Source organism: Orcinus orca, chromosome 1 (genome assembly GCF_937001465.1).
Source record: "Orcinus orca chromosome 1, mOrcOrc1.1, whole genome shotgun sequence".
Lineage (NCBI taxonomy): Eukaryota > Metazoa > Chordata > Mammalia > Artiodactyla > Delphinidae > Orcinus > Orcinus orca.
Window position 1 is genome coordinate 136,666,181 of NC_064559.1, and position 56,028 is coordinate 136,722,208.

General features: G+C 37.9%; 2 protein-coding genes across 2 annotated transcripts; one reads left to right on the forward strand and one right to left on the reverse strand.

Annotated features, from left to right (window-relative positions):
- The first annotated feature begins 1,279 nt into the window (after positions 1-1,279).
- Positions 1,280-5,227, forward strand: LOC117202215 (HIG1 domain family member 1A, mitochondrial-like). Its single transcript, XM_033432070.2, has one exon. It carries the CDS (start codon positions 3,961-3,963, stop codon positions 4,240-4,242), a length of 282 nt encoding a protein of 93 aa, XP_033287961.1. The 5' UTR covers positions 1,280-3,960; the 3' UTR covers positions 4,243-5,227.
- An 18,339-nt stretch (positions 5,228-23,566) lies between these two features.
- Positions 23,567-51,178, reverse strand: CLCA4 (chloride channel accessory 4). The gene is made up of 14 exons (XM_004262985.3): positions 50,629-51,178; positions 47,540-47,680; positions 47,252-47,399; positions 43,808-43,916; positions 41,864-42,041; positions 41,297-41,515; positions 39,024-39,251; positions 35,548-35,725; positions 34,161-34,267; positions 31,177-31,392; positions 30,318-30,585; positions 26,650-26,820; positions 25,468-25,704; positions 23,567-25,044 (listed from the first exon to the last, which is right to left on the reverse strand). The coding sequence occupies exons 1-14, from the start codon at positions 50,785-50,787 to the stop codon at positions 24,602-24,604; spliced, it is 2,802 nt and encodes a 933-aa protein (XP_004263033.2). The 5' UTR covers positions 50,788-51,178; the 3' UTR covers positions 23,567-24,601.
- Positions 51,179-56,028: the final 4,850 nt, after the last annotated feature.

The window sequence follows — 56,028 nt, forward strand, 5'->3', positions numbered from 1 at the left end:
ACGTACCATAAAAAAAAAACCCAAAAAACAAAACAAAAAAAACCTACACAGAAACAATAGAACCCAAATGACAGATGGGACTGAGGGGTGTTCAGGACCTCATTGAGACACCTGTGATCATGCTGTAGACAGGCTTTCCTAATTAATTTCTCAAAGTAAACTAAAGCAAGCACGTATAACCTTTGTATTCCCAGTGCCTAACACTGCATTGGCAGAGTTAAAAGCTGATTTGGTAATGAAGGCTTTCTTCTTACCATCTGATTGTAATTAAATGACTAATTTGTCTTTCCCTCAACACCAGATTATAAATTCTGTGAGGGCTGGGATCACATTTGACTTGTTTACCCTCATTGCTCAAGATCCAGTGCACATAAGTAGATGCTTAGCAAATATTGTTGACATGAAAATGAAATGATAGGAAATCAGGAGAGAACAGAATGATTGAGCTTCTACTGTGTGCCACGCATTTTGATAGGTGCTTATGCATTACAGTAGGTACCTCACTTTTATTCCCCATGACAACTCTGGTAGATATAAATTAATAACATAATTTTACAGTTAAAACTGGGAAGGACAGGGCTTCCCTGGGAGCGCAGTGGTTGGGAGTCCGCCTGCGGATGCAGGGGGCGCGGGTTCGTGCCCCGGTCCGGGGGGATCCCGCGTGCCGCGGAGCGGCTGGGCCCGTGGGCCGTGGCCGTTGGGCCTGTGCGTCCGGAGCCTGTGCTCCGCAGTGGGAGAGGCCGCAGCGGTGAGAGGCCCGCGTACAGAAAAAAAAAAAAAAAAAACTGGGAAGGACAACTTAGAGTGTTGAGTATTAACTATTTGCTGGGCCCTACGCTAGGAAATTTACATATATTATCCATATGTAGATCTTCAAAATACCCTGGAGTATTTTTCTCCATATCTTACAAATTTACAGAAAAAAACTGGCATGTAGTTAATAAAAATGATGCTAATATTTAGATCCATATCTTCTGATTACAAATTGAGTACAAATAATTAAATGTTCACTGAATGAATTAAGGGATTAGTGGTTCTTATTAATTAATTTATTGATTCATAGATATTTATTTGCCCATAAAACTCTTATGAAAAGCAACTTTGCCAGTAGCACTTATTGTAAACAAAAATAATTTTAAGATCATTTTTCACCTGAAAAATCAAAATTTGTACTTGAAAATCTCTTCTAAAATTTACTTCATCCTCTACTTACAGCTTGTATCACATTTAAATTATCTCTGACATAATTATTAAATCATAATCCAAGAAAACTCTTCATAAGATCTTTAAGTAATACACTCAAGTATTTAAGAAGTCTCATTTTTATATATATCTTGTTGAAACTCATTTTATCTCCTTTTTTAATGGAAAATGCAATAAAAAGATTTTTAATATCTTATCCCTTATTTTACTGAATAGAATCCTGCCTTTATGTTCAATGTTATTCTGTAAATAAATCTGGATTTTAAAGACTAATTTTAATAGCAACAATACTATTTGTAACATACTTTTTCTTTTCTTGGCCTTAGGAAAATATTCTAATAATTTAACTATGAAATTACATACCCTTTCATTTCCCAGATCCACACCCTAAAGCCTTCCTTATTTTTTATTTATCTCACCAGTTAGCCTCCTTTAGTGACATTTACTGACAGCTCATTCCTTTTCCTACTTTTCTGTTATAAGGTCTTACTTTTCAGTGGAGGTCACAGTTTTGAAAGCTGTGGCCACAAATGCTTTTATGGTCCTTTGGATGAGCTAAATCAAAAGGGCAATGAAAGGGACACATTTTGCAACCAGATGGCTCTGTAATCCACAATTAATTTTCTAATTTCTGCATGAAAATTAAAAAGATATAGTTTGATTACAGAATGTATTTCATATATATGCAAGCACTTAAAACCTTTCTAATTATGTATGCAAGGCCTAAACCAATCTCAAGAATTAATGTCAGATTCAGAGCAGAATCTTAAAATATTGCTAATCCATTTTAAAATGTAAATGAATTAATCATTTGGAGAATGCAAATTAAAATGGCAAAATACCACTACATACCCATTAAAATAACTCAGTGAAACAGACAATTTTCTAGGAAAATACAAATTATCACAATAGAATCAGTCATAGGAAACCTGAATAGACCAAGAATTAACTTTTACTCAATTAATCAATAAGAAAAAGGTACTCCACTTGAGAAAATGAGTTAATGACATACTTTTTTGTCAGGTTGACAAAAATTTTAAAAGGACAGTAATATCTACTTTTGGTGATAGCTTAGGGAGGCAAATACTGTCATATATAGTTGATAATAAAAAGAGTTGCTAATACTTTCTTATGAATAAATTGCCAATTTAATCAAAAAAGGGAAAATGTTTTTTCTTTTGGTCTCTGAAAATTTTCTTTTAGAAATTCTTCCTAACCAACTAAAGATGTAAATTAAGATTTTTCTATAGGCGTGTTAATCATAAAGAACATTATTTTAAAAGAGTGAAAAATTGGAAAGATTCTAGATTTCCTTGTATAAATTTTATTACATGAATATATGATCATTAAAAATGAACTGATATTTCAATATGTTAATGATAGAGTGTTGAACTTAAAAGCTCTTATTATACTCTAAGGAATCAACAAAATACAACTACACACAACAATATAGAGGGTTCTCACAAAGATATTTCACTAAAAGAAGTCAATCACAAAAAAATATGTATTATATTATTCCACCTATATAAAGTACATAAACAGGTAAAAACAATTTATGCTGTTAGAAATCAAGATAATGTTTAACTTTTGGGGAGTTAATAACTGGAGGAGAACAGAAAGGGGTCCCTGGGGATGATAGTAATGTTCTTTTCTGAATATTGGTCCCGATTGCATGGGTGTGTTTGTGAAAATTCTTCTAGCAAATGACAGAAGCCAAGGTTTTCATGTACTAATCTCTAAAGAGGAGCCAGAAAAGATATAAATAAGATATTATGTAACATAAATACTTTAAATAACCCTCCTTGGCCTGATTCTAAATCCTCATACAAAAGGATATTGATAAAATAACCAGTTCATTCTTCCCTTATCTCTTCATTCATTCAACAGTTAATTATTGAGAATTTCCTGTGTGCCAAGTCCGCTTCTAGTTAATGAAGTGAGGAAAACCATTAGGTCACTGGTCTCATGGAATTTATATTCCAGCTGGGAAGATAAACAATAAACATTGTAACATTCCATTGAAAATTAATATGTATCACTTAGTGTTAAAAGCTATACAGAGATTAATCCTTTGTCAGTTGCTTCATTTGCAAATATTTTCTCCCATTTTGAGGGTTGTCTTTTCATCTTGATTATGGTTTCCTTGGCGGTATAAAAGCTTTTAAGTTTCATTACGTCCATTTGTTTATTTTTATTTTTATTTCCATTACTCTACGAGGTGGAGTAGATGGTGGAGTAGAGCAAGAAAGGATCTTGCTGTGATTTATGTCATAAAGTGTTCTGCCTATGTTTTCCTCTCAGAGTTTGATAGTGTCTGGCCTTACATTTAGGTCTTTAATCCATTTTGAGTTTATTTTTGTGTATGGTGTTAGGGAGTGTCCTAATTTCATTCTTTTACATGTAGCTGCCCAGTTTTCCCAGCACCACTTATTGAAGAGGCTGTCTTTTCTCCATTGTATGTTCTTGCCTCCTTTGTAAAGCAGCCCATGCAGCTCTTTATCAAAATAAACCAAACAACCCAATCTGAAAATGGGCAGAAGATCTAAATAGACATTTCTCCAAAGAAGGCATACAGATGGCCAACAAATACATGAAAAGATGCTCAACATCACTAATCATTAGAGAAATGCAAATCAAAACCATAATGAGGTATCACCTCACACCAGTCAAAATGGCCATCATCAAAAAATCTAGAAACAGCAGAAGCCGGTTGGAACCTGCGACGTCTTGTAGTTGTCTGAAGATCCTTCAATCACTATGTCAAGCGACACAGATGATTCTCTTTCTTCATATGATGAAGATCACGGATCTAAACTTATCCGAAAAGCTAGAGAGGCATCATTTGTCCCCACTGGAATGGCAGGTTTTGCAACAATCGTTGCATATAGATTATATAAATTGAAGAGCAGGGGAAATAGTAAAATGTCTGTTCACCTGATCCACATGTGCATGGCAGCCGAAGGCTTTGTTGTGGGAACAATGACTCTTGGTATGGGCGATTCCATGTATCGAGAATTCTGGGCAAAACCTAAACCTTAGAAGAGGAGACGTTGTCTTGGTCTCATTGGTGGTGCTTGCTTTAGTTAGACATCTCATATTGAGGTTATATGTTTATGTTGAAAATAAATTCTTTGTGTCGGACAATAACATGGTAATTTGAATACTGGCTTCCTTTCTTGCAGGCTTGATTTGCCTGGTGACCAGGTTACTGGTGACTAGTTCACTAGCTAGGTCATTCAGGGGAGGCAGATTAGCACAAAAACATGTCATTTTTAAATGCTCTTGATAGTGGTACAATGTCCACCTTCTTAAACTCTTCTGATGAAATTAGTTTTAAAGAGGACAACATGCCAATCCTGATAATGCTCCCAGTTGCTGCAGAATATCATATGCTTTTGATGTAATATAGGAATCCTATTTACCCCAGTTAATTTAACTCTTTCTGACTGCCTTGTGGACTGAGTACTGTTTTAAGGGCTGGTTGGCTCTAGAGGAACCCTTTCAAAACAGTGCACAGAATACAACATTATAAACCTCCTGGCAACTATATGTGTGTTTTTAAGCCAAACCTAAAAAGCTGGTAAGAGAGCTCCTTTGAAGTAGTATTTATTTCAGAATCATAGTTGTAAACATGAGAATAAATTAACTGTAGATCCCCATTTAGCTCTTTTGTAATTGCAGAATTATATTTTGCTGCTGTTATATTAGAATAATTTTTGTGTCATTTTGAAATAGAAATATGAATTTTAAGTGCTAATGCAAGAGTAAATGAAAAACACTTTTTAAATGTGTGCAGTATGTTTATTTTCTCTGTAAGAATCATAAATGTTAAACTAAATAAATTGCCTATAATGGAAGTGATTTATGAGCAAGCTGGTTTGGTCAGACGTTATACAAACTTTGGTATACTACAGAATGCTTTGTTGTACTTGTGAAATTCTCTTGTCTAACCTGAGTTTACATTCCATGATGATAACATGGTAAATGTAGTGTTATTAAAGTAAGTGAACACATCAAAAAAAAATCTAGAAACAATAAATGCTGGAGAGGTTGTGGAGAAAAGGGGACCCTCCTGCACTGTTGGTGGGAATGTAAATTGATACAGCCACTATGGAGAACAGTATGGAGGTTCCTTAAAAAACTAAAAATAGAACTACCATATGACCCAGCAATCCCACTACTGGGCATATACCCTGAGAAAACCATAATTCATAAAAGAGTCATGCACCCCAGTGTTCATTGAAGCTCTATTTACAATAGCGAGGACATGGAAGCAACCTAAGTGCCCATCGACAGATGAATGGATAAAGAACATGTGGCACATATATACAATGGAATATTACTCAGCCATAAAAAGGAACAAAATTGAGTTATTTGTAGTGAGGTGGTAGGACCTAGAGTATGTCATACGGAGTGAAGTAAGTCAGAAAGAGAAAAACAAATACCGTGTGCTAACGCATATATGTGGAATCTAAAAAATAAGCACTGATGAACCTAGTGGCAGGGCAGGAATAAAGACACAGATGTAGAGAATGGACTTGAGGACACGGGGCGGGGGGAGGGGAAGCTGGGATGAAGTGACAGAGTAGCACTGACATATATGCACTACCAAATGTAAAATGGATGGCTAGTGGGAAGCTGCTGCATAGCACAGGCAGATCAGCTCCATGCTTTGTGACGATTTAGAGGGATGGGATAGGGAGGGTGGGAGGGAGACTCAATAGGGAAGGGATAAGGGGATATGTGTATACATATAGCTGATTCAATTTGTTGTACAGCAGAAACTAACACAACATTGTAAAGCAATTATACTCCAATAAAGATGTTAAAAAAAAGATTTGGTACAAAAATGAAGAAAATAAGTAAAAGCTATACAGAGAATTTTAAAACGAAAGATAGGATGGTGACTGAGTTGCTGCATAGGACTGGGTTGAGAGAGATGGCCTAGCCAAAGAGATATTTAAACAGAGATGTGCAAAGAAAGAGCCAGTGATGAAAAATCAGGTATAAGAAACAGCATTTCAAAGAAAAAATGACTTCTGCATTTGACCTCAGGCAGCTGGGTGGGTCAGTGTTGCTGTTTATGTAGGAGTATGGGAAGGGCGGCCAGCTGATATAGGAGAGTGGAGAGGGGCTGCATTTCTCAAGTGTGAAATACGTTTTTTGCTACTTTTGAATGAGTCTGGGCCTTAAAATATTTGAAATTAATTTGAAGGACTAAAGTAAAATCCTGGTCACGTGTAAACAGGGTCATAGAAGCAGCTGGGGTTGGAGGAAGGTATTAGGCAGAACTATATTTATATCAACAATTTGAATGAACCTAAATAGAAGATGAAGGCTAGTTGGGAGATTCATTAAGAGAAAATGTTAAGCCAAAGTTTGTTATTCCATTAACAATGAGGATATAATTCAAGATACTTTTATTAGATGGGGTGACTTAGCATTACTGTCCAGAGGTATAACATTGTCTTCCTATAGTGTAAACTTATAGAGTAAGGTGGTTACTGGTTTCTCTTATTGTACTTTTGTCAGCTCTGGGATTGATTCATTACAACTGATACTCTGGATAAGACAGATTCCATGCTTTCCTTTAACAAATATTTTCTGAGCATAGTGATAGGTATAGAGGATATAATGTTAATAAGAGATTGTTTTCTGCCCTCAAAATGATCACCATCTGGAAAGAAATAAGGGAAAAGTAAATTGTCAATTAAGACATAAAATGTTAAATGTTATCCCGGGGGCGAGAATGAGATGATGTGAGATGAATTTAACCCAGTCAGAAGGGGGATTGGAGAAGTTAGGGAATGCTTCCCAGGGGAGTGATATCTATTCTAAGACTCATCAGATGAGCATGAGTCATTCATGTGACAGCAGAATGTAGAAGTGGATGGGTGATGGAGAGGGGGATGGAGATGTAGCCTGGGGATACAGAGAAGGTGGATGGAGCTCAGTATATACAAGTACAGTGTGAGGTGTGAGAACTGTGACTGGAGTGGTAAACCAGAGGTGGAACATGAAAGACGTTATCAATCATATAATGGGGCTTGAACTTCACACTGAGTACAAAGGAGAGTCGTTAGAAGGTTTTAAATAGGACAGTAAAAGCATCCAATTGGTACTTTAGAAAGACTCTGGCTCTATGGTGAAGAATGGTTGAAACAGGGCTGCGTTGCTAGCACATATGTTGTGTGAATTAGAAAAACAACTTGTGAATTAGAAAAATGTGTTCCCTCTGGGCAGAGAAATGATCAAATAGTGCCCCCTCGACTTTAGTCTTGGGAGTTGAGTTTGGACTGTATTTCACCCCTACTCTCCTTGCCCCTGACGAGGCTGGGTGCTTTCAAGCAGAGCACAACCTACACAATGGTTCACAGTGGCTCTATTTGCAAAGGGTTATGTAGGAATCCAAGTGAGTGATGCTGGGGACATGAACTAAGGATAGAGACAGGTGGAGGACTTTTTGAGATATTTAGAATTGACAGGATTTGGTAACTGGTTGCAAGAGGGTAAGGAAAGGGAGTGGAAGAGTTTCTGTATGTGTATGTGTGTTCAAATATTCATTACTTCATCCTTCCCTCACTCCTCTTTTTTTCTCTTCCCAGGATGCAGTCCTGTCTCCAAAGAACTCACTGTACAGTTGAGGGGTGTTAGGGAGGTGTATGTCAGATATGTAAAGAAGTAAATGCATTTGGAAGTTAGATTCTGTATGAAGAGTGGAGAGTTGGACACAAAAGAAAGAGTGCTCTATTCTGCTTGAGAGTGGGGCAGACAGTCAGGAAAGGCAGTAGGGGTGGGATTTTGAAAGGGGGGTATATGGTCAGAAGGCAGAAAAGGGAGGCTGAATATGGTAGGATTAGAAATGGAGAAGGATGAAAGGGGTATGGTGTTCCTGATAAAGACCCAAAGACATAAAACAGTGTGTACTTTTGGGAAAACTGAAAGTCCTTGACTGATTAGATGTGAGACGGTACAGTAAGAGATAGGGAAGTGGAAGCAAGGGCCTCAGGGTGGCAGGCCTGGCACTCATTCATTTGACACATATTTTGGTCCTTTTGTCCTTGGTGCCTGGAAAAAGTGATGTAGAGTCATAGTCTCTGCCTTTGTGGCATTAGTCTTTATTTTTAAAATAGTTTAAGAGCTATTTTGGTTTTGCACATTACTTTGGGGGCAATGTGGCAGACATATTGGGGAGGGTAGAATGAAGACACAGAGTTTATTTTTGTGTATAGTGTTAAAGAATGTTCTAATTTCATTTTTTTACTTGTAGCTGTCCACTTTTCCCACCATTTATTGATGAGACTGTCTTTCCTCCATTGTATAGTCTTGCCTCCTTTGTTATAGACTAATTGACCATAGGTGTGTGGATTTATTTCTGTGTTTTCTATCCTGTTCCATTGATCTATATTTGTTTTAGGTTAACACCATACACAAAAACAAACTCAAAATGGATTAAAGACCTAAAAGTAGAACCAGACACTACAAAAATCTTAGAGGAAAACATAGGCAGAATATTCTTTGGCATAAATTGCAGCAATATCTTTTTCGAGCTGTCTCCTAGAGTAATGGAAATTTAAAAAAAAAAAAAAAGGGACCTAATTAAACTCAAAAGTGTTTGCACAGTAAAGGAAACCATAAACAGAAAAAAGACAACCCACAGAATGGGAGAAAATATTTGCAAACGACGCAACTCACAATCAATTAATTCCAAAATTTACCAACAGTTCATGCAGCTCAGTAGCAAAAAAGAACTCAATTTAAAAAAATGGGCAGAATGGGGGAGACCTTCAAGATGGCGGAGGAGTAAGACGTGGAGATCAACTTCCTCCCCACAAATACATCAGAAATACATCTACATGTGGAACACCTCCTACCGAACACCTACTGAACACTGGCAGAAGATCTCAGACTTCCCAAAAGGCAAGAAACTCCCCATGTACCTGGGTAGGGCAAAAGAAAGAAAAACCAGAGACAAAAGAATAGGGACAGGACCTGCACCTCTGGGAGGGAGCTGTGAAGGAGGAAAAGTTTCCACACACTAGGAAGCCCCTTCACAGGTGGATATGGGGGGGGGGGGTGAAACTTCAGAGCCACAGAGGAAAGCACAGCAACAAGGGTGCAGAGGGCAAAGCGGAGAGATTCCCACGCAGAGGATCAGTGCCGACCAGCACTCACCAGCCCAAGAGGCTTGTCTGCTCACCTGCCGGGGCAGGTGGGGGCTGGGAGCTGAGGCTCGGGCTTCGGAAGTCGGATCCCAGGGAGAGGACTGGGGTTGGCTGCGTGAACACAGCCTGAAGGGGGCTAGTGCACCACAGCTAGCTGGGAGGAGTCCGAGAGCAAGTCTGGACCTGCCTAAGAGGGAAGAGACATTTAGGGGTGTGCAAGGAGAGGGTATTCAGAGCACCACCCAAACGAGCTCCAGAGACGGGTGCGAGCCACGGCTATCAGCGCGGACATCAGAGACGGGCCTGAAACGCTAAGGCTGCTGCTGCAGCCACCAAAAAGCCTGTGTGCAAGCACAGGTCACTATCCACACTTCCCGTCCCAGGAGCCTGTGCAGCCCTCCACTGCCAATGTCCCGTGATACAGGGACAACTTCCCCGGGAGAACACACGGCACGGACTCAGGCTCTTGCAACGTCACACCGGCCTCTGCCGCTGCAGGCTCACCCCATGTTCCGTACCTCTCCCTTCCCCCGGCCTGAGTGAGCTGGAGCCCCTGAATCAGCTACTACTTTAACTCTGTCCTGTCTGGGTGGGGAACAGATGGCCTCAGGCGACCTACATGCAGAGGCGTGGTCAAATCCAAAGCTGAACCCCAGGAGCTGTGCGAACAAAGAAGAGAAAGGGAAATTTCCCCCAGCAGTCTCAGGAGCAACGGATTAAATCTCCATAATCAACTTGGTGTATCCTGCATCTCTGGAATACCTGAATAGACAACAAATCATCCCAAAATTGAGGTGGTAGACTTTGGGAGCTACTGTAGAGTTGGGGTTTGCTTTCTGCATCTAATTTTGTTTCTGGTTTTATGTTTATCGTAGTTTAGTATTTAGAGTTTATTATCATCAGTAGGTTTGTTAATTGATTTGGTTGCTCTCTTTCTCCTTTTTTTAAATATATATATATATTTTTTTTCCTTTTTCTCTTTTTGTGAGTGTGTATGTGTATGCTTCTTTGTGTGATTTTGTCTGTATAGCTTTGCTTTTACCATTAGTCCTAGGGTTCTGTCTACCTGTTTTTCTTTGTTTTTTTGTTTTTTTTTTTTCATATAGTTTTTAGTGCTTGTTATCATTGGTAGATTTGTTTTCTGGTTTATTTGCTCTCTTCTTTCCTTCTTTTTTTATTATTAAAATTTTTTTTAAATAATTTTTAAAAGCTTTATTTCATGTTTTTCTTTCTTTCTTTCTTTTTTTCTCCCTTTTCTTCTGAGCCAATGTGGCTGACAGGGCCTTGGGGCTCTGGCTGGGTGTCAGGCCTGTGCCTTTGAAGTGGGAGAGCCGAGTTCAGAACACTGGTCCACCAGACCTCCCGGCTCCACATAATATCAAATGGCAAAAGCTATCCCAGAGATCGCCATCTGAATGCTAAGGCCCAGCTCCACTCAATGACCAACAAGCTACAGTGCTGGAACTCTATGCCAAACAACTAGCAAAACAGGAACACAACCCCACCCATTAGCAGAGAGGCTGCCTAAAATCATAATAAGGTCACAGACACCACAAAACACACCACAGGATGCCATCCTGCCCACCAGAAAGACAATATCCAACCTCATCCACCAGAGCACAGGCACCAGTCCCCTCCACCAAGAAGCCTACACAACCCACAGAACCAAACTTAGCCACTAGGGGCAGACACCAAAAACAATGGGCAATACGAACCTGCAGCCTGAGAAAAGGAGACCCCAAACACAGTAAGTTAAACAAAATGAGAAGACAGAGAAACACACAGCAGATGAAGGAGCAAGGTAAAAACCCACCAGACCTAACAAATGAAGAGGAAATAGGCATCTACCTGAAAAAAAATTCAGAGTAATGATAGTAAAGATGATCCAAAATCTTGGAAATGGAATGGAGAAAATACAAGAAACATTTAACAAGGACCTAGAAGAACTAAAGAGCAAACAAACGATGAACAACACAATAAATGAAATGAAAAGTTCTCTAGAAGGAATCAATAGCAGAATAACTGAGGCAGAAGAACGGATAAGTGACCTGGAAGATAAAATAGTGGACATAACTACAGCAGAGCAGAATATAGAAAAAAGAATGAAAAGACTTGAGGACAGTCTCAGAGACCTCTGGGACAATATTAAATGCACCAACATTCGAATTATAGGGTCCCAGAAGAAGTAGAGAAAAAGAAAGGGATGAGAAAATATTTGAAGAGATTATAGTTGAAAACTTCCCTAATATGGGAAAGGAAATAGTCAATCAAGTCCAGGAAGTGCAGAGAGTCCCATACAGGATAAATCAAAGGAGAAATATGCCAAGACACATATTAATCAAACTACCAAAAATTAAATACAAAGAAAAAATGTTAAAAGTACCAAGGGAAAAAAACAAATAACATACAAGGGAATCCCCGTAAGGTTAACAGCTGATCTTTCAGCAGAAAATCTGCAAGCCAGAAGGGAGTGACAGGACATATTTAAAGGGAAAATCCTACAACCAACATTACTCTACCCAGCAAGGATCTCATTCAGATTTGACAGAGAAATTAAAACCTTTACAGACAAGCAAAAGCTAAGAGAATTCAGCACCACAAAACCAGCTTTACAACAAAGGCTAAAGGAACTTTTCTAGGTAGGAAACACAAGAAAAGGAAAAGACCCACCATAAAAAACCCAAAACAATTAAGAAAATGGTAATAGGAACATACATATGGATAACTATCTGAAAGTAAATGGATTAAATGCTCCAACCAATATGCACAGACTGGCTGAATGGGTACAAAAACAAGACCCATATATCTGGTGTCTATAAGAGACCCACTTCAGACCTAGGGACACATACAGACTGAAAGTAAGGGGATGGAAAAAAATATTTCATGTAAATGGAAATCAAAAGAAACCTGGAGTAGCAATACTCATATCAGACAAAACAGACTTTAGAATAAAGACTATTGTAAGAGACAAAGAACGACACTACATAATGACCAAGGGATCAATCCAAGAAGAAGATATAACAATTGTAAATATTTATGTACCCAACATAGGAGCACCTCAATACATAAGGCAAATGCTAAGAGCCATAAAAGGGAAATTGACAGTAACACAATCATAGTAGGGGACTTTAATACCCCACTTTTGCCAATGGACAGATCATCCAAAATGAAAATGAATAAGGAAACACAATCTTTAAATGATACATTAAACAAGGTGAACTTAATTGATATTTATAGGATATTCCATCCAAAAGCAACAGAATACAGTTTCTACTCTTATGCTAATGGAATATTCTCCAGGATAGATCATATCTTGGGTCACAAATTAAGCGTTGGAAAATTTAAGAATATTGAAATCTTATCAAGTATCATTTCCAGCCACAACGCTATGAGACTAGATATCAATTGCAGGATAAAAAATCTGTAAAAAATACAAACACATGGAGGCTAAACAATACACTACTAAATAACCAAGAGATCACTGAGGAAATCAAAGAGGAAATCAAACAATTCCTAGAAACAAATGACAATGAAAACACAATGACCAAAAACCTATAGGATGCAGCAAAAACAGTTTCAAGAGGGAAGTTTATAGCAATACACTCCTACGTCAAGAAACAAGAAATATCTCAAATAAACAACTTAACCTTACACCTAAAGCAATTAGGGAAAGAAGAACCAAAAAAACCCTAAAGTTAACAGAAGGAAAGAAATCATAAAGAACAGATCAGAAATAAATGAAAGCAAAAAGGAGACCCCAAACACAGTAAGATAAGCAAAATGAGAAGACAGAAAAACACACAGCAGATGAAGGAGCAAGATAAAAACCCACCAGGGTTTCCCTGGTGGCGCAGTGGTTGAGAGTTCGCCTGCCGATGCAGGGGACATGGGTTCGTGCCCCGGTCCGGGAAGATCCCACATGCCGCGGAGCGGCTAGGCCTGTGAGCCATGGCCGCTGAGCCTGTGCATCGGAGCCTGTGCTCCGCGATGGGAGAGGCCACAACAGTGAGAGGCCCATGTACCGCAAAAAAAAAAAAAAAAAAAAAAACCCACCAGACCTAACAAATGAAGAGGAAATAGGCAGTCTACCTGAAAAAGAATTCAGAATAATGATAGTAAAGATGATCCAAAATCTTGGAATTAGAATAGACAAAATGCAAGAAACATTTAACAAGGACCTAGAAGAACTAAAGAGCAAACAAGCAATGATGAACAACACAATAAATGAAATGAAAAATACTCTAGATGGGATCAATAGCAGAATAACTGAGGCAGAAGAACGGATAAGTGACCTGGAAGATAAAATAGTGGAAATAACTACTGCAGAGCAGAATAAAGAAAAAAGAATGAAAAGAACTGAGGACAGTCTCAGAGACCTCTGGGACAACATTAAACGCACCAACATTCGAATTATAGGGGTTCCAGAAGAAGAAGAGAAAAAGAAAGGGACTGAGAAAATATTTGAAGAGATTATAGTTGAAAACTTCCCTAATATGGGAAAGGAAATAGTTAATCAAGTCCAGGAAGCACAGAGAGTCCCATACAGGATAAATCCAAGGAGAAATACGCCAAGACACATATTAATCAAACTACCAAAAATTAAATACAAAGAGAACAGATTAAAAGCAGCAAGGGAAAAATAACACACAAGGGAATCCCCATAAGGTTAACAGCTGATCTCTCAGAAGAAACTCTGCAAGCCAGAAGGGACTGGCAGGACATACTGAAAGTGATGAAGGAGAAAAACCTACAACCAAATTACTCTACCCAGCAAGGATCTAATTCAGATTTGATGGAGAAATTAAAACCTTTACCAACAAGCAAAAGCTGAGAGACTTCAGCACCATGAAACCAGCTTTATAACAAATGCTAAAGGAATTTCTCTAGGCAAGAAACACAAGAGAAGGAAAAAACCTATAATAACAAACCCAAAACAATTTAGAAAATGGGAATAGGAATATACATATCGATAATTACCTTAAATGTAAATGGACTAAATGCTCCCACCAAAAGACACAGACTGGCTGAATGGATACAAAAACAAGACCCATATATATGCCGTCTACAAGAGACCCATTTCAGAACTAGAGACACATACAGACTGAAAGAAAGGGGATGGAAAAAGATATTCCATGCAAATGGAAACCAAAAGAGAGCTGGGGTAGTAATTCTGTTATCAGACAAACTAGACTTTAAAATAAAGACTACTAGAAGAGGCAAAGAAGGACACTACATAATGATCAAGGGATCGATCCAAGAAGAAGATATAACAATTGTAAATATTTATGCACCCAACATAGGAGCACCTCAATACATAAGGCAAATACTAACAGCCATAAAAGGGGTAATCGACAGTAACACATTCATAGTAGGGGACTTTAACACCCCACATTCACCAATGGACATATCATCCAAAATGAAAATAAATAAGGAAACACAAGCTTTAAATGATACATTAAACAAGGCACACTTAATTGATATATATAGGACACTCCATTTAAAAACAACAGAATACACATTTTACTCAAGTGCTCATGGAACATTCTCCAGGATAGATCATATCTTGGGTCACAAATCAAGCCTTGGTAAATTTAAGAAAATTGAAATTGTATCAAGTATCTTTTCCGACCACAACGCCATGAGACTAGATATCAATTACAGGAAAAGATCTGTAAAAAAATACAAACACATGGAGGCTAAACAATACACTACTTAATAACGAAGTGATCACTGAAGAAATCAAAGAGGAAATAAAAAAAATACCTAGAAACAAGTGACAATGGAGACATGACGACCCAAAACCTATGGGATGCAACAAAAACAGTTCTAAGAGGGAAGTTTATAGCAATACAAACCCACCTTAAGAAGCAGGAAACATCTCGAATAAACAACCTAACCTTGCAACTAAAGCAATTAGAGAAAGAAGAACAAAAAACCCCCAAAGGTAGCAGAAGGAAAAAAATCAGATCAGAAATAAATGAAAAAGAAGTGAAGGAAACAATAGCAAAGATCAATAAAACTAAAAGCTGTTTCTTTGAGAAGATAAACAAAACAGATAAACCATTGGCCAGACTCATCAAGGAAAAAAAGAAGACTCAAATCAATAGAATTAGAAATGAAAAAGAAGAAGTAACAACTGACACTGCAGAAATTCAAAAGATCATGAGAGATTACTGCAAGCAACTCTATGCCAATAAAATGACAACCTGGAAGAAATGGACGAATTCTTAGAAATGCACAACCTGCCAAGACTGAATCAGGAAGAAATAGAAAATATGAACGGATGAATCACAAGCACTGAAATTGAAACTGTGATTAAAAAACTTCCAACAAACCAAAGCCCAGGACCAGATGGCTTCCCAGGCGAATTCTATCAAACATTTAGAGAAAAGCTAACACCTGTCCTTCTCAAACTCTTCCAAAATATAGCAGAGGGAGGAACACTCCCAAATTCTTTCTACGAGGACACCATCACCTTGATACCAAAACCAGACAAGGATGTAACAAAGAAAGAAAACTACAGGCCAATATCACTGATGAACATAGATGCAAAAATCCTCAACAAAATACTAGCAAACAGAATCCAACAGCACATTAAAAGGGTCATACACCATGATCAAGTGGGGTTTATTCCAGCAATGCAAGAATTCTTCAATATATGCAAATCAATCAATGTGATAAACCATATTAACAAATTTAAGGAGAAAAACCACATGATCATCTCGATAGGTGCAGAGAAAGCTTTTGACAAAATTCAACACCCATTTATGATAAAAACCTGCAGAAAGTAGGCATAGAGGGAACTTTCCTCAACATAATAAAGGCCATATATGACAAACCCACAGCCAACGTCATCCTCAATGGTGAAAAACTGAAAGCATTTTCACTAATATCAGGAAAAAGACAAGGTTGCCCACTCTCACCACTCTTATTCAACATAGTTTTGGAAGTTTTAGCCACAGCAATCAGAGAAGAAAAGGAAATAAAAGGAATCCAAATCGGAAAAGAAGAAGTAAAGCTCTCACTGTTTGCAGATGACATGATACTATACATAGAGAATCCTAAAGATGCTACCAGAAAACTACTAGAGCTAATCAATGAATTTGGTAAAGTACCAGGATACAAAATTAATGCACAGAAATCTGTGGCATTCCTATACAGTAATGATGAAAAATCTGAAAGTGAAATCAAGAAAACACTCCCATTTACCACTGCAACAAAAAGAATAAAATATCTAGGAATAAACCCACCTAAGGAGACAAAAGACCTGTATGCAGAAAATTATAAGACACTGATGAAAGAAATTAAAGATGATACAGATAGATGGAGAGATATACCATGTTCTTGGATTGGAAGAATCAACATTGTGAAAATGACTCTACTACCCAAAGCAATCTACAGATTCAATGCAATCCCTATCAAACTACCACTGGCATTTTTCACAGAACTAGAACAAAAAATTTCAAAATTTGTATGGAAACACAAAAGACCCCGAATAGCCAAAGCAATCTTGAGAAAGAAAAACAGAGCTGGAGGAATCAGGCTCCCTGACTTCAGACTATACTACAAAGCCACAGTAATCAAGACAGTATGGTACTGGCACAAAAACAGAAAGATAGATCAATGGAACAGGATAGAAAGCCCAGAGATAAACCCACGCACATATGGTCACCTTATCTTTGATAAAGGAGGCAGGAATGTACAGTGGAGAAAGGACAGCCTCTTCAGTAAGTGGTGCTGTGAAAACTGGACAGGTACATGTAAAAGTATGAGATTAGATCACTCCCTAACACCATACACAAAAATAAGCTCAAAATGGATTAAAGACCTAAATGTAAGGCCAGAAACTATCAAACTCTTAGAGGAAAACATAGGCAGGACACTCTATGACATAAATCACAGCAAGATCCTTTTTGACCCACTTCCTAGAGAAATGGAAATAAAAACAAAAATAAACAAATGGGACCTAATGAAACTTAAAAGCTTTTGCACAGCAAAGGAAACCATAAACAAGACCAAAAGACAACCCTCAGAATGGGAGAAAATATTTGCAAATGAAGCAACTGACAAAGGACTAATTTCCAAAATTTACAAGCAGCTCATGCAGCTCAATAACAAAAAACCAAACAACCCAATCCAAAAATGGGTGGAAGACCTAAATAGACATTTCTCCAAAGAAGATATACAGACTGCCAACAAAGACATGAAAGAATGCTCAACATCATTAATCATTAGGGAAATGCAAATCAAAACTACAATGAGATATCATGTCACACCCGTCAGAATGGCCATCATCAAAAAATCTAGAAACAATAAATGCTGGAGAGGGTGTGGAGAAAAGGGAACACTCTTGCACTGCTTGTGGGAATGTGAATTGGTACAGCCACTATGGAGAACAGTATGGAGGTTCCTTAAAAAACTACAAATAGAACTACCATATGACCCAGCAATTCCACTACTGGGCATATACCCTGAGAAAACCATAATTCAGAAAGAGTCATGTTCCAAAATGTTCATTGCAGCTCTATTTACAATAGCCCGGAGATGGAAACAACCTATGTGTCCATCATCGGATGAATGGATAAAGAAGATGTGGCACATATATACAATGGAATATTACTCAGCCATAAAAGGAAACAAAATTGAGCTATTTGTAATGAGGTGGATAGACCTAGAGTCTGTCATACAGAGTGAAGTAAGTCAGAAAGAGAAAGACAAATACCGTATGCTAACACATATATATGGAATTTAAGTAAAAAAAATGTCATGAATAACCTAGGGGTAAGACAGGAATAAACACACAGACCTACTGGAGAACGGACTTGAGGATATGGGGAGGGGTAAGGGTGAGCTGTGACAAAGTGAGAGAGAGGCATGGACATATATACACTACCAAACATAAGGTAGATAGCTAGTGGGAAGCAGCCGCATAGCACAGGTATATCAGCTTGGTGCTTTGTGACCACCTGGAGGGGTGGGATATGGAGGGTGGGAGGGAGGGAGATGCAAGAGGGAAGAGATATGGGAACATTATTTATATGTATAACTGATTCACTTTGTTGTAAAGCAGAAACTAACACACCATTGTAAAGCAATTATACCCCAATAAAGATGTTAAAAAAATAAATAAATAAATGAAAAAGAAATGAAGGAAATGATAGCAAAGATCAATAAAACCAGAAGCTGGTTCTTTGAGAAGATAAACAAAATTGGTAAACCATTAGCCAGACTCATCAAGAGAAAGAGGAAGAAGACTCAAACCAACAGAAGTAGAAATGAAAAAGGAGAAATAACAATTGTCCCTGCAGAAATACAAAGGATCATGAGAGATTACTACAAGCAACTATATGCCAATAAAATGGACAACCTGGAAGAAAAAGACAAATTCTTAGAAAAGCCTAACCTTCTGAGACTGAACCAGGAAGAAATAGAAATTATAAACAGACCAATCACAAGCACTGAAATTGAGACTGTGATTAAAAATCTTCGAACAAACAAAAGTCTAGGACCAGATGGCTTCACAGGCAAATTTGTTAAAACATTTAGAGAAGAGCTAGCACCTATCCTTCTCAAACTCTTCCAAAATATACCAGAGGGAGGAATACCCCAAACTCATTCTATGAGGCAACCATCACCCTGATACCAAAACCAGACAAAGATGTCACAAAGAAAGAAAACTACAGGCCAATATCACTGATGAACATAGATGCAAAAATGCTCAACAAAATACTAGCAAACAGAATACAGCAGCACATTAAAAGGATCATACACCATAATCAAGTGGAGTTTATTCCAGAAATGCAAGGATTCTTCAATATATGCAAATCAATCAATGTGATAAACCATATTAACAAATTGAAGGAGAAAAAACATATTATCATCTCAATAGATGCAGAAAAAGTTTTTGACCAAGTTCAACACCCATTTATGATAAAAACCTTCCAGAAAGTAGGCATGGGGGGAACTTACCTCAACGTAATAAAGGCCTTATATGACAAACCCACAGCCAACATCGTTCTCAATGGTGAAAAACTGAAACCATTTCCTCTAAGATCAGGAACAAGACAAGGTTTTGAATGACTGAATGAAATTTCAGACCACTTTGAAAACTTGTAAATATTTATGTCTTGTGATTTGTTTAATATCTGTCTTTCTGCTAGAGTCTAACCTCCATGAGGACTTAGAGAAGTATTTTCATTCACCATTCTATCCACAGCACTTAGCTGCAAAGTGTTGATAAATAGTAGGAGTTTAATATCCTGACTGACTGACTGATGTACAGTTGGCACTCAGTGCTCAGATCCCTGAGTTTGGGGTACAACAGTACAAAGCTTCTCAGCATGAAAGCTGCTATGAATTGAACACTAAGTATGTGCAGGAATGAGGCCAAGGATCTGTCATTATCTAATGAGATTTATACAACACTTGGACTGGGTATTAGTATACCATTTTTACAGGTGAGAAAACTAAGGCATAATGTCTGTTATTTACCAATGTTGCTATTTACCAATGTCTAATTACAAAGAATTGTGTAAAAGTTTTAATTTTTATCAGTTCAGTATATAGAGTTTAAAATATAAAATAGTTCTATAACATTTCCAAAAAAACTTTACAATTGTACTACAAATTAAGTCTCTTTGCACCACATATTACTTTTCCCAATTTCTACTCCTTCTCTACACTCTACTTCCAAGTTAAGATTCTTGAAAGAATTGTGTACACACAGTTTTTCTATTTATTCACTACCCATTTTTTTCTTTAGCAAGATTTCTCTTATTAAGGTCACTAATAACTGTATTGCTATATTCATTAGCCACATTTCAGCAGTAACCAGAAACGGTTGACTGCTCCTTCCTTCTTGAATCATTCTTTTCTTGATCTCACACACTTGAGTTTTCTCATTTGTTGCTGCACATGGCATTGGTTCATTCTTTTTTATGGCTGAGTAGTATTCCATTATATATATGTACCACATCTTCTTTATCCATTCATCTGTTGATGGACAGTTAGGTTGTTTCCATGTCTTGGCTATTGTGAAAAGTGCTGCTATGAACATAGGGGTGCACGTGTCTTTTTGAACTATAGTTTTGTCTGGATATATGGGTAGGGCCCCACTTCTAAAGCTTTTTTCCCTCTGGCCTGGTTTATTTTCCAGGAATTATAGTAGGAGTTCTGGACATTACATCAGTATTTTATAAACACCTAGGCAGGGCAGTATAAAATTGTTTTCTTTTTATATGTATTGTTTTACTTTTTATAAAATAGAACAGAAGGGGATCAAATAAAAAGGACATATCTTCACCTATTGCCATGGGTGCTCATTGGAGATGACTGCTCTTTGGTACATCAGCCTAGTAAATTTAGGCGTGCATTAGTGTGTATGTGTATGTATCTGTAGCTCTACATTTGTTTTTTACACAAATGGATCGTTTCACGCACACTGTTCTATCCTTTGGTTTTTTTACACTTATTAATGTATCTTGGAGATTTTTCCCTGTTGGACATCTAGATCTACTACACTCCTGTTAGGATGACCAGATGCTGTTCTAAGGGGTAGATGTCACTGCTTTATTTGAGTCCTTCACTGACAGACATTTAATTTGATTGTGGTTGTTATATATGACGCTATAATAAACATCTTTGGACATGCACACACACACACACACACACACAAAAGCTGTCTCTATTTTTTTTTCATGGCAGTTCCTTCTCTTCTATTCAATATCAAAACTATTTTTATCATTTGGAAATTGGTAAGGTCTCTTAAATTGTTTTCACTTGGGTTTATTACTGAGTCAGCAAACAAGCAGTATAAAAGGCAGTCCCACAGTTCCTCATGGGAGTGGGCCAGAAGTTCTGTAGTCAATGCAGCCAATGTGGAGGAAGTAATCTACCAGGTCACAGGAGCTCATAGCTTCCTGTTTGCTTACATTTTTATTATTATGCTAGGGACAGGGTCCACTTACTACGACATAAGGAAATTCCTTGCTGTGCAACAAGTCATCATTACATGCTTCCATGTTTGAATTGGCTTTGCTGAAGCAACTTGGAAAACATAGAAATACATTTCACAGAAACCGTGAGGTTTTGGGTTAGAGCTGGTGAAAAGAGATATTTGATTTAAATTGGGAAGGCAGATGTAAGACAGCTGCCATAACTGCCTGAAGGGAGGGTTGATAGGAGGCAGTAAGAAACATGGAGATGGGCTGGTGTCCTTACTCTTCCCTACTCCATGTCTAACGCTTCTTCTTGAATGCTGGCTTTGCTGACCTATCATGATGATCCTAGACCCATAACAAGATACTGGGCAACAATCTCACAGAGCTTGTAGATATGCAGAGGCAACAAACTTCCATAAACTTCTACCCTCATGGTCCCACTCTAGTTCCTGGCCTTACTTAGCTTCCAACATCCAACACCAAAAGCTAACTCCAGTATTTCAGGGAGGCTTGTTAGTAACTTTTTTCTGATTCTCTGGTTCTTTCTTCAGTTCTTTACTGTCCCAGTTAACCCCTATAATAAATTCTCAGTTCTGCAATGTTCACAGTGGTTCTGATTCCCAGATGGAACACTGACTAATACGGTTACTGGTTGTTTCAGTAATCTGGAGCTATGGACCAAACCATTTTAAAACTTGGCAGCTTAAAACAACCACCAGCTTATCTCCTCCATAATTCTATTGGTTTACTGGGCTTAAATGGGAGGTTCTTTTGCTGGTCATGTTTGGAGCCTAATAACTGCAAATAAGATCATCTTGAGGCTTGACTGGGAAGCAGGGATAGTGAGGCCTCTTTCATTCTCAGTATAGTCTTGGAACCTCTGCAGGGGTCTCTCTGTCACTGTAGCTGAATTTTGTAAATGACATCTCAGAGTTCCCAAGAACACAAAAATGCCCATCATTTCTGCTGCTTTCTATTAATTAAATAAGTCAATGGGGCCATCCCTTACCCTAATGTGGGAGGCAACTACATAAGCCCATGAACAATAGGAGTTGTGGGTCTTTAGAAATCCTTCTGGAGACTAGCTACCATACTTTACTGTTAGACCTGCAGCAGGCCTGGCTCACTTCACAGTTACTTTGAGCTATGCTCTTCTGAGTCCCACTTCATGCTAGTGTCATAGTGTATGTTCATCAGACACTGTGGTTTGGGTCTCACCGTTTACACATGCTCTGTTAGGTCACTCTGACCTGCAACACCAGCCAACACCAAGGAGCATGAGTAAGAGCATGGGAAAATGGTTCCCTCAGTCCTGGCTGAGCAGCTGAGATTGTAAATGTATACCATCCCTCAGTCCTAAAGCTTGGATAGACCCCTGCAGGCAGATGTTTAGTTCGGGACACTGACAACTGCCCACCTCTAGGGGCAGCAACTAGTTGGATGGCTGCTGGTGTGAATTTTTTTTTTTTGGGCAAGTTTTTATTTTATTTATTTATTTTTAACATCTTTATTGGAGTATAATTCCTTTACAATGTTGTGTTAGTTTCTGCTGTATAACAAAGTGAATCAGCTATATGTATACATATATCCCCTCCCTCTGTGTCTCCCTTCCACCCTCCCTATCCCACCCCTCTAGATGGTCACTGCTGAACCTAGGGGCAGGGCAGGAATAAAGACACAGATGTAAAGAATGGACTTGTGGACACGGGGAGGGGGAAGGGTAAGCTGGGACGAAGTAAGAGAGTGGCATTGACATATACACACTACCAAATGTAAAATAGCTAGCTAGTGGGAAGCAGCTGCATAGCACAGGGAGATCAGCTTGGTGTGGGGTTTTTTTTTCCCTTCAGGAATCCTACAGTCATTTGAATCTCTGGGGTTGATAAGGGGCTGTTCTTCCCCACTTAGGGCTGCCTCTCTTCCTTTACTGGGATAGCTTAGATTTTTTTTCCTGTAGCTAGATTCCCTGCCAGAGGTGATGGCCCCAAAGTTTGATAACTACATCAACTATTAGATCATGAATGATGCTATAGGACTGTACTGGAAATCCCATGCAGAGCCTTTATACTGCAGGTGTTCTCACTAGTTTATCCTGGACTATAGGGACATGCAAAACACATTTGCATGGTGCTTCATGCTTAGAAGGTCCCTGTTTAATGCTTTGCTGTTGCCATCTTGAAATCCTCATTAATTTTTGAACAGGGGCTCCTCATTTTCATTTTTTACTGAGTCCTATAAATTTTGTAGCTTATTCAGACTACAACAATGGTAATCATTCAGTTATTTTTCTGATTCTTACTAATTCACAATTATCTGTTTGATGCAGTCCTGGAAATAAGTCTAAACCAAGGCCCAACCTGGAAGGGGAAAGCCTTCAACTGAGACCCATCTGAGCAAATCTATTGCACCAGAGCATCAGGGACAGTACTAACCAGACTAGCAGGCTTTACCTCCAGAGTTATGGGGTTGGTGGGTGGGAAGGACACAGGGAAAGTCTGGCTGTTGTGTATTATTTCTGTCACTATCATAGAATTTCAGGCTTTTATTCCCCTCCCAGTAAAAGGCCTATTGTCCTACACTTACCCTTTCCTACATTTTCTCCATGTTCACCTGTACGTGCATAGCTTTTAGCAATGCCTGAGTAGGTGCCAGCGCACTAGAGGAACTAATTGTGCTAATAGACCTTCTGCCTCAATAGCACAGTCCCCAAATGCCCTACTACACAGCTCATTTTCCAATGAATGCTATGAGAGTAAAACCAGCATTCCCATTTATCAGGTGTTTCCCACTTATTTCCTCTTCCCTACCTTCTTTAATATTATCTTCCATATCAATGAAGTGCAGTAAACATGTCCTTATTTATATTGTATATAGTAGTATATAATTGAAGACCTTCAGTGAATACAATAAAATCAATTTATACCGAAAAATACTGAGACCAAATTCATTTTTCTCAAATATTGTTTATTTGCCTTCTTACACTTGCATTTTGACCACTCCAATAGACAGTTTTAACTTCTTGATGAAATCTGAATTTTTATAGAGAACTTTTGTGTCAGATAATATACAGCCAGGTATGAATATGAAAAAGGATCTTTATCACCTTTTGTGATAAAACAATGAATAAAATTATTTAATTTAATACTGATTCACAATTTTTCAGATACCTCTTCATGTTTATATGTAGTCAAACTATCCCTTCTAAAACTCTTAAAATTATTTGTATGAGTTCATGATCACACATGATAAATTTAAAAATTGAGAAACATCCTTTACTTTTGTCATTGATGTTTTTTAAAACCCTGTTCTAGGTCTGCTAGAATTTCTTTTCCTGCTTAAGACACAAATGGTGATACTCAAAATCAGACTGACAATTATCACAGTGCCAACCACTAACACCACCAAAGTAGAAATGCTGAGTCCGGACTTAGGGGGATTTTTATCAGGAGTAGGATCTGGATGAATTCCATCAGGTATGTAATCTGGTTGAGGAACAAACAAAGCTACTTGTGCAATGTTAGATGCCCTTGATGTCAAATTGCTTTTATCCACACTTTTAATGGCAATGAATATGTGGGTTGCATTTTCTTCTGAGATATTTCCTGGTTTGAATGTAAAGTTTTCCTTGGAGTTGACCTCATTTGGTAACAGATCAGTAGTGTTTACTTGCAGCGCATCATCAAAATTATCCCTTAGATCCAGGATACTTCCGCTTATTCTTATGATATAGTTTTGAACTAAGAAAAAAAATGTTACATATAGTTTAGAAACTAGAGCATACCATATTAAATTTCTTTTTATTCATTCTCCTCAAAGATGTCATTTAGTCATGCCAAGCTTATACTCATATCCAAAGCCTTATTTATTTTTCCATAAAAGCTGAATTCTGATTTTTAAACTCTGCCAAATGCTACCTTCTTTATGAAAAGTGATAGCAGGTTAAAATGTGTCACATTTGATGATTCAAAACACGAGATTATAAAATTAATACTTTGCTGAGCGATTAATTGTAAATTGTTTTCCTCTCACACAACCTTACACCCTTTTGCAACTTTTGCAAAAGGCAACTTTTTTGCAAAGTCTTTTTTGCAAAAAGCAACTTTCACTTTTGCAACAAGCAACTTTCACTTAATCAACACTGCATGACACTTCGTCCTTACCTCTTCCAACATCAAAATCATCTCCTGGTGCTGTCCATGTTAGACTGATCTCATCCTCATCTGATGTGGCCTTAAGGTCTGTGATTTGACTTGGTGGGAAGACGTCAGTCAAGGAGGGATCACTTGGAACGTTTGAAACCACAAATGCACCTCCAGATGCTGTTCTGGTGAAACTCTCCAAGTTTGTCTGAGTGTTCTCATCAATTTCAGGTCTTGGTGGATTCCCTTTAATGTTCCCTGCATTAAAAAGTCCTGGTATTTAATGGGCAAATCTGCACTAATATTTTCAGAACTCAACAAATTGTATTTCCTATCCCACATCTTTCCCTTTTTTTCCCCATATACACAGTTACATTTTACTAATTTTGGTGACAAAGTCATAAGCATGCAATTGGTGGAAGAATTCTTTCATTAGTATCCTGACCAGAGTATTGTAGGGTAGAACTGGATAAATAAATGGCTTTGGCATTAAGGCTGCACTGAATGGGAATATTGTTATATAATTCAACATATGCCTTAAAAAAAAAGGAAATGCTTTATTTCTCAAATTATCTTCAAGATGGGAATAAACCTGGGGAAATTACTACTGGTTCCCTCCCAACCACTTGTGCCAGGTTCCTTACTTCCTCCCCGTTGCAAGTGTTAGGGAATAATACTTCGGGTTATATTCCAATTGCCAACAGAAAGCCCCTAAAAGTCACAAGCGACAAAACAAAGGAAAGCTAACAAAAATGCATTTTTAATCCTTATCATCACCTTCCTCTACACATTTTTCCTTTTGACTCAGTAAAAACTTTCCAAGTAAATGTTTACTCACATATCTTTTAACAGCATATGTAATCGGAAGGATAAATTCTACCACTGGTTTGTACTTAGGTACATAACCCATTAGCCTGTTTGCTTTACCCTGAACTGAAAATGTGGCATATTATTGTTGATATAGGTAAGATGCTCCAAACTAATATAATAATGGGTGACATTTATCAAGATGCCAGACACTGTACCAAACCTTACGTTAATTTGGAGGCACACTGTAGTATGACTGAGAACTTCATTCCAGAAATGGGAAAAGCTATACTCTGAAGTTGTAAACTATTTGCAGCCTTAACCATATCAACTCACAATTATTCAACCCGTCACTGGGTTTCAGTGACAGCTTGAATAATATTATGAGGTACTCACCATCTACTACCCAGCCTGGTATATATGCAGCTCTATTCAGTGGATGCCATAAGTTTCGCATGACAGCATTTTCTCCTCCATGAGCCCGTACTTTCAAGCTATATCTGCCATTTTCTTTATAAGTTGTAAAATATCTGGAGTAGACTCCATCATTCTTAAAAGAATCAGCACCTTATTATAGAAGTGAAAGAATAAATTACTACTGTAAAGAAAAAGAGAAATTTATGCATTTTCTAAACCAAGCATATGGGCTTTATAAGCATATTGCCTTGATTGGGCTCCCTATTCTGTGATTGACCCCTTGGGGAATATTTCCATTTTGCTCTGCCAACTAGTATCATGTTGAATTGATATCCTTGTGTTACTTTGTGTGTGTGTGTGTGTGTGTGTGTGTGTGTGTATACACACAAGGATCCCCACTAAAGAAAAATTGTCTTTGCATAAGATTTAATTATCACTCCAGTCACATACAAATTACCTATTTTGACTTATCTTCAAACACTCCTTTTTATTTTTATTTTATTTTTTATGTCAAGATTTCCTTAGCTAATTTATTAATTTTAAAAGATTTTTTTTACATCTTTATTGGAGTATAATTGCTTTACAATGTTGTGTTAGTTTCCGCTATATAAAAAAGTGAATCAGCTATATGAATACGTATATCCCCATATCCCTTCCCTCTTGTGCGTCCCTCCCACCCTCCCTATCCCACCCCTCTAGGGGGTCACAAAGCACCGAGTTGATCTCCCTGTGCTATGCGACTGCTTCCCACTAGCTATCTATTTTACATTTGGTAGTGTATATATGTCCATGCTACTCTCTCACTTCATCCCAGCTTACACTTCCCCCTGCCTGTGCCCTCAAGTCCATTCTCTACATCTGCATCTTTATTCCTGTCCTAACCCCTAGGTTTTTCAGAACCATTATTTTCCCTTTAGATTCCATATATATGTGTTAGCATACGGTATTTGTTTTTCTCTTTCTGACCTACTTCACTCTGTATGACAGAGTCTAGGTCCATCCACCTCACTACAAATAACTCAATTTCGTTTCTTTTTATGGCTGAGTAATATTCCATTGTATATAGGTGCCACATCTTCTTTATCCATTCATCTGTCGATGGACACTTAGGTTGCTTCCATGTCCTGGCTATTGTAAATAGTGCTGCAAAGAATGTTGGGGTGCATGTGTCCTTTTGAATTATAGTTTTCTCAGGGTATATGCCCAGTAGTGGAATTGCGGGGTCATGTGGTGGTTCTATTTTTAGTTTTTTAAGGAACCCCCATACTGTTCTCCATAGTGGCTGTATCAATTTACATTCCCACCAACAGTGCAAGAGGGTTCTCTTTTCTCCACACTCTCTCCAGCATTTATTGTTTGTAGTTTTTGGGTTTTTTTTGTTTTTTTTTGTGGTATGCGGGCCTCTCACTGCTGTGGCCTCTCCCGTTGCGGAGCACAGGCTCCGGACGCGCAGGCCCAGCGGCCACGGCCCACGAACCCACCCGCCCCACGGCACGTGGGATCCTCCCGGACCGGGGCACGAACCTGCGGCTCCCGCATCAGCAGGCGGACTCTCAACCACTGCACCACCTGGGAAGCCCTGTTTGTAGATTTTTTGATGGCCATTCTGACCAGTGTGAGGTGATACCTCATTGTGGTTTTGATTTGCATTTCTCTAACAATTAGTGATGTTGAGTATCCTTTCATGTGTTTGTTGGCAATCTGTATATCTTCTTTGGAGAAATGTCTATTTAGGTCTTCCACCCATTTTTGGATTGGGTTGTTTGGTTTTTTTGATATTGAGCTGCATGAGCTGCTTGTATAATTTTGGAGATTAATCCTTTGTCAGTTGCTTCGTTTGCAAATATTTTCTCCCATTCTGAGGGTTATCTTTTCATCTTGTTTATGGTTTCCTTTGCTGTGGAAAAGCTTTTAAGTTTCAGTAGATCTCATTTGTTTATTTTTGTTTTTATTTCCATTACTCTAGGAGGTGGGTCAAAAAGGATCTTGTTGTGACTTATGTCATAGAGTGTTCTGCCTATGTTTTCCTCTAAGAGTTTTATAGTGTCCGGCCTTACACTTAGGTCTTTAATACATTTTGAGTTTATTTTTGTATATGGTGTTAGGAAGTGTTCTAATTTCATTCTTTATCATGTAGCTGTCCAGTTTTCCCAGCACCACTTATTGAAGAGGCTGTCCTTTCTCCGTTGTATATTCTTGCCTCCTTTGTCAACGATAAGGTGACCATATGTGCGTGGGTTTATCTCTAGGCTCTCCTTTTTATTTTTAATCCTTACCTCTTACACTATGATCCATTAACTTTCTGGTCTAACAGTGGAAAATCCATCTATTAGTAGAACAAACATTTGGGGGAGCTCAGGAATACTGTATCATAAGGATACTTCTTCATATCACCGGTACTAGAGTTATTTGTTAAATTGCAAACACATTTCTCAGGGAGGTTGTGACTCTAGGAGAGAGGTTCTTAAAATGAGGTCCTTGGACCAACAACATCTGCATTTCTCTGGATCATATTAGGAATGCAAATTTCTTAATTTGCATTCCTAGGGAAGGCTCCAACATTCGTATTCTGTTTTAACAAGCCCTTCAGGTGATTCCCTTTCATGCTGAAGTTTGAGAACCCCTGCTCTAAGTCATTGTTAATCACCAATACCTTCTTAGGTAAAGGTGTCCCAAATTAGTTAAGTAGTCATTGGGTTTTATCTGAGAAATGAAACAAGATACACGAGTTTTAATGTAGCATGGAAGGGGTTGGGGAAAAGGAAAGAGTCACTGGACAGTTTAGGAAAATATTATCATATTAGATGAAAACACTGAGGTGAACCAGGGAACAATTTTGCCTTCTAGATCTTTCACAGGGCCAACTCTAGTTGATGGTAGGATTATAAATTGACTGATTTAATTACACTGAAAAGAAGTTGATAGAAAATTCTGACAATTTAGAAGTTTACTGATGCGGTAATTTCTTTACTAAATGATCTGTCAAAAGAAGTTTCAGTTCCCAGAATAATTCAGAGTCTGGGAAAAAGGTCTTTAAGTACCACTCACCCACATAGACCAAGGAGATAGAGCATGACCAACACTCTATTTTGTTTTCTCCCAGTCAGATCTGGTATCTGATGATGCTCCAGTGATGTTCCCTCCTCTGTTATGGCAGATCTACCTTCCCTTGTGCCTCCGTTCCTGAGAGCATATGTGAACTTTTATCTAGCTGTTGGGAATTACTCTTGCCTGTCACCCTCTCCCTGCCAAGGGCCCAAATTCTACTTAATTTCATACTACTGCTTGAGTTTCACTGTCTCTCACCAGCCTTTCTTGATTATATGCCCCTTAGAAACACTTATTAAGAATTCTTGATTCAGTCCTCAATCTCTCCAATGAGACTTTCCTATCTGTTGGTAAACATTGGTTGTCTAGATGACAAACAATGACAGTAAATAAAATTCATTGAGTGTTTACCATGTGTAAGACACTCGCAAATCACTCTGTAGATGTTACCTGGATAGAATTTCATGCTGGTCCAGCTGTTCTTCCAAAATCTGCATCAATTCTTCTGGTGCCTATCCCTCTGCCCCACACTGCCACAGGGACATAACATATCCTGAGTTATGAAAATATAGGCTTGTTCAGAGAAACCTGTGAATTACCTGCACCATTATCCAAAAGTTCCAAAACTTCTGTTTTCCCAGTATTCGATTCAATGAAAGCAGTCACATTGGCTCCAAGAATGGGTATATACCCTTGTAGAATTTCTGCATAAACAATCATTGGGCTGGGGAAGCTGTTTGTATCTTTATTCATTTTAGCACTCACTGTGATTGGAGGCACAGAAGAATTTGCCGCTCGAGAATTTACTGTTATAGTTAATGTCTCCCCTTTTGCATTTGCTTGAAGACTGTAAGTCCAAACACCCACCTAAAAATTCAATGGAAATGGCGTAAGTGTCCAAGAGCAAGTTATTTTCTGTTTCCATTATCTAACTCTAAAATAAATTGTATAAGTGTGTTGCAGAATAAACAGGGTTTTGAGAATTTGGGGGGTTTTGAGGGTAAAATGATGAGAGTTGAGGCAGTTTGGATAGGACATCCTGACTATTGTAATGCCTGATGTCCAAAATTTATGAAATCTCTGTAAAAATAAGCTTTGGAAAGTTTGCCTTGACCTTATCCTTTGATCTCAAAGTCCACAGATTCTATGATCTGGTAGTACTAAGAAATGGCTCTGTAGCTATCTACACAGCAACTGCACAGACTCTTACTACATTGCCTCCTCAAAGTTATTCTTAGCCTACCTAATTTTTTCCCTTCTCTTCCTTCCTCCTAATGTGTAAGTTCTTTCTTTTTCCTATCACCAAAAGTTTCAGGACCATACAGGCATAGAAAGTACATTCTATTTTATCTTAATTTTGAAATGATACAAGTATTGGCACCCATATTTATGATATTAAACAATGTATTTTCACCTGTAGAATAAATTTGCGAGGAAGTCCAAAAGTTAATTGTTTACCTTTGTAGTTCCTGGAATACTGAGATAGGCCATTTTGGAAGGTGAATCCACTATGAAATTTCCCACTGAGTTTCCAGTGGGATCCAAGAGAGAAATAACGGGAAGCTGTTGGTTCCATGTGATGAGAAAGAATGTGTCCTTTCCCACAGTGCTATCAATTATTACAGTGCCGTTCATCCAGTCAGTACTGTCGAGTTTTAATCCCTTACTTTCAAGCTGTTTAAATATATCAAAGAATTAATGACTGGAGAAGAGGGTAATTTTATGCTGTTTTACATATTTTAAAATTTCTGCCCTGAGAACAAACTTAAATATGGCATACCACCTTAGGCTTGTGATCTCTCTGAAAGCTGATTGGGATGTGACTGTTGTCAGTCAGAAAGTGTGGAAATATAGGGACTGAGGACAGCACAGGGTATAATAAAAGCATTAGAGCAGGAGAATGGGGTTTACAGCTGGAGATATGGCCCTGTTATTATTTTCCCAGTTGTCTTGGCAAACACCCACCCTAGGATTTAGCATTAAAGGGTACACCTACCTCTGAGAAGATTAGCTCTGTGTGTGTGTGTGTGTGTGTGTGTGTGTGTGTGTTGCCCTCAGTTTACCATTTTCTTGATAACCTAAAATAAAATAATGCTGGTGGCTAGAGTGTTTGAGTAGAGGAGACACAGTAAGTGGTGGAGTTCAAGAGAGAAAATCAGAACTAGCAAATAATGAGACAAAGAGGGATATTTTTCTGATGTGAAGTCTTGAAATAATTTTTCACACACTATAGAGCATTAACATTGGACAGTAATCATGCCCAACAAGAGTGGAAAGAGGGCAAACTGATGTCTATGAAGTCTGAAATCCTGAGGAGAGAAGAAGTGAAAGATAGGACCTTTCTCTAAGAGGGGCTTAAAGGAAAGTTTTTCAAGTCTTTGTGGACAACTCTCAGTCAAGGAGAGCCAACTTTATCCACTGACCAAAAAGGTACTTCCTTCATATATGTCATTTCAGGAATGATGGGAAATGTCACTTCTACTCCATCACAGTCCTAAACCGCAGATACCTTCACACCAACGCTGATAGAAGGATATGAATTCTACCATTGAAACACGATGGCCATGACAAATATCTTAGTCCTATGTTAAATGGACATGTCTTTGAGAGGACAAATATTATTGAGTTAAATTTGAATGTAAATAACTTTTTAAGCCTCCCCATCAGGAAAGTCTAGGAAAGTTATTAGACCTTGCCTACATAGTAGTAGTATGGCAAAATAACTAATTAAAGAGAGGGATGCAAACTTTTCTCTGTATTCCAGCTCCACCATCCAAATCCAAGTTTCCATCCACTCAGATAACATACCTCTACCTTGTCACTATTTTCTCCCAAGATTTACCCATCATGTATGTCAATCCAGATTAACCATTCAAAAATTTGTTTTCTTTTTGTTATTTCTCTATTTAAGAACCTATAAGCATTTCAAGTGAGGGGAACAAAACTTTACTCCTCCCCCTTTCATACTGTTTAAAAAGTCCATCCCCCAAACTTTGAGCACCTCCTGCACGCAAATGTCTCATTTGCAGCTGATTTCCCAATTTCTGCTCTTATATTTTAAAGTTCTTTTGGTATATTCCACTCTGATATACCATCATCCACACAGAACAGGCATAAAATGATATCCTCAAAATTAGTTCTCTCACCTTATTTGTCAATTTTAGACAATTGTGTCATCATTCTCTGTCAACAAGACTGAAACCCTCAGGAATGAGCTTTATTCTCCTTCAGTTTATTTTTTGTACACTGCCAAGCTAGATATCAGACCTGTTCTTAATTTGGGTTCAGGCTGAACTGCAAAACAGATCTCCAAACCAATCTGCAATATTATCCTAACCTTACATCCTATACTTCTGTCCTCCTCATTGTTGGATAGTAGAGGAAAATAGGTTTAGATGAATATGTCAAGTTTTAAAGTAGGCAATGAGGTGAATTGGAAGATGGTAGATGGATGACTTGGCGTAAAGTGACATGATATAGACTTAGTGGGAATGGATGTGGAGAGAAACAGAATTTTGTAAATTATATTTTGAAGTAAACAGGCTCTGTTAACATTTTTCATGGGGCATGAACAAAGAAGAATCAATTTATTCCAAGTTTTTAAATGTAAGTAACAGAAAACGGTGGTGTTATTGAAACACAGAAGAGAAGCAGAGTTGAGGCAAACAAAGAGAAGAGAGGTGAATAACATAAAAAGACAGTGAAAAAAGTGCTTTAAGAGGTAAGAGAAGCCCTAGACTTGTAGATATGCTCTGATTATTCACTCTCTTTCTCCTGACAAATTTATTTCCAAGATATAATCCTTCCATTTCCAATCCACATTCTTGAGTTCATTTATCTAAATTAAATATATTTCATAGCAGTGAAGGTTGGGTAAATCTTGGAAGCATGAGGGTTTTTTTTGTTTTTTTGGTTTTTTTTTTTTGCAGTACGCGGGCCTCTCACTGTTGTGGCCTCTCCCGTTGTGGAGCACAGGCTCCAGGCGCGCAGGCCCAGCGGCCATGGCTCACGGGCCCAGCCGCTCCGCGGCATGTGGGATCTTCCCAGACCGGGGCACGAACCTGCGTCCCCTGCATCGGCAGGCGGACTCTCAAACACTGTGCCACCAGGGAAGCCCATGAGGTATTTTTAATGCATTCATATAAAAACGGATGCTATACTATTAGACAAAGTCTATTTTTGGTGGAAAATTTAACAACATTAGGTTTTGATGTTATCCCTTGACCAAACCCCATGGGAAAAGGAAAAAAAATACACCTGCTATTTCAATACTTCAACACTTAATTTGGTCATATCTAAAGGATAATTTCTATTTCAGATTGATTTTTTAATTAAAATTTTATTTGAGAAAGATATAGAACTCAAAACTTATAACAACCAAATTATTTGTCTTGGTTATGGCTAAACGCAGACATAAAAACCCAAGGACTGGGAACTCTGACCTGAAGAGATTGCTGGGAGGCATCGGTGTTTCCTGATGCAAGGGCCGCGAAAGCATCAATGAGGCCATTGTTCTGGGCTTCATCTGAAGCATAAAAATGTTTTCCTCCTAAGGTGTAAATACATTAAATCGGTTGCTTTCCAGAAAATAAATATTTTCACATTTTAGTGATTAATTAGATATCGGGTAAACAAAGCCATAGTTTCAGTTTGTATTGTTAAAATAGACCAAAATCAGATAGGTGTAATGCTTAACTCTGAAATGTTAACTTAAAAATGTCATAACTGGGAGGTAAGCTACCTTTAAACCCCACTTATAGAAATCTTCCTGGCTTAAATGCATGAAATAATCAAAGAATATGAAAAATGTTACAATTTCATGTACTAAAGCTCACAGAGTTCACATAACCTTTTAGGAGAATTATTCACTTTAATTATCATTTAAGATACAGTTCTAACAATGTAAGCTTTCAAGTTTTCCAGCCAGAGTGGATCAGAATCAGAATATTAGAAAAGTTAAAGAACTTTCATATTGAGATATTCTGACAATAGTTGGCAATGAGGAGATTAAAAAAAATGGTAAACAATAGAGACAAGTCCAAAAAAGGCACTACTTTGGGGGGAATACTTGGGACAGAAATATTTTACAATGGCCGTAAAAGTACTTTGAAATGATGGGAGTTTGTACAATTAAGCATTAAAGAGCAAGTATATGTTTGGTAGCCTTAGAGGTCAATTCAATGCAATAATTGATATTCATAACGTTATAAATTGTGTTCTCTACTATGTTTAAGAAGACACTGAAAACATGTAGTCCATTTTCATTACATGTCTCTGTATCTAAGATAATAGCTATTGTATATTTAATCAGAAACCTGTTATTATATTTATACAGCCTGAGCTATTCCTTAACCTCCAGTCTAGACTCTGGTCTCATGTATTTCCCACTGTCCCTCAATGTGGCTTGCATTGTCATCCCAACATGATTTTTTTCCCTCTCATCACTTTTTCTTCCAGAGAAAGCAAACAACTTGATAAATGTCCAGCTCCAATGTCACCTTGTCTCTCATGCCTTCTTTCCCTGACTCTGTTCAACCCTGGGAAAATCAATGGCTCCCTCTGTCCACATAGTGCTTGACTCCTATGTATGTCTCCTGTTATGGAAGAATGTTATCTGATTATGCTATCTGATTACTACTTTTATTTGTCTCTCCTGCCAGCATGACTGTGAGCACCTTGAGATCAGGTCTGGTGTTAAACCAGAGTTAATCTGGTCCCAGGCTCCTAGCACAGCACCTGCACAGCAGGAGCTTAAGAGAAGTTGTCGAATTGTCAGCCTCTACATTTATGCATTGTTATCAAAGGACTAGAATGTATGTCATATTTTACCTGTTACATTGCTCATCTCTATGACTGCTTGATCGGCATTTGGTCCCAGAGCAATAAAGTGAATTATGGCCCCACTTTGTTTCACTTCATCAATACAGGTGTTTGCAGAGCTATCCTCCCCATCAGTCAGCAGCACTATTTCAGATCCATCTATTTGGGAGTAATTATTTCCAATTACCTACAAATATAATCAGAGCATTATTACAGGTGTTCCTAGATCAAATAGACATAGAAAATAAAGTGTGCAGAAAAGAGGAGATAGCTTCTTTTTTAAAATCATAGGATCTGCAGTCAACAACTGCTAGGGGAACTTAAACATGACTTTATTTTTCTGTCCACCTGATGTAGGGAATGTTTGCTCAGATGAAGTTTGTGTGGGAGCAGGGGTGTGGAAAATCCTGCTTGGGTTAAATGACTATGACATCTCAGTCTGGGGAACTCAGGACAAGTAGACACCAAAAATATAATGGCAGAATGTGGCATTAAATATTCTTCTGTTTTCTTTGACCAGCATATCCTCTGACAGGCTTCGGTGTATAAAGTCTGTTGTATATGCAGCTAGATGCATTAAGAGTTTACCTCAACATTTTAAAAAAGTTAATGACTCCAAATTAGGGAACCCTCAGTATGCTTATAAAGAAAAGATATGGAAAGTTCTAAGCAGGTCAAGGTTAGAGATCTTGTTATATAATTTTGATTTTACCTCTCATAGTCACAAGCACAAAACTAAGCATATTGGTGGTGTAAGAGAATACATGACTTATTGAGATTGTGTTCTATTTGTGGCTTGAACCAACTGAGAGTTTTGAATCTAGACACCTGTAAGAAAGGATAAAGAGAATTTATCCCAGGATAGCAACCGTATTTCATCTTTGACAGCTTTGTTGGTAATGGCTTCTTGACACACCATTTTGAGAAATTGAGTCCAGTCCAAGAGGGAAAAAATGACAGGTTATCAGTGGCTTTCATGAACTTGCAGTGGAGGTGTGTGTAGATTTACAAAGGAGGGTTTAGAATGTAGAAATTCTTAATAATGCTGGTGTCAGGGGACAAAGTGACCAGTCTCATTTCAAATTTTGCATGTTTTGAGGCAAAGAATGACTATTATGTACGTTTTATAATATATGTGAAATATGGTGTGATATGCAGGAACCAAACTAAAATATAGGAAATGCGTTGATACATTATAGCATTTATACAGCATCCCCACCACATTCCCCCTACACAGTCAAGAACAAATGAAGATTCAGACATTAAGCATGGTTCTCTGTCCTTCACATCTCCCTTTCTTGTATTAGTTTATTCACTGTACTGGTTCCTGGGGATTCAGCAGGAACTACATGGTTTTTTGCATTCATGGAAATAATTAAATTTAAAGATATTTATTGAGATTTGGGTGATAAGCTGAGGAAATATAGAGAAGAGTGACAAATACACAACTAATATATTCAGTAAAGAGAAACAATATAATAGTGCTACCATTTACTGAAATTTGCTAAGTGTTAAATGTGTTTTACACATTGTGTAATTTAATCCAACTCCAAACTCCCAACCTGTCCCTAGATTACTACCCTACTACCACTCTTACTCCCTACATTTTATTTTAAATCAGGCAACCAGAGTCATCTTCCTAAAACATGAATTAATTATCAGTCTCTGATACTTGAAAGCCTTCTGTTGTGTTTAAAATACAAACCTCTTATATTTTTTGAGGGTTTGAAGGATCTAACCATTGTCTACCTGGCAATCATATTTCATACCCCTTCATTTGCCAAATTCCAGTGCCAATAGCTTCTATCATTTCTTAGAATAATTTAGTTTTTTTCACCTCTTTCCCAAGGGACTTTGCCCTTTTCTTTCCGCCTGAACCACTGGCTCCTTCTCATCTTTCAAATCTTAGCTTAACCATCACACTTCAGAAAGCGCCTCAATGGCCTCTCTACCTAAAGTAGGCTGTGCTCCTCTTTTCCCTGTTACTTAGTCACATTACCTTTGTTTGGTCCCTTCACAACACTATCTCCACAACCTTCAATTATTGTTTTTAAAATAAATTAATTGATTGATTTATCTATGTATTATCTGTTCCCCACTGAATTAACATGCAAGATTTGCTTCTTACATAAATAAATATGTGTTGAATTATTTAAAATATGTTATGTTTACTCCCTGCTCCCTACAATATGTTGAATAAATTAAACATGAACAACCCTACGTGCTAGCTTTCATTACCCTATTGATGAGGTAATTGAAGGCTAGTGAGGTGAAGCGTCAGGCTTAGGGTCAGAAAGCTGATAAGTGATCATTGGAGTTTGAACCCAGACTTCGTGGTAGAAAGCTATGCTAAAAATGCTATTCTATTTATAAAAGAGGGATATTCAATAGAGTTGGGAGTAGCAGGAAAAGCTACATAAAGGAGCAAGGATTTTGAAGAATTGGTACAATTTTAACATGCAAAGATGGAAAAGAAGCACTTTAGGCAGAGGAATTACATGGGCAAATATATGGAGGCTGTTAGTACATAGTGGGCTTGGAGAACAATGTGTACAGTAAGTTGGTTGGAGCATAGAGCATTGGGAAGGGAGAACTGAGAAAATACTGGCAAGAGAGGTGAGGGCAGGTTTATCAGAGGCTGAGAAGCTTTTAAATAACATCAGACTGAGAAATTCAGACTTAATTTTATAGACTGTGAGGGGACAGGATTTCTAAGCAGGAAAATGACACAAATGATATTAATTGTGAGTTCAAGATGACCATTTGTATAAAAATAAGGTTCATAATAATAATTATTGTGAATTATATGTTCACTATGTAATATAATAAATATTGTTCTAAGTATGAACATGTATAATTTTGCTCATAATAATCCTATGAGATAGGCATTCTTATTTTCTGTATTTTATAGATAAGGCATTGAGAATCCAAAGAGACTGAAAACTCTGCCTAGATTACATGGCTTGTAAGTAGCAGAGCCAGTACTGTGATGTCAAAACTCATGTTCTGACCAGTATTCCTTACCCTAAGTATGACTAACAGTTCCTGCTACATCTGGAACTTTGACAGATAAACATTAGTTTCCCTAACTGAACGTCACAGAAACTAAAATGAAGATTGGCCTGAAGTGGAATCATACCATCTGACTTTCTTCTTTGCCTTAAAATTTGATGACTCTTGCTGCTCAAGAACTCTTATTTATTTAATTAACATTAATTGAGCATTGACTACTGCATGGTAATAAGACAAAGTCTCTGACCTCATTGGGCTTATACTCCAGTGGAATTTTAATGGTCATTTATTTACCCATTACTTTACTCATTGATTTACTGATCCATTAAAATATGGACAAGTGATTTTTTCTATGTGATTAGTTCTATGCTTCTTAGAATTAGTTATGTTAAAATTAGGGAGCAAGTATGTGAAGCAGCACTTAACATAAAAATGTCCTAATAATAAAACTATATTTGAAGTACAATTTTCACCTGAAATCCTGATTTAATTCCGCTGCAGATGGAAGTTCCTCCACCAGCAGCTGTAGGTAAACTCGCCAAGAGCTGTCTTCTTTCATTGCTGCTTATTATTTGGATTAGATTACTTTTGATGTAGGCAGTATTGTCAAAGTGCACCATCCCCACCCAGGATCCATTTTCAACGGTCTGAAGCAGGAAATGTTTTGCTGCTTGATTCATTCGATTTAGGCGATTAGAACCCTGAATAAAAAAGGTTAGGAAAAACAACCAAGTAATTTTTGACTGGAAAATAATAGCAGATCACATAAAATGAGTGAATAGAATTTGTTTTTAAAGATTTTATGTCAATAGTAGTTGATGTTATAAAAGAAAACATTTTTTCAATTGATAAAATTAAAAAATACAGTTTTATTATGTAATACATATATATAGTATAGTAAGGAACCCAGGCTTTTAACCAGAGCTGATTCTTGGCTTCTAAGAACCTAAATTAGAGGTGTAGAGTAGGGTGGGCGTTGGGCTGGAACTGGGGGGGTGATGACATCTTAGAGACTGCTTAATTACTCCTGGGATCCTCTGTTCCAGTTGTATCAAGATGAAACTCCTCCCCAGGTCCCACAGTTTCAAACCAGACTATCATGGACTCCAGCTAGAAACTGAAATCTCTCCATCCACTGGCCACCAGACTACCCAAAAGATGAAACTTACTCTAAATTCTGAGAGACCCCATTCCTACCCCACCCATTTCCTCTTCTGCTCCTAACCTCTCCCCACCACATTTCCACTAGGGATTAACTGGAATTGGTTCTTTGGTAACCCGTTAGGACTCATATCCTTATTTCCTAGGTGAATACCCAGGATATATACCTTTCCATGCGTTTGTCTTTTTTCAGTCCCTCAATACCAATTGACCTGTGGTACTTCTTCCTAACACATGCCCAAATTTCCCTCTGAACTCCACGGAACGAAATCATGGTGAAGAACTTTTTCTACATCCCCATCTTAGCAGGTTTTCTCTACCACTTTGCTTTATCTTTAAACGTGGCTCTTCCTGCACCCTGTCTAGGGGAGGCTGCTCATCTTCTTCCAATTAAGAACCTCATCTCTCCCCAGCGACACTTCCTAGAACACTTCTGTGTGCTGGTATCTACCACTCTGATGCTCTTTCGGAAACCCTGTGCTATTGTGGATTATTTCACCCAGCTGTATCATCCTCTGCCCTTTCCACTACCACCCAACCCCCATTTGTTGAATACATTATTCCTGATCTTCAGCATGCTCTGTTCTGCCTCAAATGTGCCATCCTTCTGGGTACCTTATCACATTACATCTGCTCATTTGTAGTCCATTCATTTCAACAATTATTTATTGAGTGCCTACATGTGATAAACCCTATTCTAGACAAAAGGGATACAAAGATGAATAAGACTGCTTCAAGTCCTAGGGAGGCTGGTTCCTAGAGAACATGATTTCAAGCCCTAGAGGAGTTCACAGTATAGTAGGAGAGAAATGTGTAGTTTCAATATAATATATAGTAAAAGAGGTTTGTACAGGTCATTGTGGAAGATCTGCTGAAGGGCCCTTAGCCCAGCCTGGAAGACCGGCCCATGTCCTGGACAAAGTGGGTACCTACATCAAATTTTGAAGGGTAAGGTAAGTATGAGTTAACTCATGATGCGGAAGAGAGAGAATTTTGTCTCTTCAACTATGAACTGTTCAAAGATATGGATCTCTATTCCTAAAGCCTAGTACCATTCACTTAATGAGGGTAGAAGGAATGAATGGCTGAATCTGGTCCTATCTTCTTTATGGTGATGCTTTTTGTCTGTGTCTTTGAGCATAAGGAGGTCATTCATATAGATGATGCAGATAAGATAAAGCCATGTTAAGAATACTCCTGGTTGATCTTTCACTCTCTCCTCATTCCTGTCAAGTATTTACAGTAGATAGAGGGAGCAAGGTTAGGAAACTTTTACATATTTCAGTCTCCAGTTCTGATCTTCTAACAAAAGCTTTACTAAAGGACCTAAAAGTCCTCCTCCATAAACTCTCCATTTTCTGGAAAAAAACAGTTTCTTGGATTAGGTCCTTCTAACTCTATTGCCATCCTTCTCTTTCATTATAATGTTCATTGCCCCTCTTGAGGTCAAGATCACAGGAAGTGATGGTACTTATGCCACCGTGCAGTTTAGAAGAATCCAGGTGCAGGTAGCAGTCAGAGTGTCCTTAAGCATTCAGTCACTTCCCTGTCCCTACATCCAGGAAAAATGGGTGCATGAACTTACAGCCATGCTTCCAGACTTATCAAGGACTAAGCACACAATTCTTTCACTGATCTTTAGCAATGAGAAGACAGGCGGAGGGGGTGGTGCCACCATAGCCACTGTGTTTCTAAAATCCTCAGAACTGCTGATCACCTCCCATGTGCTTCTGAAATCGCACATTTTGTTTTGTAGGCTTGGAGCTTCACGGTTATGGGTTTTGTTGTTACAGAATTCAGCGACCTAAAAGGTTAACAAAATGAAAGGAAATTTTATATATGATGAATTTATTTTTTTATATGATGCATTTAAAAACTCAACTACAAATCTGAAAAGTATTAAAAACCTCTTCTCTAAAAATGTTGTTTATTGAATGAAATATGATTCAGGGAGGAAACATATAATAGTAAGGCAGATTTTCAATAATAATAATAATAATAGGTGACACTAGATGAGTACTTACTATGTGCCAGCCAATGTTCGAAGAGCTCTATAATAATACATCTAATCCCTGAACAGATATTTTATAAACATGATAACAAGTCCTCTGATTATAAATATACAGTCTGAAGTAATGATTGGTATACTTACAGAATCAATACCTTGCATAAACATTATGGATGTCTTTTCAGTTTGATATTTATCAGGGAAGAACTGACAATCTTTTTCATACAGTTTTGTCTTGGAATCAATTTTGCATCCCTTAGCTACACAGCTGTTTCCTTGACACTTATACACTCTGTTTATACCAGTAATGCCTGTGGAACACCTGAAAATGTGTGACAGTTAGTCTTTGAGGCAACCTAATCATTAAAATTTTTATAAAACCTTAAGTGGTCTTCTTATCAAGGTTTTCAATAATGATCTTTATCAAGGTTTTTATTCTTATTTGAATACCACATACATCCTATTTTGACAGCAAAGTTTCAGGGTTCCTACCAGAGCACTTATCTGTTTTTCAAGAAATTTTTGAGGGAAATTTTAAGTAGGATCTCCAGTCTATGCAAAGGGTGAGTTCTCTTCTGGAATTAAATCTCCTGCTCTCCTGCTTATACTAGTGGCTGTAGGCTCCCCTTTTCCAAACATCTCTCCTAGTACCCTTGTGATGGTAAATGCACTGCAGGCATCTGGAAAAGGCATCTTATGAAATCATTTACTCTTGGTACCACTTTAGCCTGAGGCTGTTTGTGTATTTCTTATTCAAAGAAATTATCCTCAAGAGAATGAAATGTCACATAGCTACAAGTATTTTGATTATTCAAGGAATATTTTTATCCAAAGTGAAATGTGGCTAGAAGGAAAGACTGGGATACTGCCAAGGACAGTAAAGAATAGTAGAGGGATTTTAGACATATGTTTTATTGCATGGAATTTGCCATAAGTGGTAGTGATTGTAACAAATATGCTGGAATGTGAAATGTAGCTGATCTTTTCAGTATATTCCAGTTCAAATTTAAAAAGCAAAGACTAGATTTTATTTAGTAATTCAGGGAGTCTTCTAAATATGTCTGTGCCTCTATTGCCCCAAAACTCAGCAAACATAATGGTGTTATCTGTGTTAACAACCATGATGAATAGTATGCATAGACTTAGACATTTAGGGGAATATGATATAAACAAATGTAATCACATAATAGTCTTTAAAATACTCATCCTAAAACTTGGTGCTATGGTGCTGAGGAAGGACCTACTCTGAAATCTGTACATTTTTGATAAGTCCCCTCCCCCAGCAGGGCATCTAAGATTGATTAAGCTGATGATGCCCAATTTTACATTGATTACCCCACCCATTCTGCTCTCTTGATCTCAGAATCAAGAGGATTGTCCATTATTAACTGTGATGTTAGATTTGTATTTTAACATGAACGTTATAAATCCCAGGAAATTTCTGTTTGGCTCTTTGAAGCTGGTTGATTTCCTACTCAGTCGCATTTACCACTACTTATTTTTTTCATTCTTTTGTAGAGTAAATAATTTTGACCTCCTAGCACATAGTACAACCCTTTACAGAGAGCACTCACTTCAGCAAAAATGAGTTCTGGCAGCTATGGTAGAGAGGTATAAAAATATGTCAACTTGACTACCAAATGCTCTTGAAGTTATGTGTATTTTAAATGAACAACCAGCTTCAGGACTTCCCTGGTGGCACAGTGGTTAAGACTCTGTGCTCCCAATGCAGGGGCCCTGGGTTCCAACCCTTGTCAGGTAACTAGATCCCATATGCATGCCACAGCTAAGAGTTTGCATGCCACAACTAAGGAGCCAGCAAGATGCAGCTAAGGAGCCCGCCTGCCGCAACTAAGACCCAGCACAACCAAATAAATAAATAAGTTTTTTAAATGAATAAATAAATAAATGGACAATCAGCTTCTTTGAGATACATTTTCTTAAAAAACCAAAAAGCACTGTTTTGTGATATCGTATCTGTTACCTGCATTGGGACAAAAATGAAAGCAAGGCTTTTGAAAGAAATCAGTCAAAGGAAAATGAGAAGTTACTGCCTGCGGTAATTTAAGACAGTTTAAATAGTCATGCCTTGTTGCTTCAATTTTCTTTGTGTTAGCGCTGTAGAAAGGCTCATCATCATTGTACTCATCAAACACTCCCCAGCGGAGATGGGCCCACTCATGAACAAACAGTCTACCTGTGGGAAAATATTTCAAATACATGATTATATTTCAAGTGACATAATCCATCCCTCATATATTTTAAGAAAATTTTTTAAAATCCAGAAATTTTAGGCTTTGAATAACTGCTAACATTTATATTTTTGTTTATAAAAAGAATACTGAATTACATTTCATTTTATTAATTATATAGTTTTTAGCATATTATTTTTTATTCCACATTTGTTAAGTCAACGAAACATTTATTATGTGTATGCCATGGGCAGAACAGATTGAACTTTGAGTTTTGGTTCTTGGGGGGCAAAATGTCTTAGATATTACAGTGGTTTTTGGCTCTACAAAACTCACTCCTGCCAACAACATAAACATACATATAACACATCTGTGGTATTAAAATTTCACGAAGGTACAATTAGTTTAAAAATGTCTATATATGCTCCGTAGGAGATTGATAATGAAAGAAAAAGATTGAAAAACACTGCTATAGACAAAATATAATTTGGGCGGGTGTCTAAATAAGGTGATTAATTTATAATACTTAGCACATATAAGCATTAATGAAATGAAAACATTATTTTCAATTATATATATTCAGCACTATACTAGATTCTAGGAAATATACATATGAGTAAGATATAATCCTTGACTAGGATAAGGTTAGAGAGAGGGAGTCAGAATTAAAATTTTTCTTCCCTAAGAATTTCAGGGTGAATAGAAGAATAAAGAATTTCATCCTTGAAATGCAGGATGAAAAAATAAGTACATTTTTTGTTTTAGCAATATTAGGAAAAACTTCAGCAGAAATAGATATGGAGAAGTAGAAGTTGGAAATATAGTCTGGTCCACTACAATGTGTGTTTCTCCAATTCAGATTATCTCGTGAGATCTGAAAATCAGAGGACACTGTCAGTATTATGAAGAAGTCATGTTTCTTCTTTAAGTCATTGCTACTCAAAATGTGTTCCTTGCACCAGCAGTGTCAGCATCACATGGGAGCTGACAAGAAATGCAGAATCTTGCGTCTACTCTAGACCTATTGACTCAGAATCTGCTTATTAACAAGATCCCTAAATTATTCCTCTACACATTAAAGTTTAAAACACTGTTTTTAGGTTCCTAGGCAAATGGGGCCAGATGAGTGAACATGAATTATATACATCCTTCAGTGTGGGAGGAAAAAGCTCTCATATCAGCTACAGTGCTTGGAATTTGGTGAATTTTAAGAAAATTTAAATCTGCCTGAACCTGTGGTTCCTTTTTTTAGAAGAGTCCACTCTCAGACTGGCTTTCTTTTCAGCTTATGACTGGTTGCCTGGCTCCCATGCCCTCCTCAGTTTGCTGAAAGAAGAGAATTCAGGTGATCTGACCACACATGCAAAAAGGTAACTATGTGAGGAGATGATATGTTAATTAGCTCAACTGTAGTAATCATTTCACTATGTACATGTATAGCAAATCATCATGTTGTACATCTTAATTATATATAATTTTTATTAAAAAAGCAACACCTCTGACTTAGAATTCCATTCCTATCTCAATCATTGTCTCAGTTCCTACTAGCCCTGTTCTCACTTCCAACAGCATTTCTGTGTGTGTGTGTGTCTATGTGTCTGTGTGTCTCTGTACTTTAAATATCTTCTGTGGAGGCAGCTTGCAGCCACACTGAACTGCTGCTTGGATGGTCCAAAAGATCTTTCCAGGGACCTATTGATTTTGTTATCATTTTTATTACAAATACATAGATTTTGAGGAGTTTCTTCTTCATCTTATTTCCCCCCAAAAGCCTTGTTGTTTTTAAGGCATTGTTTTGCAGAATGTGAGTTTTCCCACAAACACATGTATCACATTATGGCAGAAACACTTGTCTAAGAAGGAAGGGGGGAAACTGTCAGTTATGGGATAAGGGCTGAGGTGAGGGGTATGGGAAAAGAATAAGAACTCCGGTAGGGACATTGGCTTTAGACACTGAAGAAAATCTTCCTCTTCTAAGACAGGTGGAAGTGGAGGAAAATGAAGGTGGACATGAGTTTGGGAGTAGAAAGGAAGAAGGAAGGGACCTCTATTTTCTCAATCAAGGCATCCGTTAACTCATGAGGTGTAAAACACTGGCTAGTGATCTTAAGAAAAGTGGTAGAAGCTTTAAAACAGCTGCTATGGGGAATGAGAAAGCGAGAGGAGAGAAGGCAAGTCCAATCATTGTTGAGTAGATTTGAGGACTTCACTGAGCTTGGAAAATGTGTTTTTTTAAAATATACCAATTAGGTTTACAATTTCCTTTCACAATCTTGGAAACATATTAACAAGTGTCAAAAAAAATGACTGGAAATTCAGTACAGACAATTGGCAAGTTGAATAAAACATAAGGATAAGAATGGTGAGGGAGTTGTGCTATTTATACTTGTAGCTGACATGACTGACTTTGCTGGATATGTCAGGTAGAAAAGAAAGTATGTCTAGAAGGGCACAAAGGATTAGAGGTGGCAAGTACAACAAACATGGTCAGACTAAGGTATGGAGGAGAGGTAAGATTGGGATGGGATAGGATGATGGAGCTTTTAGGATTGGGTCCAGGCAATGTTGAGGACCATGACTAGCTGACTGTTTGACAGAGATAAGAGACTTAATGAATGTTCGCTGAAGGGGCAGTGGAAGAGGAAGAAGTGGTTCTGGGTTGTGCAGATTCAGGAAGGCTTTCATTGAGTAGTGACGCATGAGTTGGACTCTCCTTTGACAATAATTTTCATTTTCGTCTGAAAAATATTGTGCTTTAGTTCATTTGAAACAATGATCTTAACTCTTAGATTGAACCAGATGAAATTGCCATTTTCATAGGTAAAAATGATCACTTATAGACAAGTTCATCTGGTTCAAAGAATGGATTGAATAATAGTATCAGCAACTAACAGCCTGTGAGCATTTTCTCTTGGCCAGGAATTGTCATCTTGGCCCTTTTCAGGGGCCACAAATCTGCCTTCCATGGAGGTGGCAGGTGATTGATTAATATCCAGCAGTGGAGAACTGAAAAATTAAAACCTAAAAAGTGTTCCTAAAGCAAAACATCTACTATGGCTATCCCATGTTCAAATTTCTGTAGAGACCATACTGAGTACAATTACAAGGATGATCTAGTTTAATATTCCCAACATTTCTATAAGATAGGAGCTCCTCTACTCACCATTTTTTAGGAAATAAGCACAGAGAGGCTGGGTTGCTTGTCCAAAGTCACCCATAGCTGTAGGGGAGTCAGGATTTGACCCTGGGGACTCTGGCTCCAAGGCTTGTATACTGAACATGGATATAAAGCTGCATGTTGGAATCATGGCAAAACATTTGTTTTAACCAAAATTCCTACCTGATGGTCCAAATTCATTTTGTTTTTTTCCAAGTACAAAGTCAGGGGTGAAGTGAATGTATTCTCCTTTTTCTTCACAGCCTGTGAACTGCTTGGTATATGGTTCATCTCTACCGGGGAGGGTAGGTGGTGAGACTAAAACATCAACCTGAAAATGTTTAAAAAGGTGTTTAAAACGTCAGAATAGGAATGATAACATTTGTGTGAAAAACTCTGAAATGATTAATTTAGGTCAAAATTGACAAGCAGCAGAGAAAATATTTTTAAGAGACACTTTTTGAGTCTTACATGTTTGTAACTTTCATGCTTTGGCCTCTTGTACTGAATGATTTTCTTCCAATTCTCTGGAATTAATATTGATACATTTTTGAAAAAAAATCTTTTTTCTGTGGCTTCAAACAGATAAGTAGATGCTGCAGTCACCATGTCCTATTATCATAGGAAAAAAGAGAAGTGAGGATGGCCAAGGTAGAGAAGACTAAACGAACAGGCATTCATCACAAGCAATTCTCACCTTTAGTCATTAATACAAAAAGCAACTGACTGGTGAGTAGGGTTTCTGATTCAAAATTTGAAATCTGTCACCTGTCAATCCAAAACTGTGGCTTAATTCTGCACATTTAACAGCTTTCAGTCTTCTATAATCCTACATCAAAAGTCAAATACTTATGTTTGGCATTACAAGGAATTGTCTAATATGATAAAGGGCATGGACTTTGGAAGCATCTAGACTTGGTTCCAATACTAGCTTAATACTCTGGCTTAGACCTTGGCTAGTTTATATGACTGCTTTGAATCTCAGTCTCCTTGTCTCCTTAATATACTATTACAACCTATCTTTAAGGTTGCCACAAACATGAAATTAGTTATAAACTACACATAGGCAGTCATAAAACTCACTGATATCATTACTATTATAATTCCTAGTAGGGAACAGCCTTACCTGATGCAAGCTGTGGAAAACAGTTCATGGTGATGGCCCATAGAAGAGATTTTCACTATATTCCCACCTCCCAGCAGGGGCAGCTGGGTTGGGAGCACAGCGAGTGGAGTAGTGGAAAAATTCATAGGAGAGGCAGAGCTTTTTGATCATAGGCAGAGCTTCTTGCTCTGCCATCAGGCTGAAAATAATATCACCTTATATTGTTTAGTATCCTGAACCCCAAAATGTTATGATTAATGAGAGAAATTGTTCCTCCGAAGAGCTTATTATCTAGTGGAGTAAATAGATGGATTAAATGTTCATCGGTAATCTATTCTGCATGATCAAATCCACTGAATAACTGAGGAATACCGGGTGCTGGATGACGGTGTCAACCTCTTCATGTTGCTGGCAACACCACAGTCTACAGTATTGTTTATGTCAAAGTAGATCCTCCTCTCAATTCTTCCTGACCTAACATAAGACCACAATAAAATTATTCTTCTTCAGGAATTTCAGGACATTCTTTCCTGTTCTCTGGAAGATGGTCTAGTGTGCTCTTAGTGTATTGAAGAGATCATTAAACTGACGAGGCTCAGGACAGGGATCAGCCAGAAGCCAGAGTGCAGAGGACTGAGACCCAGATGACCAGCTCTTGTTAGGAAGAGGGCTTCAGAGAGCTCCCAAAGTAGGTTGGAGGTTACTTCTCAATTGATGATAATTATATTTTTCCAACTGTTCAGGCCAAAACCGCTGGAGTTTTTTTTGTCTCCTACTTTCCCTCCACCCCTCCTCTACTCCACACACCTATCAAAAAATTTCTCTATGACACTCTTAGAATTTGTCCAGAATCACACCACAGTAATGATCTCTACCACAATATCCCTGCCTCTATTCAACATTACTTCTCACCCTTGAAGCCTTCTGTGACTTCTATTTTTACCTCCTCCCCTCCCCTACCCCACACAACTAAACCATCAGCAAATTTGCTTATGATAACCTCACAGACAAAGAACATGTTCAGAATCACACCACATTAATGATCTCTACCACAATATCCCTGTTCCAAGTCACCAGCACTTCTCACTTGCAACAGCTTCCGACCCAGTGTCCCTCTGTACCTCTATGCTGCAACAGAGCTTATACAGGATGAAGGGACAAAGGAAAGCCCTCTACAGTGTTTCCTCAAACTGCCGACAGAGTGACTCCAGAACAAGCACAAGAGAACACACCTCTTCTCTTCTATGGATTCTGATTTCACTCAGAGTAAAAGCCCAAATCTTTCTGATGGTCTGGGCCCTGCTACCTCTCCACCTTCAGCTCTCCCCCACCCTTCTTCCTGCTCATTCACAGTTGTTTCCTTGCCCACATCAGACATGCTGTCACCTCCAAGCCACTGCACCTGCTGTTCCCTCCCCCAGGTTTTCAACTGGCTCTTCCAGGCCTCCGCCCCGATGTAACATCAACAGTGAGACCTTCCCTGACTACCCTGCATGAAACAGTAACCCACATTCTCTCCCTACCCCAGTCCCACCAACACTGCCTATCCCCCTTTGCTGATTTATTGTACTGCATAGCAACTTACTACCGTTGGCCTGCTCTACGTTGACATGTTTTTATTATCTATTATCATCTGAAAAGGATATATACTGCAGGAGATCAGGAGCTTTAAAAAATTTCACTGCTCTCTCTCCTGGCATGCCATAAGCAGGCATTCAATAAATAACTGTTTAAAGAACAGACAAGTCCAAGTGATTGTCTTCCCAGTTCAGTTCACCCTGCTGCTGCTTCTCACCAGAAGGATGGGAGGTAATTTTCCCTTTTCGGTTCGTAACATTTGATAGCAACGGACTTAAAACAAAGATTCTCTTTCTTTGATCCCCTTTTCTTTCCTCCAAAGCAAAGATTCTCTTTCTTTGATCCCCTTTTCTTTCCCTCCTGCAGTGTGAAAAGAGATTGTGTTTGTCAAAATAAATGGCACAGGGACTATAAACACTCCCTGTGCTCCAGACATTTTCTGAGGCTGAATTTAAGCAGTAAAGATGTACTGCAGTGAAGTTGTGTGCTGAGGACCACCCTGCAAACTGTGTTTGAGAGACATTAATGAGTTGTATGTAGGCCTGGAAATATGCTAAATATTCAGAAAACGTTATAGTATATCTGAAATAAAAGTAAACTTTCATCCAAAAAAAGAACAGATAAATCCAGTTGCTAATTTACAGATTAAGAAACTGAGGATCAGGGAGACCCCATGCCTTGTCTTTGGTCTTATGGTGAGACAGGGTAGAATGCTGTCTAGAACCTTCAATTTCCACTGCCCATTGCAGCATTGTTTTTTACTTCACCATGCTGCTTTTAAACTTCCTAGAATGCTGAGAAGTTTCCATTGCAATTATTAACTACTATATATTTTTTCTCATCAGTTCAAACAGAAGAAATCCCATTTCTTTCTTACCTTTATCTGTTGAATTAGTGTTTCATCTTCTGGCACAGCAGGGTCTATAGCAATGATAATGCCCTCGTAGCCATTGTTATCCAGCCGAACAAGGGAAGTATTGGACCCCTGCAGCAGGTATAGGGCCAAGAAGAAGACAAAACTTCTGAATAACCCCATTGTTCCTCTTGAGTTGTTCCCAGCCCCAATGTTGTTCAAGAAGCTTTTCTGTCACCTTTAATCTCTCTCTCTATATATATACTCTTAAACATTGTCAACGTTGGCTGATTATGCAACATTGACTGTATAAAGGTCAAAGTTACATATGTGGGAAAATATTTGGCTTCAGTTTACACAATCGTTTTATTGTATATTATTGTAAAAATGATCTGAATCATAGAAGAGTTCAGATATTTTAATAAAATACATTGCACATATTCCTTTGGGGACATATTTTCTATACTTTCTAATTCTAGCTAATTTCCTCTGTATAGACATATATTTTGTATTTTCTGAAGAGTGCAATGTGAAAATAAACAAAATTTCATAATGATATTAATAGAAACAATACTGCTAATTTTGTTATTCAGTTTTACAGAGTGATTTAATTATTATTTACTAACAGTATAAATAATAGAAGAGAATGTAAGATTACTAAATGTAAATAATGCCAAATTAGGTAAGATGGCTTTGAACCCTAATTTAAATATTTTTAAGACTGATAAATTAAGGCAGATTCGATAAAGTTATTAGAGTAAATCTTCAAAAATCCTGTCCAGTAAAGAATGAGTAGAATTTGTTTTTAATCAAGTATATCAAAAAAGAATGGTATGTGTTGGTTATTATTGAGGCAGAGTGAATCATATTAATAGTTAATATTTATTCGGTACTTACCAGGGCAGAGATTCTCTCACTTAATCCTCACTGCAACTCTGTAACATAAGTACGAATATTATCTTCATTTTATACTTGGGGAAACTTAGGCACACAGTTTCAGTAACTCGCCAAGATTACATAGCTAGTAAATGGCAGACTCAGTATTGGAACCCAATAGTTTTACTCCAGAGCCCATAGATTTTATGACTTCACAATAAGGCAATATTGTTTTATAAGGCAAATAATATACGGTTTGGTGATTTTTTTTGTTTTGTTTTGGGTTTTTTTTTTTGGTACGCGGGCCTCTCACTGTTGTGGCCTCTCCCGTTGCGGAGTACAAGCTCCGGACGCGCAGGCTTAGCGGCCATGGCTCACGGGCCCAGCAGCTCCGCGGCATGTGGGATCTTCCCGGACCAGGGCACGAACCCGTGTCCCCTGCATCGGCAGGCGGACTCTCAACCACTGCGCCACCAAGGAAGCCCACCCAATAACGTTTTTTAAAAATGGAAAAAGGGGGTCAGGATTGGAGTTATAATATTGACTTAAGAATGTCTAATCCTAAAGGAAAGGAGCTGGGACTCATCAGAAACCCCAAAGAGAACTAAAAATAAAATAGTAAAAAATATCTTTAAATTAAGAGCTTAAGTAGTAGGATACCTATGTTGCATTCTGAACAAGCAAGAGATTTTATCAAGGTAGAAATTTTATCATTTAACATTCCATCCCAAATTCTCCTCTTCTCTGGGAATTTAGGTGAACAATGCTGGATTCCCCAGGGAGAGTCAGACTTCTGATTACCATGGTGACACAGAGGTCTCCTGTCATGGGACTTTTAAATCTTGGGTCAATCACATGGTAAGACAGTAACAGCCAGGTTTTTTCCTTAAGAGAAGAGGATTTGGATTGTTATTATTGAGGCAGGCATATAGTCTGTGATTTCACTTTTGATTTCCTGGAAGGAATGATATTTGTAATATCTTCATTTAAAAAAAAAATGAAAAGAGCTTCTTTCTGAGTTGTAAAGCTGAGTTACTTACCCTTATGTAATGTCCTGAAGGCAAAATTGTATTTCTATTAATATGAGTTATTCACTATTAACACAGAACTTAGGGTATAAATAGGTTGGAATTCCTCCTTTGATACTGTTTCTTCCTCCTATTTTGGATCTCCCTATCCACAGTGTGTGTATTCTGTTCTAGATTCCTTGTGCTAAGCACACATTGGTCAGAATCCTTTCCTGCCCTCTAGAGCCAGATCTGGAAACCAGTCTCTCTTTCCCCACTACTAGTGCCCAATTTATGTGAGGTTGTGGTTCCCTCTGTACCTAGTTAGATAAGTATCTGCTTTGCAGACAGTGTTTTGGGGATAGTGGAGGAAGTATCCTTCTGAGTTCAGACTTGGAGAGAAGTATTAGAAATGGCAGCTGTGGCTTCAGGTCAAGTCATATTTCTTAGTCCAGTTTCACCACTGATCTAGCCAATATTTTGATTATCTGTCTGACTCCTATCTATTAGTTCCAACCTCTGAAAAGGAAATGGCTGGGTTTTTTTTTTGTGTGTGTGTGTGTGTGTGTGTGTGTGATTTTAAAGCCCCAAACATTAAATAGGGAACAATATAAAATCACATATTTGTGTATGTTCTCGGAACATCCCTCCATTAAGGGGTTCTTATTGGCCCTTCTTCCTACTTAGTGACTAGCTTTCCCCTTTCTTTCCTCACTCTCCGCTTCTCACTCATTCCTTTCAAGATTATAAATTCCTGGAACTCCAAATACCTTTTCTCTATTCTACAAAGTAGTATATTATCTCTCTCCTGCTCCTGCTCCCAAACTTGTACATTTAAACCTGTTAAAGAGAGATATTTATGGTTATAAAGAGCTATGTAATCTTATATAAACAAAGGGAAGTCTGCCTTGCTACAGGTTCTCCACGTGGGGATGGACAGTCAGAGATGATTTCATTTTCTCTCATTGTGAGAGAAACTATGCCCTGTTCAACTAATCTCTTTACAGTGCTAACCATATGGTATAAAGCCCTCAATTCTTTGAAAATTTTTTCATCTCATAATAAGCAGTTTGGTAGCCTTCTTACAGAATTCTTAGCCACCAGATTTTCCAGCTCCAATTCCTCTTGCACATCACCAAATTATCTCATGTACAATGCCATCTTTCGCTTCTCTAATTCTTCAAGAGAGTATCATTACCTTCAGGTTGGCACAATCCTTTACTTGCTATTCAGAATGCATCACAATCTGGTCAATTTATATCAATAGTTTCCATTTTATCTTCCAGTACTGCCTAGAATAAATCTTTCCCTCTAATCCATAAGATCTACTCATACTTTGTGAAAAATTACTTTTACTTTCTATTATGATATCCTTGACCACATTCATTTTTCGAATAACTCAATATCTAGCTCAAATTCTGCTTCCTATGAAGGTTTCCCTGACCAATCCCTCCTGTCATTTCCCTTCTCTGAACTTCTGTACGCTTTGAATAATAACACGGTTTCCTACACAGGAAATCCTCCAAATTTCAGAATTTAGGGGTTGAGGTTTTGAATATCCTCATAATGGAATTTTAGTGCTGGAAGGTACCTGAGACACCATCTAGTTCAACCACTGATATTATGGATGACAATACATGTCCTAGGAAGGTAAGTGACTTAGTGACAAAACTCCAACCAGAACATCTGATTTTTGCCCAGTGTGACCTCTTCTCATGGCTTCCTGCTTGCCAACACTGAACCAGTCTTTCCTTACTATCCCTGGCTGCTGCTGCTGTTGCTATTTGTTACACCAGCTATACTCTGAGCTCAAGGTACCCATTTCTTTTTAGGAGTCATAAAGTTAGCAGATGCTACATTACTTTACATTATTAACTCATTTAGTCTTCATGATCACACTTTTTAAATTTTTATTTATTTTTATTTTTAAAAAAATTTTATTGGAGTATAGTTGATTTAAAATATTGTGATAGTTTCTGCTGTACAGCAAAGTGAGTCATGAGATAGGTATTATCTTCCTCCTTCTACAAATGGTGAAACAGAGACCAGAGGTGTTAATATAGCATGATGTCTACATCATGCTATGGGTAGTTATATTTTGCCTGGTTGGGTACACATTGGGGTATGGTAGTGGACACTGTTAGTGCTCTACTCCGACTTCCTCATATCTCTTTACTATTCCTGTATACCTCTTCTCTCTGTGTCAGGGAACTTTCTCAGTGGCTCACACTGGCAACTCTTCTCTGGAGGATAGCACTCAGGCTACATGAGCTGCTTTGTCTGTTTATGCAAAAGCCAGTGGTAGCTTACATCATACCAGGTGGTCCTTAGTCAATGACTGACAAGTGCAGGGCTGTGAAATCTTAGTGCCTTTGCTTCAGGTTGGGACAAGTTCTGAAGTGTAACTTATACATTAGAGCTCCCTGTGGGAATCAACCTGAAACAACCACCAAGGAACTCTACCTGTAATCAACACCCCACTTGGCTTCTTTTCTTTCCTTGTTCTGGTTTCTCTCCTCCCTTGCCATTTTTTCTTTGAGAACTTCCATAATAAATTGCTTGTGCATAAATCCTTGTCTGAGGGTTTGCTTTTGGTGAATCCATTCTAAGATACAGTGTCATGTCTTAAATTCTCAAATAATATTTATTAAGCGCTTACTATATGCCAAGCATTATGTGACATTCTTTAAATCTGATAACTCATTGAATCCTCACAAGAACCCCATGAGTAGATACCATTTCTCGTTTTACAAATGAGAAAACTGAGCCTTAATAGCTTCCTCAAAGTCACCCTGCCAGTAAGTGTCAGAACCAAGCTGAAACCCTGGTCTGACCCCAAGCCATATTCATAACCCCTATGCTGTACTCCTCGAGGACACATCATTTCACCTGGTAAGGAAGCCAACTCATAGTCAACGCCACCATCTGTGGAAGAATACAAAAACAAATGATAAAAATTCTAATGCAAAAACCAAATTATCACATATTTTATAATTTTCTTTTCCTAATCAAGAAGATCTAGATTTCTGTAACTGGGGAGAGCAAGAAATCTTGTATGGGCAAAAAATATATAACATGTCATATAGTCTTTAGACTAGTCCCTTGAATATTTATGGAGTATGATTTGTGATAAGCTCAGAAGGTAAAAAAAGTGCTTTCCCTTAAGGAAGCCACAGTTTAGTGAAGGAGACTGACCTATGAAGGTCGATAATACAACCTGATAAATGCTGTAATAAAAGTATATGATAACAAGGAGGAAGGAGCAAAGAATTCTGAGTCAGGATTTGAGATGGAGTTAGGGAATGACTCATTTAACATGAGTCTTAAAGAATAGATGGGATTTTAATGTTTTATTTTATCTCATTTTAATTTAATTTTACTTTATTATTTTACAATGGAAGAATGAAAGCCAGAATTTTGTTTGAAATAGAGGCCAAAATCACAGAGGTAGAAAATGGCCTATATCTCTACTTCTAATTAAAATTCTAATACAAAGACCTAGATCCCATGTACTTGCTCTGGTGGAAAGAACAGTAGTGCT

Bases quoted from the DNA above. Each gene is read 5' to 3' on its own strand.
- LOC117202215 (XM_033432070.2), top strand. From the start codon at position 3,961: ATGTCAAGCGACACAGATGATTCTCTTTCTTCATATGATGAAGATCAC.
- CLCA4 (XM_004262985.3), bottom strand. From the start codon at position 50,787: ATGGGGTTATTCAGAAGTTTTGTCTTCTTCTTGGCCCTATACCTGCTG. The intron at 47,400-47,539 runs GTAAGACTCAAA...AAACATTTTCAG, and splicing joins AGCATGAAAGTTACAAACAT to GTTGATGTTTTAGTCTCACC. The intron at 39,252-41,296 runs GTAAGTTCATGC...TTTTTTATTCAG, and splicing joins ATAAGTCTGGAAGCATGGCT to GGTTCTAATCGCCTAAATCG.